Source organism: Zingiber officinale, chromosome 11B (genome assembly GCF_018446385.1).
Source record: "Zingiber officinale cultivar Zhangliang chromosome 11B, Zo_v1.1, whole genome shotgun sequence".
In the NCBI taxonomy this organism is placed as follows: Eukaryota; Viridiplantae; Streptophyta; class Magnoliopsida; order Zingiberales; family Zingiberaceae; genus Zingiber; species Zingiber officinale.
In genome coordinates this window covers 63,119,672-63,191,760 of record NC_056007.1, presented here as the reverse complement: position 1 = coordinate 63,191,760, position 72,089 = coordinate 63,119,672, and the positions used below count along the sequence as shown (strand labels likewise).

Sequence of the window (72,089 nt, the reverse complement as noted above, 5' to 3'; positions counted from 1 at the left end):
GCGTACAGTGGAGCCCAACAGGGTTACGACGTTTTTTCCAAGTGAGTAACGTTGGGGGGTGCTCCGAAGAGCATTTTGGACCTGCTTTTTCTAAGCAATTTGACGTTGCTGTGGGTCAAGTACCTGGCTTTTTAGTTCCCGTGTACCCAAAATGTCTCCCCTGGTACAATCTGACGTGGTTTCTTTTCTTTGCCGTTGGTGTGGTCCCCACTCCTATTTGAGGACCCCACGTCTATGGGTGGGGTAAGAGTATGTCCCTTGATTAAACAAAGATAAGATAGGTTGTCTTAAATAGGATAAATATTTTAAAGATATTTTAAAATTTCCACGTCTAATTTTACCCACAAAAAATATTACATTTAAGATTTTTCAAACAAATAACAAAAGTTTTTTAATGAAGATTATCTTGAAAATTCTTACCTGACTTCATCTATAAATGACATTTTTAAAATGCTATGAGATCCCTCAATCCAACCACATAAATTGAAAATCAAATAAATTTAATTGAAGAAAAAACTTAGAAATCACAATGGTTGGCCCTTCTACCTTCTTAATATCTAGGTGGTCTTTAATTTAAGAGTTTAAAAATAAAAGAATAAATTTATTTTCAAATTTTATATTTGGTTGATAGAAATAGAATTAAAATTTTAGAATGAAATCTAAAAATTTAGATATTGATAAAAATCAACTTCCTCATATTTTCAAGAACTGACAACTTGACGTTAATCCTATTATGTGTCTAACACCTGTGTACATGCATGTACCTCCCTCCATATCTATGGGGTCGACACTAGAGAGTTGTTAATATAGCATATCTGTATTGTTTTATGAGAATAAGAATGAGAATTAAGTTTTGAATAAAAATATTCTTAATATATTTATTCAAATATTCTTTTATATCATTTTCTCTCTCCTTATTGCGCGATCACATAAAATGACTTTTCGTCATTCTTTATTTTTTTTCAAAAAATGCTATCTATTTTTTAGAAAATAGACATAGAAAATATAAACCAAATACCATTTTTCAGAAATATCTATTTTTCAAAAAATAAAAATGAAAAATGTATAAATCAAACTCACTCTTAGTGATTCTTTAATGATATGGAATCCTTTCAAGTTTGGATATTCTCTTACCATAAAAGAATGTAGTAGAACATTTTTTTTTTTTTTTTTTAGGAATGTAATATTATGGAGCAAACGTGGGGTAAGTGAGCAGTTTTGGTAACTATCCACATCTCTCATTACTAACGTCTCTTACTTATTTAAGTCAAGTCATATTAGAATAGTTGATTCATATATGAGAAAAAATAAATAGTAAGATAGTAAATATATTGAGCGATTAATGTTAAAAAAATTATTACACATTATATATCTGCTCTTCAAACTAAATTTGGAGTCATCAATACCTTACATTTATTAAAAATAAATGATTTATATTAATATTAATATCTCTAATCTCTCGTAATGACTATTCTATTAAGAGTATGTTCAATATCTCTAATTAATACAATTATTCACAATCACATTTTATGTATTCAATAAAAAAATATAATTGGTCGACTAATAAATAAATGTCAAAGATGTAAATATATTTTAATTTTCCTTTTTAGCTAGAATACATTCATTTTAATCAGTCATTTTCTTAATTATGTGATATAGACTGAATCATCTATAGTCAATAGGATACATACTAAAGTAGCAGACCCTGATTAAAACTTCAAGTAGACAGCTAAATAATCACTCGGGGTAAAATTAAGATTATCTTATAATCTCAATGATCTCACATAGTAGAAAAGCAGAGATTTATTCTTCTACTATCCTCATTGTTACTATAACACGTGTGGTATAAATCGCATGCTATAATATTTTTCTCTTTACTAATAAAGAGTTCATGTTTTTCTCAATTTTAATATCGTACATATTTTGATCTAGACATTCTCAATGTCTAATGTTGAATTCAACTCATGAATTCTAATCTGATTTCCAATAGATTCAGTAAATGATGAGTATATTTACTCCGATCATTATCAATTCATAAATGATTTCATTTTAATACAACTATCAAGGTGACCTAACTTACAGATATGTCTCCATTTAAAGATTCATAGTTGTCCCATAAGTAATGGTCTTACATTTGTTTATACTTAATAGATAAAGATGATTATCCATATGAGTGGACCAATCTCAACACGCTAACATGCTCACTGATACTTTATCCAAATGTAACACTGACATATAAACTGAATAAATCGTGACATTTCACAGCTCTGATTATTTTTACAATATGTTACATTATATAAAATTCCAAAAACTTCACATGTCCTTAAATGACTCATTAGTCAATGACTTAGTAAAATGATCTGCAAGCATAATGCATATAGGGATATACTCAAGTATTATCTTTTTTCTTATCAACAATATCCTATATAAAATTATACTTAATAACTATGTGCTTGTCCTTTCTGGGATATTTGGGATTCTTAGAAAAAACTATAACAACTTGATTGTCATAATACACTGTAATAGGACTCTCACTATCCTCGACAATTTTTAAATACTTCAAGAACCTTCTCAACCAAACAGCTTCTTACACAACCGTTGAACAAGCCACATACTCAGCTTCTATTGTCGACAATGCTACACAAACTTATTTCCTGTTGTTCTATGAGATGACACCACCATTCAGCAATAAGATATAGTTAAATGTGGATTTTCTATCATCAAGGTCCCCTATCCAATCTACATCTGTGTAGCCCTTCAAGTTCATCTTAAATCCAAGAAAATAAAGACAATAATTCATTGTCCCTTTAAGATATCTGAATATTCTCTTCACCAATTTTTAGTATCTCGATCTTGGGCTTAACTAAGAAACAACATAGCTAATATCAAGATATGTGCATAACATAGTGTATATTAAACTACCAATAACACTGATATATGACTTTTTCTTCATCTCGACTATTTTCTCAGGAATCTTGGGATACATACTTTTACTTAGAACTATACCTTTCGCTATAAGTGTTTGTTCAATATTGCAATCTGACATATTAAAGTGTTGTAACATTTTAGTGATATAAGCCTCTTGAGACAAACCCAAAAATCTTTTTAATCGATCTCTTATGATCTTTATGTAAGTACCTCATGGTAGTTTTGATGTAATTAACCAAGTCAATTTATGTCCTATTGTGGTTTGATACCTTGTGTCTAAGTGTGCAGGAACTTAGAAGCATAAGAATTTGAGCGAAACATGCAGCTAGTGAGAAGGACGGCACGGGAGAGAGTCGACAGGCTCGGTGCATTCGAGGGATGAAGTGCTACGGAAGAGTACATTGGCGAATGAAAAGGGAGCGCATGACATTTCTGAGGGACGAGAAGCCGGAGCAGAAGACTGCTCGAGAAGGCCGAAAAATGGGTTCAGCTGAGCCTTATTCTGGACGGCCGAAATCACCCAAGCGAGCGGAGCCGGAGCGGAAGACCCGGACTAAAAGTCAACTCGAAGTTGATTGCAATCAGAGCGCCCGGATCCCTTAGGGCAACCAGAGGGCGCCTCGACCTACTCGGTAATGCGGATAAGATTTATAAGGGTCCAAGTGCCTAGAGCTGGTCTAGGCGCCCTAACCAGAGAGTTTATACAAACCCATTGTGATGCGGTCCGTTGTGATGTGGATAAAGTTGTTGGAACCCCAAGGTTGTTTTGATGTGATCAAATAAGTTAAGTTATGTCCTGTTGGTTTTGAACCATGTGTTCAAGTGTGCAGAAACTTAGGAGCACAGAAAGTCGAGAAAAAGACGCAACTAGCGAGAATGATGGCACGGGAGAGAGCCGATGATCTCGATGCGTCTGAGGGACGAGGTGTTGCGGAAGAATACACCGGCGGACGAGAAGGGACCGTGCGATATTTTTGAGGGACGAGAAGCTGAGGCGAAAGATTGCTCGGGGAGCAAAAGACGCAGCTAGCGAGAAGGTCGGCACGGGAGAGAGCCGACGGGCTCGGTGCGTCCGAGGGACAAAGCTACGGAAGAGTACGTTGGCAGACGAGAAGGAAGCATGCGATGATTCTGAGGTACAAGAAGCCGAAGCGAAAGCTTGCTCGAGGAGAAGGGCAAAAGTTGGGTTCGAGTGAGCCCTATTCCGGATGGCTGAAATCACCCAAGCAAGCGGAGCCGGAGTGAAAGACCTGGACTGAGGCGAGCAGCACCGGAGTAGAGAGCCCGGACTGGAAAAAGTCAATGTTGTTGACTTTAAGGGCCCGGGCGCCCGAAATGCGATATTGACCAGATCACGTTTGACCATGATCCATTGCGAAGGGGATAAAGTTTTATCTCCTTCCAGGCGCCTGGAACCCTTCCAAGCGCCCCGACTAAGGCTATAAATATAGCCTTGGTCCAAGAAGCTATATAGAACAAGAAAGATCTAATACAACACTTGTGCTTGAGTTTGTAAGAATTTAGCTTCGTCATTTGTAAGCTTTGAATGTTGTAAGAGGATTCTCCACCCAGATGATATTTTTAGTGCGCTTTTCATCTAGCTTGGATTAACAACCTCCCCGGTTGTAACCAAATAAATTTGTGAGCCTAATCTTTTTAGTTCTTTTATTTATTCTTATGCAAGTATTACTTTAATCAAGTTATTTGTTCGAGAAAGATTTTGTTTGCTTTTGTGCAGGGGCTATTCAACTCCCCTTCTAGCCGGCCAACTGATTCCAACAAGTGGTATTAGAGCCAGGACGCTTCAGGAGAACTAACCGTTGATCGAAGCAAAGACAATGTCCAGAGCTAACATCTACCCACCAACGTTCGAGGGGAAGTTCGCGTTTTGGAAGCGTCGAATGGAGGTTTATTTTAAAACCGATTTTAATATTTATCTAACAATTAAGTATGGTTTTGAAATGCCCAAAAGGAAAGAAGGAAAAGAACTTGAGGAGCATCAATGGACTGAGGAACAACGTAATGATGTTATGGCAAATGGTAAGGTTGAGTCCCGCCTTCTGAGCATTCTACTTGCCCAAGACCTCGACAGAGTCGGCGAATACAGGAGTGCAAAAGAACTTTGGGAAAAGTTCTTAAAGCTCTACGAAGAACCAATTGAAGATGAATCCAACTCCTCAATGGACACCAAGTCATCGTCAGAAGAATCCGAGACCGAAGAAATTGTCGAGACGACCCTTATAGTCGAATTCTTTCCTGAGGATATAGAAAGCTCATCCCATATGAGCATCGATGAAGGGAGAGAGTCTTTGGAGGAAAGTAACTCTACAGGGGGAGCATCAGAAGTCGACAAGGTAAGTCAAGTACGGTCTCTACCTCCTAACTAAATGTTTAAACTTATAAAAATTTTATCGAAAGATGCCTGTAAATTAGAAATTGAAAATAAAAATTATTGATAGATCATAATAAGTTAAAAGGAACTCTAGCAACAGCTTGTCAATTAGAGGATTTCGACAAACTAAAAATAGAAAATGAAATGTTAAAGGAACAAATACAAACTTTAAAAGTTTCTGCATGTTCAAAATTCTCTGCTTCAGACTTTAAAAATTATAATAGACTAAATTGGAAATTTAAATATCATAATGGATAGATTAAAAATTTGTCAAGAAAGCTTGTACCTAAAAAATTTCTTATTAATCCGATAGGAAGAAATATATTCTGGATTCCAAAATCATGCTTGTATTAAATTTTCTTTCTTGCGATTGAATATTTTTTTGTTTTAACTTGTGTTCAAAATAAATTGGATTCAATTTTTTTTAAGGAAAAAATCTCTTCTTTTTTTTGATTCTTTTAAGAGTTGTCCTTGCTTATTTTTCCTCTAAGAATTTTTTTCTAAAATGAATGCTAAGTGGACTTATTGATAAAACAGTTAATTGCTTTAAATATTTTTTAAATAATCTATTAGATTTATTTTTGAATAAATATAATTTCCTTATATAATTGCTTTATTACTTTAAATATTTATCTAAAAGCATTCTTTTATATAAATCTTGAAAATGTATTTCTTATGTCAAAATACATATTTTTTAGAAAATATTTTCAAGGTTTCCAAAATTATTTTAAGGCTTCCAATTTCATTTTTTTTAATTATTCACTTAGACATGAATTTAAGATTCACAAATTTATTGTAACGACCTGGCCCCTCGACCCCATTGGACGCCCCAAGGCGGCCCCTCGGTCGTTCCATTACTCACTAGATCTTCCCACCCTTGGCCAGTGGATTTTTACCTTCCCCAGGATTCGAACTTTAAACCTCCAAGATAAGTATTAGAATTTATGAATCCTAGTAGCCAAGTGAGTTCGAATGGGGTGGGAAGATCTAGTATGTAATGGCACGGTCGAGGGGCCGCCTTGGGGCGTCCAATGGGGCCGAGGGGCCAGGTCATTACAATAAAAAGGCGCCTTTTTATAAACATTGAGGCGGAAGATTGCTCGAGGAGCAAAAGACACAGCTGGCGAGAAGGTCGGCACGGGAGAGAGCCGACGGACTCGGTGCGTCCGAAGGATGAAGCTGCGGAAGAGTACACTGGCAGACGAGAAGGAAGCATGCGACGATTCTGAGGTACAAGAAACCGGAGTGGAAACTTGCTCGAGGAGAAGGCCGGAAGTTGGGTTCGGGTGAGCCCTATTCTGGATGGCCGAAATCACCCAAGCAAGCGGAGCCAGATCGGAAGATCCGGACCGAGGCAAGCAGCATTGGTGTAGAGAGCTGGACCATAAAATGTCAACGTTGTTGACTTTAAGGGTCTGAGCGCACGGAATCAGTCCGGGCGCCCGGACCAGTCCTGGCGCCCAAACCAGTCCAAGCGCCCGGAATACGATATTGACCAGATCATGTTTGACCATGATCTGTTGCGAAGGGGATAAAATTTTATCCTATTCCAGGCGCCTGGAACCCTTCCAAGCGCCTGGAACCTTTCCAGGCGCCCCGACCAAAGTTATAAATATAGTCTTAATCCAAGAAGCTATATAGAATAAGAAAGATCCAATACAACACTTGTGCTTGAGTTTGTAAGAATTTAGCTTCGTCATTTGTGAGTTTTGAATATTGTAAGAGGCTTCTCCGTCCAGAGAAGATTTTTAGTGTGCTTTTCATCTGTCTTGGATTAACAACCTCCTCGGTTATAACCAAGTAAATCTGTGAACCTCATCTTTTTAGTTCTTTTATTTATTCTTATGCAAGTGTTACTTTAATCAAGTTAATTGTCCGAGAAAGGTTTTGTTTACTTTTGTGCAGAGGTTATTCAACATCCCTTCTAGCCGGCCAACCAGTCCCAACAAAAGTTTTATCCATGTCTAGGTTCTCGAAACCCTTTTAGAAGCCCAAATCAAGGCTATAAATGCATCCCTAATCTCAATAGCTCAGAAGAACACTTGTAAACGATTCTGTTTCTGTGAATAGCCTCCTTTCAAAAATTCAATCAATTTCCTCACAAGAGTTTGTTAGCACAGCGGAAATAAGTAAAATGAAAACTGATGCAAGGAAAAGAACAAACCACCACTAACAAAACGATGTACGAGGTTCGGGGATAACTTGCCCCTACTCCTCGGCGTGTCCGTAAGGTGGACGATCCCTTGATCTTTCGGTAGATCACACCCCGGTCAAAATCCGGCTAAGTATTTCTCCTTCTCGGTGGAGTAACCTCTCCAAAAAAATCACATAATAGATTTGAAAATAAAGCACAATGACTTACAGAGTTCAGTGGCTAAAGGATTGAACAAATGAACTTACAGCCACGAAGCAAAATGCAAAGACAGGAGGAAGCCAAGAGCTCAACAACACAGCCTCTTGTTTGATCGACAGAGAGTTTTTCCAGAACCTTAGCAAGCCTCTCTTCTTCCTCCTTCTTATTCTGCTTGCTCACTGTCTTCAGCCAGAGCCGAATCGCTGTCACCTGTATCGAATCACTGCGTCGCCAGTCACTCTTCCTCCTCATCTGGTTCTCTAAACTCACACCAATACCATCCATGGTCTTCACTAGTGTCTCTGAGCTCGAACCAATGAGCAAGAGTCAAGCTGTAGCCACTGATCGCCGCCAGTGAACGTTGATGCTCCAAATGCACCATTTGCAGCGGAACACAGCAGAAAGATCACTTGATCTTATTCTTCTGATGGAGCTTAATTTGAAATCAACCATTGGCACGACACCTGCAACCTGTAACTTAAAAATCTCACAGCAGATGATTTGATCAGGTGAATCAGAAGTGAATCAGAAATATCAGAGAAGCAGCAGAAACAAACGACATTGTTGTGGATCGGTCATCAGACCGATCCATATCCTTCTGGACCGATCAGGACACACCCTGATCGGTCTGGAATGATGCTGATCGGTCTGTGGACCGATCAGCCTATGGGTGGAACGGTCCACAGACCGATCCCCCCCTTCGCTTTGAGTCCTAGCGCATATCCCATCTCTTCTTGCTGATCGGTCTGTAGACCGATCAGATAACCCACAGAATGCTTCTGTGTGGTTACTGATCGGTCAGGAGACCGATCAGTTCACTTAAGGTATCACTGGATCGGTCTGTCGACCGATCCAATGTCCCTGTGTTAGTTTTAGAGCCTCCCAGCCCTAAACCCTAACGTATTCCTGGTCCAGAGAACGAGCTACCAAGCCCTCTCTGACCTAGTCCGGAGAACGAGCTACGGAGCCCTCTCCGACTTCGTCGGGTCCAGAGAACGAGCTACCGAGCCCTCTCTGACCTAGTCCGAAGAATGAGCTACCGAGACCTCTCCGACTTCGTCCGGTCCAGAGAACGAGCTACGGAGCCCTCTCTGACCTAGTTCGAAGAACGAGCTACCGAGCCCTCTCCAACTTCGTCCAGTCCAGAGAACGAGCTACCGATCCCTCTCTGACCTAGTCCGAAGAACGAGCTACCGAGCCCTCTCCGACTTCGTCCGGGCCAGAGAACGAGCTACCGAGCCCTCTCCAACTTTGCGTGCCAAGTATCCATACTTGGACTTTTTTTCTCCACATGATCAACCTTGATCATTAATCAGTCTGAGTTTAATTAATATCTGATACAAACTTAAATCAGTGTCAACATCAAAACAACAGCCAGGTCAGACTGTATCAACAATCTTCCCCTTTTTGTTGTTTGACAACACGATTTAATTTTAGATCAGAAATGTTCATATTTCCCTAATTTTAGGAGAATCAAGATCCTCCCCTAAGACAGATACAACACCATGTAAGGATAGGAGAATCAAGGTCCTCCCCCTAAAACCAAACTTTCATTTATCTCTAAACTTAGTTATCTTCTCCCCCTTTGTCAAACACCGAAAATGTGCGAATTAGGTAAGAAAACAATAAAGGACTCCCCCTTAACCCATACTGTCTTTTTCTTAATCCTCCTAGAATGCCCTCTAAGTGTATTATAAGACAGTAATAAAGAAATAAGAGACATACAAGACATGGCATATGAACAGCATGTTAATAACAAATAAGAAGTGAAACATAGAGAAAAATAAGAAAATGAGCAGCATAAATATATGAAGTCGGCAAATATCCAGGTCAGACATAATATCCAACAACCAGTATCCAAAACATAGATACTCCAAATGACATCATAGAATAATGTGTATCAATTAGCTTCCTCATCATGAGGAGCATCAGCATCATCAATGGGAGGAATGGGTCCCTGAGGTGGCATGCCGCTGCTCGAGAATGGATAGCCCGGGAAATACTGCGGAGGTGGGTATCTGGCCATCCAATCCATAATCGCCTGATGTGTCTCCAGCTGCTGACTACGTAAATCATCGTAACGCTGGTCAATCCGAACGCGCAGCCCGTGGAGCTCAGCAATCAGCAGCTCATCGTGCCGATCAAAGCGACTCTCCAGCTCGGTGATCTGCCAGCGCAGATCAGGATCTGCCTCTCCATCGTCAGCAGGAGGAGCAGCAACCGCAGCAACCTGTCGTGGAGGTCCCCGTGGTAACTCACCTAGTGCTCTCCCATCCTTCCACCGAACGTCCCCATCCGGTCCTATGATGCCAGACTTGGAAAATGCCCGTTTCCCAAGTCTGCAGTCCTGCCTGACCATCTTGACTATTCTACCCTTGGAGACATCAACCTGAAGGGTCTCGAGCCAATCTGTAATGATATGCCCATAAGGTATATAAATAGTGAAGCTGTTTGGCTCACTATAGGAAATGATTGAAGAGTAGATGCTGGACATGATGTCAAAGTCGAGACGCCGACGCAATCCATAAAGTATCAGACAATGATATGGTTGGATTTCAGACAAGGGTTTAGATGTGATTGGCAGAAGGCAGTTTGTGACAATCTTAAAGAGGATGTAATCATGGGCAGATAATCTCAAGGCTGCAAAAGTAGGAAAATCAACATCTAATTCATCTAGCCCACTTGGTCTAGGATGTCTGAAGAAATACTCATAAATAGAGTCAGATGTGACATCAAAAGGTGAAGGTAAGGGGTCTAGTAAGTCAGGATATATCGAAAAGATATTTCCGGAACACCTCCGGCAACCTAGATAGTCAAAGAAGGCGGAGAAACTGAAATCAAGAGTCCGCTTAGCAACTTTTGTTTTATAACTTACATCATTAGTTTGATGAAGATTGTTATAAAACTCCGATACTAAGTCATAATTGATATCTCGTTCTAAATAGACAAGTGTATCAAGTTTGTAGTAGGCAATGATTTCTGACACAGTTGGACAAAATTCGTCCATGAATTTTCGATCCACAGACCTACAAGGGAGTAATTTAAAGGTTCTTTGTCTAAAGGCTTCCTCAAACTGGTGGTTTGGAAATCTCCCGGAGGCAGATGGTTGAGGTCGAGAGGGAGCCTTGGACTTAGACTTCTCAGGTGACTTAGAGGTCCCCTCACCCACTAGTTTCTTCCTAAGGTGTAACAATGTGATCCAATAGGGCAAGTAAGTGAGCACCGGAGCCATCAACACCTGAAACAAAAACCACAGATATGGTGAGAAATGAGACCGAAATGCCAAGTTCTAGAGAAGTAGGGAGTTACCTTGGTGCCATTGAAGTGTCTTTTGGCTAGGGCTTCGGCGGGCAAAGAGAAGAGAAGAGTGGAGGTGTAGGAAAGAGTCGGCTAGAGCTTCCGCGTGAAAGAAGAAAAGAAAGGATCGGGAAGCTTTAAGCGAGATGGGTGTACAGATGATGAAATGATCGGACGGTTGTCCGATCAGGAGGTATCAGGAATCTCCTGATCGGTCTGTAGACCGATCAGGAGACGATCAGTAGTCGCTGATCGGTCTCTGGACCGATCAGGGAACCTTCTGATCGGTCTGTAGACCGATCAGAAGGCGATCAGTAGCCCTCTGCGTACCAGATTGACCTGATCGGCCCCCGAACTGATCAGGGAACTACCTGATCGGTCTGTAGACCGATCAGAAAATGATCAGTAGTGGGCTCTGCGTGCCAGGCTGACATGATCGATCCCCGGACCGATCAGATTACACACAGAAGGGTGGAGAGATCGGTCCGTAGACCGATCAGTGTCTGATACTTAAATTTTTCAGTAATTTCAGTAACTGAAATTCGTAGAGATGTTCGATAATTCGTAGAAGTGTCTCCAGGAAAACTTCCAAGTTCAGTACCTAGAACCTGGAGGATCTACAAGCATAACTATTTCCTAAAAATTATGGTCTGAAATTGTTTATAGCCCGAAAATTTCAGACATTTAGAAAACAGGCAACTCAAGGCCTGAAAACTGAAATTTTTGACTTTTTATGTTCAGTTTCAAGTTTGTCAAAATATAACCAACTTGCTATCATTATTTCAAAGACTTATCCTAGTTTCAATCAAAATCATGAAAAGTATCGTTCAAATGTATCAAACAGTCCATCAACCAAAATTACATTATTTCTAGATAAAGATCCAACCAAGTTTCCTTGGTTGGAATATATGAGTAGATCTAGGAACCAAATACACATGAATTATGTAATGGTCTTTCCCATACTCAATTTATGTCTCTTCAACCTAATTATTCAAGGGATGCATGATACATTTTGAATTATTCGGCTGATCCTAGCATCTCACCCCATTTCTAGTAAACAAAAATCATTTGTTAATCCTATAGTTTGTTAGGACCAAAAGTAGCTAGAGGGGGGGGTGAATAGCTCGTCGCGTTCGCTTGTTGCTCGGCGTTGCTTGTTTCTTCAAAGATGTGCAGCGGAAATACAAAGAAACAATCACACAACGCTAACACGGTTGGTTTACTTGGTATCCACCTCACAAGAGGTGACTAATCCAAGGATCCACACCAACACACACACCCTCCACTAATAAAACTCTCCTTTATGGTAGCTACCAAGGGCGGAGAAGCCCTACAAGACTCAATACAAGAAGAGAGGGAAAGGATACAAGAAATACAAGCTTACAAGCTTACAATGAGTATAAACCCTAACCCTAGCTTCCCTTCTTGGCTTTGATCCGCCTCTTGACTTGGAGAACTTCCAAGATCCTTCAAGAACTGACGATCTGAGCTTTGTGAGTGCTGTGGAGGAGCTGGCAAGAGATCTGGAGTAAATCGGAGAAGGGCTGCCGAAGGAATCGTGCGCCTGCGGCCTTTATCGATGCCAACGGTCGGATCCCGATCGATTCGAATGTTCCCAATCGATCGGGGAGGCTTTGGATCGATCCACGGATCGATCCAGAGCGCCTCTGTGCTCTGGAAAAATGCCTGGATCGATCCATGGATCGATCCAGCGCTTATCGCGCGAAGCAGCCGTGTCCCAATCGATCCACTGATCGATTGGGACATCTGGATCGATCCACGGATCGATCCAGAGGCTCTCTGTTCGCTTAGGAAAGGCCTGGATCGATCCACTGATCGATCCATCTCCTGGATCGATCCACTGATCGATCCAGCACTTGGTTTTTGCCCAAAACCAAGTCCCAAGCCTCTCAAACCAACATCCGGTCAATCTTGACCTGTTGGTACATCATGCCTAGCATCTGGTCACTCCTTTGACTTACTAGGACTTCCCACCAAGTGTCTGGTCAATCCCTTTGACCTATCTGTATTTCCTCGTGCCAAGTATCCAGTCAATCTTTTGACCTACTTGGACTTCCCAACACCAGATGTCCGATCATCCTTGATCCATCTGGATTTTCCCTTGCCTGGCTTCACTCACCAGGACTTTCACCTAGCTTCACTCACTAGGGTTTTCCATCTGCCTAGCTTCACTCACTAGGGCTTTCCCCTGGCTTCACTCACCAGGACTTCCATTCTACCTAACATCCCAGTTAGTACTTCCCAGTCAAGTATCCGGTCAACCTTGACCTACTTGACTCATCTTCAATCAATTTCTTATTGTCAAACATCTAAACTCAAACCAAGACTTAGCTTGATCAACCAGGTCAACCTTGACCTGAGGGATGTTGCACCAACAATCTCCCCTTTTTGATGTTTGACAATACCACAATAACACTTACAATACCATATGTAAGTTAGGCTAATCCTATAGCCTCAATCTTCATGCCACTAGGTAATGAACACATAAATTAAGCTCTTCATTCTCCCCCTAAGAGGGCACACCCCCTCTAGGTAATGAAAGCCTAACTTACACCCATTCACAGGTCCTTTCATTCTCCCCCTATTGGCACACATCAACCCATCTTTGGGCATACATCAACCCATGCCCCAATTTTGGATACACATCAACAAATCCATTTGTTGACGACTCTCCCCCTGAAGAGTTGCTCATCGTTGTTCACAACATCACTCGTTGTGATCAACACGATAATGAAGGTCACATACCCTTCATTTATCCTTAACTTCTCCCTCATTGTAGACAAATACTCAACCTTGAGCATTTTCTAACCACGTGAGTTCCCACTTGAAATAATGAGGATATCCACTCCCCATTTCAAGTTCAAAAGCTCATACATGAGCATTTTCTTTAAAGAAGGTTAACCACCTTCCAAGGTTTATGAAAAATAATTTTTCATGTCTTTAAAGAGTCCCTCCCCCTAAAGACATGGTGGTAACTTCTGTCATTGCACCAACAATGACTTGGAATCCCTAAACCTCTAGGAAACCCAAATTTAGAAGTTTTGAGGTTCAAATATTCAAAATTTGAAACAAACCTCAACCTAAACTTCAACTTAGCCTTCCTTAACCAATCCATCCTTGTTTTCCACACGAAAACACCCGTTTTATGTATACAAATGTATTTTTAGGGGTTTGGAATGGTTACCTAGACTCAATTAGGTTTAGAGTGCTGAAATCAGACCTTCCCAGCCAAAATCAGCATCCTGGATCAATTGGAGTTGGGTTCCAATCGATTCAACCTATTTGAATCGATCCACTGATCGATTCAGGATGTGTGGATCGATCGGCTGATCGATCCAGCGAGCTTCTGCTCGCAAGAGTTGCCTTCTGAATCGATCCACGGATCGATTCAGGAACTCCAATCGATCCACGGATTGATCGGAGCCTCTGATAGTTGCTGAATTTCAAATTCAGCCAACTTCAAAAACCCCTAGAAAATTCTACAAAAATCCAAAAATCATGAAATTTTGTGTAGACATTATTTAGGGCATACTTAATCATGGAAAAATAGTTTTCTATGAAAATACATCATATTTTCAAAGATTGACATAAACTTGAAAACTTGCAAAAACTTTAGTGTTTTCTTCAAGTTTGTGTCTAACTATTCAATGGTGATTACTATCAAAAGACAGCCTTCACCAAGGTTTTCCAAAAATATTTAAAAACATTTTCAAAACCAATATCCCATCATGTTCTTTGGGCATAATGCACATGACTTGTACATTAGCTTTCCCAATGATGGGAAAACACATAACTATGTGTTTTGATGAACCTAAAACTCAAAAGAATGCACTAAATCAACATCTTGAGTTTTGTTCATCTTCCTAACATCTCACTTGTATCTAATGTACACTAAAACACGTACAAGTCACCTTATAGTCCTTGTGAGATGTGAGATTTTGGTTTTGCCCTAATCTAGGGATCATGCATATCTATCTAGGCATTCTAGAGATATTAGACATCCACCTAGGATGTCACTTGTCAATAATTGTTGTTAAATGTCATTTGTCCTTAATTACAAGGAAATAAACTAATGCATGATAATGTTATGGCACACATCAAAATAAAATAACTTTCAAAAGAAAGATTCCTATAACTACATGATGTATGAATGTCATGACATGGTATTTTTGGATTTTTCATAATAAAACATGAATGCAAAAATAGACATGATGTCATGGCATATGATGGGCAAACAATCATGGCAAGATTTAGCATAAATAAAATATACCTAGATTAACTATCTAAGTATCCTTAAAACCTTAGCTAAACTTACAACTTAAACCTAGATTGCCCTAAAGTGCTTCAAGAAAATGCCAAAGCCTAAATTGCCATTTCTAATTCCCTTGATTAATTTATGCCAGTCGAAATTAAGCATATCCTCAAATGTTGGCATATTTCATTTTTCACAAGAGTAGCACTTTTAGATTAAGGCCCGGATTGCCTTAAATTTACTAAGAACATACCAAAATCCCAACTTGATAGTTCTTATGAATTTCCCAATATGTGCCATTTAAGATTAAAATTAATTTTTCCACCATTAGGCACATTTTACTCTTTCAAGGAGTAAATAATAATTCCATTTCATTTTCAAAGGTTAACAAAACCTTGAAAATGCTCCTTGAGTGTCAATTTCCTCAAAGTTGGGTTAACTACCCTTCTAATTGGAGTTGACACTCTCTAACCCATTTATGGGGTAGAGAAAATGCTCCTAGGAACCCAACACCTATTGGTGCTCCTTGGATGCTCTAGGTACTCACTAGGGATAACTTCCCTAGATACCTTCCTAGTGACCTTGTTGGGCTTCTTAGAAGCCTTGGTCACACTTTCTAGGTCAACTCTAGGGATAGCCTCCCTTGTGACCTTGTTTGTGACTTTCTTAGACTTCTTAGAAGCCTTAGTCACATTTATTGCAAAAATACTCTTAGGGATGACTTCCCTAGTATTTTCGGCTTGACCACTAGACCTAGGGTTTGTTCCATAACTATATGGAACTCTATGGTAAGAGGGCACATCTTTCTTAGCCTTTGGTTTGTATCCCAAACCTCTATGGCCATTGGATGGCTTTTGTACCCCTAAACCTAGGTTATGCTCTTTTTGCCCTAATAGGATATTTTCCATCCTTTTTAGGGTCTTTTCCATTTTATCAAGTCTTGACCTCAAGACTTGATTTTCCATCACTAAGTCCTTAGTTTTTGTTTTTCCATTAAGTTCATGAGCATTTTTGTTTCTAGGCTTGTAGCTACAATCCTTAGAGTTCTTGCCTAGACTTTTACCTACATTCCTAGCCTTAGGTGTAGTAGTTTTGGCATGTAGGGCCACATGCTTTTCCTTAAAGCCCTCATGCTTCCTATTCTTATGGTAAATCTTATTAGAATGATAAAAGTTAGAACTATCATGCTTTTTACCATAATGTAAAGGGGTAGACTCAATAAATGTTACCTTCTTCTTTACCTTGGAGGCTCCCCCTTGACTAATGCCTCCTTGAGCCTTGACCATCTTCTTCCCCTTGGGGCATTGACTTTGGTAATGCCCTTTTTGGTTGCAAGAAAAGCACACAATGTGCTCCTTGCTCCTTTTTGTTCCGAGGATGGTCTCCTTGGGCTTCTCCTTGCCCTTTTGTGCCACTTGGTCCTTCTTCTTGGCCAAGTTGGGACACTTGCTCTTGTAGTGCCCACTTTCCCTACACTCAAAACATATTATATGATTTTTATTTTTAATTGAAACATTTATACCTTCTTGTGTAGGGATGGCACTTGCTCCTCCATTTGCTATTTCTTGAATTTCGGAGGTAGCACCATCTTCTTCTTCTTCACTTGACCCGGATGTAGAAGCTTCTCCTTCTTCTTGATCCGGCGTCACCAAGGATTGCTCCCCCTCAATCCTAGAGGTGGAGGCTTCATCATCTTGAACATGAAACAAGGAGTATGCTCCCTCCTTGTTCCCTTCGTTGCATTCCCTTGAGGATGAAGCTTCTTGGATTTCCTCTTCTTCGGAGGTTGAGCATCTCTCAACCTCGGAGTCCTCCTCTTGGTCTTGCTCCAAAGAGTCACCCTCTCTGGATTCTTCATGATCTTGTACAGTGGAGGGGATCTCTTCATGAAGCTTGTCCAATTTGCTCCATAATTCCTTTGCATCTTCAAATTCTCCAATTTTGCAAAGGATGGTGCTTGGCAATAAATTGACCAAAAGCTTGGTCACTTTGTCATTGGCCTCGCACCTTTGGACTTGCTCTTGGCTCCACTTGCTCCTCTTGAGAACTTTGCCCTTTGAATTTCTTGGAGCCTTGAAGCCTTCCATTAGAGCAAACCATTGCTCTATCTCCATCATAAGAAAATTTTCGATTCTTGATTTCCAAGAATCGAAGCTTGTGGATGTGTACAGTGGAGCCACCCTTGTGTCAAATCCAAGTCCATCTTGGAATTGCATCTTGAAGTTGAGCTTGATAAAGTCTTGAACTTAAAGAATTTGCTCCAACTTCTTCACCCTCTAGCTTTTCTTGTTATGCTTGACCCTTCCGGCGATGATTCCGGTGAAGAGCGGCCTCGCTCTGATACCACTTGTTAGGACCAAAAGTAGCTAGAGGGGGGGGGTGAATAGCTCGTCGCGTTCGCTTGTTGCTCGGCGTTGCTTGTTTCTTCAAAGATGTGCAGCGGAAATACAAAGAAACAATCACACAACGCTAACACGGTTGGTTTACTTGGTATCCACCTCACAAGAGGTGACTAATCCAAGGATCCACACCAACACACACACCCTCCACTAATAAAACTCTCCTTTATGGTAGCTACCAAGGGCGGAGAAGCCCTACAAGACTCAATACAAGAAGAGAGGGAAAGGATACAAGAAATACAAGCTTACAAGCTTACAATGAGTATAAACCCTAACCCTAGCTTCCCTTCTTGGCTTTGATCCGCCTCTTGACTTGGAGAACTTCTAAGATCCTTCAAGAACTGGCGATCTGAGCTTTGTGAGTGCTGTGGAGGAGCTGGCAAGAGATCTGGAGTAAATCGGAGAAGGGCTGCCGAAGGAATCGTGCGCCTGCAGCCTTTATCGACGCCAACGGTCGGATCCCGATCGATTCGAATGTTCCCAATCGATCGGGGAGGCTTTGGATCGATCCACGGATCGATCCAGAGTGCCTCTGTGCTCTGGAAAAACGCCTGGATCGATCCATGGATCGATCCAGCGCTTATCGCGCGAAGCAGCCGCGTCCCAATCGATCCACTGATCGATTGGGACATCTGGATTGATCCACGGATCGATCCAGAGGCTCTCTGTTCGCTTAGGAAAGGCCTGGATCGATCCACTGATCGATCCAACACTTGGTTTTTGCCCAAAACCAAGTCCCAAGCCTCTCAAACCAACATCCGGTCAATCTTGACCTGTTGGTACATCATGCCTAGCATCTGGTCACTCCTTTGACTTACTAGGACTTCCCACCAAGTGTCTGGTCAATCCCTTTGACCTATCTGTATTTCCTCGTGCCAAGTATCCAGTCAATCCTTTGACCTACTTGGACTTCCCAACACCAGATGTCCGATCATCCTTGATCCATCTGGATTTTCCCTTGCCTGGCTTCACTCACCAGGACTTTCACCTAGCTTCACTCACTAGGGTTTTCCATCTGCCTAGCTTCACTCACTAGGGCTTTCCCCTGGCTTCACTCACCAGGACTTCCATTCTACCTAACATCCCAGTTAGTACTTCCCAGTCAAGTATCCTGTCAACCTTGACCTACTTGACTCATCTTCAATCAATTTCTTATTGTCAAACATCTAAACTCAAACCAAGACTCAGCTTGGTCAACCAGGTCAACCTTGACCTGAGGGATGTTGCACCAACATAGTTTGTGTGAGATGTCCCCAAGTTGCCCAAATTAATTTCCCAATTTCTCTTGTTGTTTTAATTGTCCTTATTGATCATGATGGGGTCATAATGGCTTATTGGGCAAAACACATTCCCAATTCTCTTCTCAAATGACTAAATTCATTTTCCGGAAGAGGTTTGGTGAAAATATCGGCTAGGTTTGATTTTGACTCAACATATGTGAGTGCAATGTCTCCCCTAGCTACGTGATCTCTAATGAAGTGATGACGCACCTTAATATGTTTGGTCCTTGAATGATGGACTCGATTTTTTGTTAGGTTTATTGTGCTGATGTTGTCACACAACACTTGCACTCCCTTATACGAAAGTCCATAATCTTCTAGAGTGTGGATCATCCACAACAATTGTGACACACTCTCTCCCATGGCAATGTATTCAGCCTCGGTTGTGGAGAGAGCAACGCAATGTTGCTTCCGACTTGACCAACTAACCAATGATGAACCTAGAAATTGGCAACCCCCACTAGTGCTTTTCCGATCCAATTTGCACCCAGCATAATCGGAGTCGGTATAGCCTATCAAGTCAAAAGACTCCGTACGAGGGTACCATAGACCTACTCGAATTGTGCCCTTAAGATATCTCAGAATCCTTTTAACTGCAATTAAATGAGATTCCTTGGCACATACTTGATATCTAGCGCACATGCCCACAGCAAAAAGTATGTCCGGTCGACTAGCTGTGAGATATAGAAGACTACCAATCATGCTTCTATATTGCGTTAGATCAACTGGTTTTCCATTCTCATCATTGTCAAGGCGAGTGTTAGTCGCCATTGGAGTGGATACTTCCTTAGAGTCACTCATTTTGAATTTCTTGAGCATCTCTTGAGTGTATTTTGTTTGATGGACATAAATGTCATCTCGAGTTTGATTGATTTCAAGTCCAAGGAAGAATGTCAATTCTCCCACTAGACTCATCTCAAACTCACTTTCCATGTGAGTGATAAATTTATTCAAATAGCCCTTGTTATTTGAGCCACAAATTATATCATCGACATACACCTGGGTTACAAATATGTTTTCACCATTTCTACGCAGAAATAGTATTGGGTCTATTTGACCTCTTACAAAACCCTTTTCTAGTAAGTAAGTTGACAACCTTTCGTACCATGCTCGAGGTGCTTGTTTAAGCCCATAAAGAGCTTTCTTGAGCTTGTACACGTGGTTTGGAGCTTCGGTATTCACAAACCCCGGTGGTTGTTTAACATAGACCTCTTCTTTAATGAAACCATTTAAGAAGGTTGATTTAACGTCCATTTGATAGAGCTTGAAACCTCTATGTGCAGCAAAAGCTAGCATTAAGCGAATGGACTCTAATCGAGCCACGGGAGCATAAGTCTCATCAAAATCGAGGCCTTTGACTTGACTATAGCCCTTGGCTACAAGTCTTGCCTTGTTTCTTACGACTTCTCCCTTTTGGTTTAACTTATTTTTGAAGACCCATTTGGTTCCAATAATGGTGGTCTTCTTAGGTCTAGGAACTAAGTCCCACACTTGGCTCCTTTCAAATTGACCTAACTCATCTTGCATAGCTATGATCCAATCAGGATTGTGCAATGCCTCATCAACTAATTTTGGTTCGATTTCTGAGATCAAAGCGACCTCATTAGACTCATTTCTAAAGAATGATCTAGTCCTAACCCCTTGTTGAATGTCTCCCACAATCTGGTCTTGGGGATGACTAGAGGCTATCCTGGATTGCCTTGATGTTGGCTGTGCCTCATGAGTGGTCTCACTAGACACAGGCAAGGGCCCAGTATCAGGTAGAGGATCAGACTGAGCCCTCTCTTGCCTTTGCTCATCGTCATCGGAGTCAACTTCGACTCTTTCTATGTTTTGATCATTTAAACTTAGATTTCTAAGTTCAAATTGAATTTCTCCTACATCCCTTGATTGATCATTTAATTTAGGGATTTCTTCAAATGCTACATCCGAGGACTCTTCAATCAATTTAGTCCTATTGTTGTAGACTCGATAGGCTTTGCTGGTGAGAGAGTACCCGACTAGTATCCCTTCATCAGCCTTAGCCGTGAACTTTCCAAGATGATCCTTGATGTTCAAGATAAACACCTTACAACCAAACACCCTAAGATGTTTAATTGTAGGGGGTTTCCCAAACCAGAGTTCATGGGGAGTCTTTCCTAAAAACCTATGTATCAAGACTCGGTTTTGCACATAGCAAGCGGTATTTACCGCTTCAGCCCATAAGTAGCTCGGTAGTGAGTACTCATTGAGCATGCTTCGTGCAGCCTCTTGCAAGACTCGATTCTTTCTCTCCACAACCCCATTTTGTTGTGGGGTCCTTGGAGTAGAGAACTCATGTCTATATTCTTTTTCTTGACAAAATTCTAAAAATCTATGATTTTAAAATTCTCCACCATGATCACTTCTAATTGTTTTAATTGTTGTTGATTTTTCATTTTCAGTTCTTCTAGAAAAAGAAACAAAAACATCTATAATTTGATCCTTATTTTTCAAAAAGAAAGTCCATGTATATCTAGTAAAATCATCAATGATCACTAAACAGTATCTACTCCCATTCAATGAAATAATATTACTGCAATCAAACAAATCCATATGCAATAAATCTAAAGCAGTAGATGTACTTACAGTGCTTTTACCTTTATGAGCCGCTTTTGTTTGCTTACCCTTTTGACATGCATCACATAATTTTGTCTTTTGGTACTTGATGTTTGGTAAGTCTCGCACTAATCCTTTGTTGGCCAGCTTTCGAATGTTCTTCATGTTTACGTGGGCCAACCTTCTATGCCACAGCCATGATTCTTCTTCTTTTGACATGAGACACTTAGCAGAGGCATTAGTAGCACTTTTAAAAGATACTTGATAAATGTTGTCTACCCTTGTGCCTACTAGTACCGTGTCGAGTGTGTCAATGTGCTTGACCAGACATTGACTTGAATGAAACTCAATTGTGTAACCCGTATCACACAATAGGCTGACACTTAGGAGATTAAAAGTCATCCCCTTGACTAGAAGGACATTTTTGATTTGGAGACATTCGGATATTTGAATATCTCCAACTCCTATAACCTTAAGGCTACCATTATTACCAAAGGACACATTACCTCTATTTTTGTTTTGAAGGGTAGTAAAGAGTGACTTATCCCCGGTCATGTGCTTGGAGCATCCACTTTCAACAAACCAAGTTGATAGATGCTCCCCCTTGACAAATACCTACAAGACACGAAAGATAGATGTTTTAGGTACCCAAATCTTGGGACCTAATGCATCTACAATGAAAGACCTAGGAACCCATGCCTTGGTCACACCCTTCCTAGTCTCATGAACCCTAGAAGCATGTGATCTATGAAATTGGGTTCTAGACACTAAGGAAATGAAACTAGACTCCTTAGGTTGATATCCTAATCCAGCCTTGTTGTAGACCGTCCTTTGGGCATTTAGAATCATATCTAAGGTCTTAGAGCTAGTTGAGAATTTCTCAAGCATTTTCTTGAGTTTCTCAACTTCACTCTTTAAGGCTTTGTTTTCATCCTCAAGAAGCTCTTGATGTAGGTCATCAACCTCATCTTCCCTAAGAGTCTTCAAGTGTTCTACTTCATCTTTTAATGATTTAATTTCAGTTTTTGATTTCTTAAGTAAAGTAGATAAATGAGCAATAGTCCTGTAGCATTTTTCTAAATGCGGAGAAGTTACCTCTTCATCATCCGAAGATGATGAAGCCGCGGCTGATGTATCACTTCCGGAGTCCGATTCCTCCCTTGCCATGAGTGCTAATTGACGAGTGCTTTTCTCCTTCTCTTCCTCCGATGAGCTTGAGGAGGATTCATCCCAAGAAGCTTTGAGAGCTTTCTTCTTCTTGGCCCTTTCCTCCTTCTTCTTGAGTTTTGGGCACTCACTCCGATAGTGTCCTTTCTTGCTACACTCATAACATGTAACGTTAGTCTTATCAATATTTTGATCAATAGACTTACCTTTCCCTTTGTATCTCCGGCTCTTTCTCATGATTCTTCTCACGAAGTTGGCCATTTCGCTTGATGATGATCCACCTTCATCATCGGACTCGGAGGAGGATGAGGATGTAGGAATTTCTTTCTCCTTCTTCTTTTCTTTCTTCCTTCTTCCATCCTTGCTCTTTTCTCCTGCAACTAAAGCAATACCTTTCTCCTTTTGACCCTTGTTAGCAAGTTCATGAAGTTCCATTTCACAAAAGAATTCATCTAACTTAACAATTGAAAGGTCCTTGGAGACCTTGTAGGCATCTACCATAGATGACCACAAGGCATTCCTCGGAAAGGCTTTGAGAGCGTACCTTACAAGATCGCGATTTTCTACGCGTTCATCTACGGAATGAAGACCATTGATGATCTCTTTGAACCTTCCATGTAGTTCACTTACCGTTTCGTTCTCCTTCATGGTGAGATTTTGTAGTTGGTTTAGGAACAAGTCTCTCTTGGCGATCCGAGAGTCTCGAGTTCCTTCTTGGAGCTCGATGAGCTTGTTCCACAAATCCTTTGCACTCACAAATGGGCCTACCTTGACAAGTTGATCTTTGGCTATTCCACATTGTAGTGTGACCACCGCCTTGGCATCGGCTTGTCCTTTGCGAGTTTGCTCGGCGGACCACCTTGACGACTCTAGTTCCTTACCTTCTTCATCCTTCGGAGGTGTGAAACCTTCCTTGACCGAGAACCACATGGAGATGTCGGTCTTGAGATAATACTCCATACGGCTCTTCCAATATTGGAAGTCCGCTCCATCGAAGTAGGGTGGGCGATTGGTACTAAAACCTTCCTTCATAGCCATCTTCTTGCTCTTTAGGGTGTTAGTCCGGATGAAGAGCGCCTTGCTCTGATACCACTTGTTAGGACCTTCGGATGGCTAGAGAGGGGAGTGTGAATAGCCTCCTTTCAAAAATTCAATCAATTTCCTCACAAGAGTTTGTTAGCACAGCGGAAATAAGTAAAATGAAAACTGATGCAAGGAAAAGAACAAACCACCACTAACAAAACGATGTACGAGGTTCGGGGATAACTTGCCCCTACTCCTCGGCGTGTCCGTAAGGTGGACGATCCCTTGATCTTTCGGTAGATCACACCCCGGACAAAATCCGGCTAAGTATTTCTCCTTCTCGGTGGAGTAACCTCTCCACAAAAATCACAGAATAGATTTGAAAATAAAGCACAATGACTTACAGAGTTCAGTGGCTAAAGGATTTAACAAATGAACTTACAGCCACGAAGCAAAATGCAAAGACAGGAGGAAGCCAAGAGCTCAACAACACAACCTCTTGTTTGATCGACAGAGAGTTTTTCCAGAACCTTAGCAAGCCTCTCTTCTTCCTCCTTCTTATTCTGCTTGCTCACTGTCTTCAGCCAGAGCCGAACCGCTGTCACCTGTATCGAATCACTACGTCGCCAGTCACTCTTCCTCCTCATCTGGTTCTCTGAACTCACACCAATACCATCCATGGTCTTCACTAGTGTCTCTGAGCTCGAACCAATGAGCAAGAGTCAAGCTGTAGCCACTGATCGCCGTCAGTGAACGTTGATGCTCCAAATGCACCATTTGCAGCGGAACACAGCAGAAAGATCACTTGATCTTATTCTTCTGATGGAGCTTAATTTGAAATCAACCATTGGCACGACACCTGCAACCTGTAACTTAAAAATCTCACAGTAGATGATTTGATCAGGTGAATCAGAAGTGAATCAGAAATATCAGAGAAGCAGCAGAAACAAATGACATTGTTGTGGATCGGTCATCAGATCGATCCATATCCTTCTGGACACCGATCAGGACACACCCTGATCGGTCTGGAATGATGCTGATCGGTCTGTGGACCGATCAGCCTATGGGTGGATCGGTCCACAGACCGATCCCCCCCTTCACTTTGAGTCCCAGCGCATATCCCATCTCTTCTTGCTGATCGGTCTGTAGACCGATCAGATAACCCACAGAATGCTTCTGTGTGGTTACTGATCGGTCACGAGACCGATCAGTTCACTTAAGGTATCACTGGATCGGTCTGTCGACCAATCCAGTCAACCAAAGTATCACTGGATCGGTCAACAGACCGATCCAATGTCCCTGTGTTAGTTTTAGAGCCTCCCAGCCCTAAACCATAACGTCTTCCTGGTCCAGAGAACGAGCTACCAAGCTCTCTCTGACCTAGTCCGGAGAACGAGCTACGGAGCCCTCTCCGACTTCGTCCGGTCCAGAGAACGAGCTACCGAGCCCTCTCTGACCTAGTTTGAAGAACGAGCTACCGAGCCCTCTCCGACTTCGTTCGGTCCAGAGAATGAGCTACGGAGCCCTCTCTGACCTAGTCCGAAGAACGAGCTACCGAGCCCTCTTCGACTTCGTCCGGTCCAGAGAACGAGCTACCGAGCCCTCTCTGACCTAGTCCGAAGAACGAGCTACCGAGCCCTCTTCGACTTCGTTTGGGCCAGAGAACGAGCTACCGAGCCCTCTCCGACCTAGTCCGGAGAACGAGCTACCGAGCCCTCTCCGACTTTACGTGCCAAGTATCCGTACTTGGACTTTTCTTCTCCACATGATCAACCTTGATCATTAATCAGTCTGAGTTTAATTAATATCTGATACAAACTTAAATCAGTGTCAACATCAAAACAACAGCCAGGTCAGACTGTATCAACACTAACCATATATAAAAAAGTTTGATTCCTTTTAGCAACCTTATTTTGATGTAGAGTTCTTAGGATTGTTATTTGTCTAATAATCTCTTTATCATTACATATTGTATTGAACTAATCAAATCAATATTCACCTCCACGGATAATGCACAAGGTTCTAACCTTATAATCCAATTGATTATCAATTTTGTTTAAATAGTATTTGAAGTAATCTAATGCTTCATATTTATGGAAAATCAAATGCACGTGACCAAAACGTGTAAAGTTATCAATAACTATAATAAAATAGGAACCTCCTTATCTAACTTTCACATTCATTGAACCATAAATATTCAAATGAATTAATTGCAATAGAGATTCAACTCTAATAGTCTTACTAAATGATTTCTTAATTACTTTTTCAACAAGACAATATTCACACATAGATAAGTTTATCATTGCATGAGTGTCTAGTAGGCCCCCTTTAGTTAATCTATTTATATATTCTTATCTGATATGTCCTAATCTAGCATGTCAAACTTTATCATTAACATCAGTATCATTAGTAAGAGCAATATTTGAAACAACCATTAATTCCATAATCATTATTAGATTCTACATTAAGAACTATGAAAGAATTTATTAAAAAAAACATATTCAATTAATATAGAGTTAATATGAAGTTCTAACAATGACTATAAAAGTTTATACAATATCTCAAATCAAAAAAGATAATTAACAAAAATCAAATTTCATCGAATCTCAAGAGCATAAAGGGCATCATGTAGAAATAAAGTACATCCATCATATGTTGGTTGCTACTCGGAAAACCTAATGGTTCCACTGTACAAAAATTTTGTACAAAGGTCTGAACCTTTTCCTAGCTACCATGTGTTTTTTTAAAATTAAACTTGGATCGCCTGCGGAACTTAACACGTTTGATCCAAAGTTTAATCTATTTGTTCTTTTAGGTTTAGACTCGGATCTCCTGCGGAACTTAACACGTTCGATCCAAATCACCTAGGTTATTAATTTCATTAAATATTAGTTTCCAAAATTGGCTCCCAGTACTGACGTGGCGAGGCACATAGCCTTCTTGGATATGGGAACAACCACCACCGACTAGACAAAGCCTTTTAAGGAAAGTTAATATTTAATTTCCTTAAATAACTTTAGGTCAACCAAAAAGAACAATCAAATCACAAGGAAAAGAAAAAATAAAAAAACACAACATCGAAAACAAATTCGAAATACTAGAATCGTATGCCTCTTGTATTTGGTATTATTTCCAAAAATAACTAGTATGATGCGGAAAGAAAAAATACTAGTTATACCTTTTAGAAAGACCTCTTGATCTTCTACCGTATTCCTCTTCTAACCTCGGACGTTGTGTGGGCAACGATCTTCCGAGATGAGAAACCACCAAAGCACCTTCTTCTCCTTTCTTCAAGTTTCGGCCAAGCACAATGCTTCCAAAAGATGAAAATCTTTTTCCACCAACCAAGCTCCAAGGGATGTAAGACTTTCTCTCCTTTTCTCCAAGCTATATCCGGCCACTTCTATGCCTCCAAGAGATGATGAAGTCTCGGCCACAAGAAGGAGAAGAGAGAAGGAGAAGGGGAACCTTTAGGGGCCGGCCACACCAAGGAAGAAAAGAGAGGAAGAAAAAGAATAGAGTCGTTTTAATGAAGCCTCCTCTACCCCCTCTTTTATAATCCTTGGTCTTGGCAAATAAGGAAATTTAAATAAAAACTTCCTTAATTCTTTTGCCATGAAAAGGAAAATTTATTTAATTAAAAATAATTTTCTCTTCTCCAATTTATTTGGTCGGCCACCTCTTTCCCCAAAACAAGGAGAGTTTTAATTAAAACAAAAATTAAAACTTCCTAATTTGTTTCTAGAAATTTAAAAATTTCTCCAATAATTTTAATCCCTTCATGATTGGTTAATAAAAAGAAATTTTATAAATTAAAATCTTTCTTTTAAACATGTGGATAATTTCCAAAAAGGAAAGTTATCTCTAAAAATTAAAATCTCCTTTCAATCTACAAATAAGGAAAGATATTAAATCTTTTCTTAATCTTTTGTAGAAACTAATAAAAGAGAATTTTTAATTTTTAAACTTTCTTTTAAATCATGAACATAATTAAAAGGAAAGTTTTTATCAAAATTAAAATCAATCTTTTAATCTACAAATAAGGAAAGAGATTTAGCTCTTCTATCTTTTGTAGAATCTTATAAAAGGAAAGATTTAAATTTTTAAACTCTCTTTTAAATTATGTTATCCACATAAGAAAAATTTTAAAAAAATAAAAATCCTTTTATTTTAATTTGGGCCGGCCACACCAAGCTTGAACCCAAGCTAGGGCCGGCCACCTTGAAGCACCCATGAACCAAACTTTAGCCGGCCCTAGCTTGGTCTCCAAGCTAGCTTGGTCGGCCCCTATGGGATGGGTAAGAAGGTGGGTATAGGTGGGTATAGTACTCTATAATTAAGAGGCTACGATAGGGACCGAGAGGAGGAATTGGATTTGGTCTCCCGATAAAATTAAGCATTCCGTGTTCGCCCCGAACACACAACTTAATTTTATCAATAATAATTCATTCCACTAGAGAATTATTATTGAACTACCGCACCAATCCCAAATTACATTTTGGGCTCCTTCTTATTATGAGTGTGTTAGTCTCCCTGTGTTTAAGATAACAAATATCCACTAATTAAGTAAGTTACTGACAACTCACTTAATTAATATCTAGCTCCAAGAGTAGTACCACTCAACTTCATCGTCATGTCGGACTAAGTCCACCTGCAGGGTTTAACATGACAATCCTTATGAGTTCCTCTTGGGAACATTCTCAACCTAGATCACTAGGACACAGTTTCCTTCTATAATCAACAACACACACTATAAGTGATATCATTTCCCAACTTATCGGGCTTATTGATTTATCGAACTAAATCTCACCCATTGATAAATTAAAGAAATAAATATCAAATATATGTGCTTGTTATTATATTGGGATGAAGAGCACACACTTCCATAATAACTGAGGTCTTTGTTCCTTTATAAAGTCAGTATAAAAGAAACGATCTCTAATGGTCCTACTCAATACACTCTCAGTGCACTAGTGTAATTATATAGTTAAGATAAACTAATACCTAATTACACTACGACCTTCCAATGGTTTGTTCCTTTCCATCTTGGTCGTGAGCTACTGTTTATAATTTATAAGGTACTGATAACATGATCTTCTGTGTGTGACACCACACACCATGTTATCTACAATATAAATTAATTGAACAACTACATTTATCATAAATATAGACATTTGACCAATGTGATTCTTATTTCTATATAAATGTTTATACCAAAAGCTAGGCTTTTAGTATACATCCTAACATCATATATATTTAGTTTGTAAGTGTCAATTATTTTGACTTCAATCCTTGCATTATTTCCCATATATATTCATTTGTTGTCAACTAGTACCCGACAGTACTCCATGAATATAACTCGCTCACGAGTTACACGGTTTGTTACACCCGATCTATAATCCATAAATGATAAGAATAGTTAACAGCACTAAACTTGCAACACAATGCTCATGAATGGAAATTAAACGTGGGTCTACCATTTTGGCTCACCACATTTCCAAGCGATGTGGTCTTTTTTGCCATAGTCAAAGCAAATCAATTTATTTTTAGGTTTCTTTCCATACTTCTTTCCTTTGAACTTCTTCTTGTTTGGGCATATCCCAGTAGCAACAACAGTACTAGCTTTCTTTCTCTTTCCCTTCTTGAATCATTTACTGTAAGATCTCACAAACCTAATTAAGAGAATTAATTGTAAAATTTTCAACGATCATATAAACACTAATTAAAGGATTAACTTACAAAGATTTTCTATGAATGTTAGACAATTTTTAAAATTTTAAATGAACTTGTATAACATACTCAAGGGGATAGAACAATTAAGCATGAGGGAGGCCAATTTTAATATCCAATTAAGTTAAGAGTGATCACCTTAATTACCCTAAGTTTATACTAACAATCTAGGTATAAAACCTAGTGTTCCCGATTCTTCACACAGCCTCCCGAAATCACCACCGTGTTGCTATCATCCTCTCCACCTCCGCTACTCTGACGAAGCTTCCACCGAGGATCGGGACTCCGGCCAAGCAGCTCCTCACGCCGACGAGCAACGGGGGACACGACGATCAGACACAGGAACATTCGCATACTTCCTGTCGGCGTTACCTCATGAGCTAGGGATTTCGGCAGCGACGCGAGAAGGAAGAGGCAAGTTCATCTATCTGTGATAATATGAAATCTGTGAGGTATAGGGATGGGAAACTTAGAAGATGTTGATGCGTTTGTTTCGATTGTTGAAATGTGTCACGATTTAGGTTTATGCTTTGAATTCGTGATTGTCGTGATGTTCTTACCGGATGGCAGATTTAATCGGAGTTTCGCATGGTTTCTAGATTTTGGTTGTGTCTTCTGTTATTGATGGAATTCGATTACCGGTGGATTGTTCAGTTTGTGATTCTTGTGGTGTTCGCTTGGCTATGAAAGGGTTCAGATTCAATTTCCTTCATGTGTTGATGCTGTGAGCTTCCTGTATGATACATGTTTGTTCAAATGCCTGAACGAGAAATTAATTGGTGGAATGAACTGTGTTTGGGGTTTTCTGTGGAGTTTTGGATTTGGTTTTGGTTCTGTGAGGTCTCTGAGTCGATTTAGAGGTTGATTTGTTCCTTCTTGGGTTACCATTTGATAGATTCCTGCTTGGTTTTGGAGTTTTGATTGGTTTCTGGGAGATTTGCTCTGTGCTAATGCTCAATTTTGCTTCATCAGAAAGGATTGGTTTATTATTGTCCGATCGGTTTTGGTTAGAAGAGTTTGGCTAGGGGTAGGGATAAGGTATTCTTGCATGGATTTGGGGCTTTTGAATGAATTCGATGTTGTTTGGCTTCTTCGGATAATTGTGGATCTCGTATGAAATCCATATGGCGTTGTTCTATTCTCCGATGGCTGTGTTGCTCTATCCTAGGGCTGATGGTTCTTCTATGTGTTTAGAGTGGTAGATCAGATTTTGAATAAACGAATTGGTTTTTGTTCTGGGATTTCGATGCAATTTGATGTTATTTCATTTCTGTGATTGGCCATGAGATTTCGATGCAAATTGATGTTATTACATTCAGTGATTGGCCATGGTTTCGTTGTGTTGTTTCTTTGATCAGTTGTGTTTATTGAGAAGTAAATTGGAAGATGTTAACATGATATGTGGTTTTGTGGGTAGATGTAGTGAGATATGAATTGATTTCAATGTAGTTCATGTTCCTTGTGAAGGCTTTGGGTTGTCCTGTAGGGCTGGTTTCGGATTTCATTGCAAGTATAAATTTTGATGCTTGATTCGGTGAATTGTTTCTGAGGTGGGATGTTCTTTCAGTAGTTTGGTAATGGTTGTGATTAGATTTAATGAGTGAAATGGGAAATCAAGTGGAGTTCCTTATCTAATTCCTTATGCTGTAAGTGTTAGGTTTTATTTGAGTTCCTTAAAATGTATGCATGCAGCTAGTATTAATGTAGTGATCTGATCTTTGTTTTGATTGCATGCTTTTATTATGGTCTGCTCTCTCTATACTGATATGCATGATTATATTGTGATCGGTTCTCAGTTCTGATACGCATGATTTATATTGTGTATTTTTTTTTTTATGTTATGTATGATTTGGATATGGAAAGGGTCCCTGTGAATGGGTATGTTTACTGAACAAATGAAATGGTTATGCATGATAAATTATTTACAATATGATGTAGATAGATTATGATTTCTTATGAAGCTAATTGGATGGGTATGAGCATATGTGGTGACAGTACGGGTTGGGTGTCCCGGGATGAGCTCCGGGGAGGGCCCTTCCAAACATGACTGATACTGTAATTTATTGTTAGCTTCGGTTATATGACTGCATGTTCTCTAGGAGGGACACCTCTAGGGTTATGGGACTGTTGACTGGCTCTAATTGTGGTTACCGGATATGTGACATATTCACCCTTATTAGCTATGTAGGAACTTTTACATACCTTTCTCCGGTTTACTGTATTTCAGATAATTTATATGTCTACTAGTTACTATACTTGTTACTTTATGGATATCACATTATTCATAGTGGATTGTACTTGCTGGGTTCGTAGACTCATGATGTCTACATTACAGGTGAGGGCATCACTCAGTATATGACGAAAGGCATACAGACGCAGTAGGCGAGGAGGCGAGATGGATGCATGACACTGTCCGGATGTTTAGGAGTGTAGAGTTTACTTGTTTCTTTGTGGGAGGCTCTTTGTATGTATAGGGAGATATTCGAGAATACATTGTTCTTATTTGTTGAACTCTTGTTGGGATGTTGTTATTTACATTGGATAGGATAGATCATTTGATGGAATGACACTATGGTTATATACATAGCAAATGTTGAGAGGGTTGCCAAAAAAAAAAAAACTTGAGGGATAATCTCGGGATGTTTTATTTACTCTTATTCTTGGATCCAGACACACTAATAGAACTTTCAGCTAGAAAAGTTTATCCAGAAATCCTTATGAATTCAATTTTCTCTGTCTCTAGTTCAATATAACGTGAGACATCAGTGAAAGTCTTGATACATTCACTGTGAGTTAGATTCTGTTTCATCATTTCCAAAGAATCAAAAAGAGAATGAATTACTACTTGAACTTATTATTCATCAATCAACTCATGACCAACTGTCTTTATCTCCTGAATCATGTTTGTCATTTCCCTTAGATGTTAGGTCATGGTAACATTCAGGAGCTTCTTGTGGCTATCAAACTTAATAGTCAGCTGTTGAAGCTTGTTTATACTCACTTCACTATATTTCTCTCTAAGGGCAACCCAGATAGCATGAGTTATTGGAAACTTCTCATATTCATACATCAGGTCATCAACCATAGAACTAATCAGTATATTCTTAGCAATAGAATCTTTCTTCTTTCATGTCTTATAAACATCAAGATCACGAATGTGTTGTGTCGTCGGATCATCAATAGGTTTATCCATAACCTGATTGATAGCTTCTAGAACTTCTTGTTCCTCGAAAACATATTATATCTTAACGTGACATATTTTATAGTTATCTCCATTTAATTTTTCTTTTTTATTGAGTTCAGTTATAATATTCTTAGTAGTTATAATCTAACATAAATAAACACATCATTTAATAATTCAGTGTAATCTATATGTATGCAATTCACGATTAATTCAATGTTAATCTGATTTAGTTTATAAAATTAAGTGATAAGTATGTTTCTACTCATCATTTGTATGATTCAATCTAACTAACATTAATTAATCATATTATATACAACCAATCAAATTTATAACAAATGAACATATCATTAATAGTAAACATGTTGTTAATAAATAACATTTTTTTAATCTGTTAACACATAACATTTTCAATTCTATTAACACATAAAAAAATATTTTCAAATTTCTTAACACATAACATAAAACTAAAAACAACTCTAAGAAACTAGATAGGTCATTACTATTCTCATTAGGGCTGACACTAGGACAGTAATAGATAGGTCATTATTATTCCCACTAAGACAAACATTAGCGCAGCAGTAATCAACACAAGTTCTATCTTTCTATTCTCAGCTGAACAGTGATATCAAGAAGGATGACATCAAAATTCATTTTAAAATTCTCATTTAAATCCTCTTATGGATCCTCCTCAATCTCACTAAAATTCTCTTGAGGAGGGGATGCAAATTTGCTTGGTCTACATAATGAATTATCTCATTCACCAACTCCACATACATGATACGCCTATCATAGTGTCCCCATACGTGATGTATTACTTCATTGAAGTGTATTAATAGTGATCATACCAATGCCTAGATCCGGTAATTATCTAGGATGAGAAAATCCTGCTGCTCAAGCCTCCAAAATAACCTATCTAGCCTTCTAATATGTCCTCTTACTCCATCAACATGATAATAAACTATCTCTTGGATAGCCTCCCTCGACTGTTTTTGTAATAAATCAGGTTGAATCATATTGTGTATAATATGTGCCATCTTGAATTGAAATAAATAAAGTTACTATAAAGCTGATAAACAAGTAATAAAACTAGTTTAATTCAATTCATGGCATGCATATAATCAACACATTAGAAAAAAAATGATTAATCAGGTTGGATAACGTCAAGCCTAGGGTGACCGGCTTGGCCCCACGAAAGTTTTCCACCAACCACCAAGGTAAATTAGGAAGTGCTCGTAGCAGGCAGCCCAGGAGCCCAGCATTCTTTAGTTGCGTACTCCATTTGGAGGAAAAATTCCTACAAATTCGTCATAGCTGGGGCTCAAACCGCGGGTACATGGGTGACAACTTGAATGCCCTACCGTTGCACCATAGTCCCGGGGGTGAAACTAAGGTAGGGTAAACTTTTTATAGTGACTGGATCCACCACTTCACGACCCCATACCCCAGAACCCCCGAAGGGATTTTTTGGAGAGTCTCAGTACTACTGGTTGATAAGATCCTGTGCAAGGGGAACTCAAATCCAGTACCTCAATCGACAGGTAACAACGTCCTATCCAAAGCACCCCTAAACACATTAGAGAACACACAAGCAAGCAATATACATAAAAATAATTTTCAAACTCCAATAATAATTTTCCCTTATTTATATTTGAATTTTCACAAAAAAATTAATAATTTTGAAGTATTCTGAAAATACTAAACAATTAGAAAACTTAATCTGAATTGACTCATGACCTTTACAAGCTCACATGCACCATCACACCCTCACATATGCGATGCATGTCGGTTGAACCTTGTATATGTCCATGTCTTCCATGGCACATTACATCTATGTCATGCACACTTGGAGTGATTGAGGGATATCATGAGCCTCTTTTATACCAATCTGATAACAGTCTGCTAATAAAGGGGTTCAACAATCATTGCCTTGAAAAACTAATTTGGTCCAATATCCTCATAAAAACTAATCTAATTGGACCTTTGCCCAAATCCAATTTTTCCAGGCCAAGCCCAATTAATTGAAACCCTCAATGAAGCATGAAAAAAAAAAGGATTTCATCATGCATTAATAAATAAAACAACTCCATCTTCTCTGTCAAAAAAATCTCCGTGGCAGTGGTCGTTGCGTTCGGGGCCCGGCGACAATAGCAAATCACGACACGATTGTGATTTCGCCCGACGACGACTGTAGATCGCGACATGCTCACAATTTCCCTCGGCAATGGCAGACGCAATGGAGCAAACTCTGTCGACGATACCTCTGTTGAAATTATAAACTAGATTAATTAAGTATTTAATATTGTGTGCATGAATATTAGAGGTCTTTTGGAGGATTCATGAATGACTCTTTGGATGATGCATGTATATCATTTAATATTGGTTCATGTATTTATGTAGATACATCTTGGGTATACCCTATAAATACCCTATAGATTTAACAATTTAGACATGAAGAAAATATGAAGAAATAGTTTCCTCCCATTTTGAGTGTTATAGTTTTTTAGTTTTTGCTCTTCATCTTCTAACAAAGTGGTATCAGAGCCACCATTTGTGTTTGGAGACAAAGCTTGAAGAAGATATCGAATGGAACCCCATTTGTTGTTCCATCTCTCACCAAGGAAAATTATGATAATTGGTGCATAAGAATGAAGGCTTTGCTTGGATCATATGAAGCTTGGGATCCTGTGGAGAATGGCGTTGATGAAAATGTGGCATCCGCTAAGAAGAAGGACCAAAAGGCGCTCACCCTCATCCATCAAAGTTTGGATGAAAAGATGTTCGAGAAAGTTGCTGCGGCAACTACTTCCAAGCAAGCATGGGAAACTCTTCAAGCTTCATTTAAAGGTGTTGATAAAGTGAAGAAGGTACGTCTCCAAACATTGAGAGGAGAGTTTGAATCTCTACGCATGAAGGATTTCGAATCCATTTCAGATTATTTTTCAAGAGTATTGGTTGTCACTAATCAATTGAAAAGATATGGAGATGATATGAAAGATGATCGAATTGTTGGAAAAATTTTGAGATCTTTGGATCCAAAATTTAATTATATCGTGGTTGCCATCGAAGAGTCTAAAGATCTAGACACCATGACCGTTGATGAACTTGCCGGATCTTTACAAGCACATGAAGAAAGATTGATAAAACCGGTTCAAGAATCGGTTGAACAAGCTTTGAAAGCAAAGCTATCATTGAAGGACACATCCCAAAGAGGTCGCGGACGTGGAAGATCTCGAGGGCAAGGCCAAGGTCGAGGTCGTGGTCATGGAAGAGGTGGACGAGGTGACAAAAACACCTCATATAATAATGAGAGGAGTCAAAACTTCAATCAAAGAAGAAGTCGTGGAAGAGGTAGAAGTCGTGGAGGCCATCAAATGAGGTATGACAAATCTGAAGTTGAGTGTTTTACTTGTCATTGTCTTGGCCACTATTATTGGGAATGTAGAAATAATATGGAGGAGATAAATAATTTTGCAGAGTGCAATGATGCAAAAGAAGATTTGGGTCCTACTTTGCTTCTAGCTTGCAAAAATGATCAAGATGAGAATGAAAGCACATGGTATCTTGATTCCGGTGCAAGTAACCACATTTGCGGAAGGAGAAATTTGTTCGTGGAACTTGATGAATCAACCAATGGAGATATAACTTTTGACGACTCTTCGAAAGTTCAAGTGAAAGGAAAAGGTACGATTTTGATTCGTTTAAAAGATGGAAGTCATCAATTAATTTCCAATGTGTTTTATGTGCCGTCTATGAAAAGTAACATTTTGAGTTTGGGCCAATTATTGGAAAAGAATTATGATATTCACCTAAAAGATAAATACTTGACATTGAAAGATGAAAGAGGAAGATTGCTTGCTAAGGTGCCCATGACAAAGAACCGAATGTTTTTGCTAAATATTCAAAGTGATGTTCCTATGTGTTTGAAATCTTGTTTCAAAGATTCATCTTGGCTATGGCACATGAGATTTGGGCATTTGAACTTCGATGGGCTGAAAATGATGAGCAAAGGAAGAATGGTGAAAGGATTGCCTTCCATAAACCATCCTAATCAACTTTGTGAAGGATGTCTTCTTGGCAAGCAAGCGAGAAAAGGTTTTCCCAAGGAGTCTTTAACAAGGGCTCAACATCCATTGGAGTTGATACACTCGGATGTGTGCGGACCAATCAAACCATCATCACTTGGTGAGAATAATTACTTTGTGCTTTTCATTGATGACTATTCTCGGAAAACTTGGGTGTATTTTTTGAAGGCAAAATCGAAAGTGTTTGGAACCTTCAAAAGGTTCAAATTAATGGTGGAGAAACATAGTGGCTATCAAATCAAAGCTCTTCGGTCTGATAGAGGTGGAGAATTCACATCTAATGAATTCAAGGTTTTCTGTGAAAAAAATGGCATTCATCGAACCATGACGACTCCATACTCACCACAACAAAATGGAGTAGTAGAGAGGAAGAACCGAACTATTCTGAACATGGTAAGGAGTATGTTAAAGAGTAAGAATATGCCAAATAAATATTGGGCCGAAGCTGTCTCTTGTGCAGTATACTTGATGAATCGGTGTCACACCAAAAGTGTTCATGGTATGACACCTCAAGAAGCTTGGAGTGGATACAAGCCAAGTGTTTCACACTTGGGGGTTTTTGGAAGCATTGCCTACACACATGTTCATGATGAGAAAAGAACAAAGCTTGATGATAAAAGTGCAAAGTATCTCTTCATCGGCTATGATCAAAGCTCTAAAGGGTACAAGTTGTATAATCCAAGCAATGGGAAGATTGTCATAAGCAGAGATGTGGAGTTCGATGAAACAGGTGTTTGGGAGTGGAGTACTACAAAGAAAGAGAGGGGATATAGTTCTTTCCTTGACGATGATGAGGGGGAAGAAGGCATGGCACCACCTAATACTCCACCACCAACACCACCGCCACAAGATTCACAAACAAATGAAGCAAGCTCAAGTGAAGGGCCTCAAAGATTCAGAAGTTTGAGTGACATTTATGATGCCACTGAAGAGGTAAATGTTGGTGATTTTACTCAATTTTGCTTACTAGAAGAAACTGAGCCTATAAGTTATGATGATGCCGCTCATGATAAAAATTGGAGAAATGCCATGAATGAAGAAATCAAGGCAATTACAAAGAATGATACATGGGAGCTAGTATCATTACCGAATGGAAAGAACACAATTGGTGTGAAGTGGGTGTACAAAATAAAGAGAAATGCGCAAGGCGAGGTTGAAAAATACAAAGCAAGATTGGTTGCCAAGGGGTACAAGCAAAAGGTCGAAATTGACTATGATGAGGTATTTGCACCTGTTGCTCGTCTTGAAACAATTCGGTTGATCATTTCTATTGCAGCTCAAAACTGTTGGAGAATCCATCAAATGGATGTCAAATCCGTATTTTTGAATGGAGACTTGGAGAAAGAAGTCTATATTGATCAACCTTTGGGTTATGTAGTGCCTAACGAAGAAAATAAAGTGCTAAAATTGAAGAAGGCTCTCTATGGCTTGAAGCAAGCCCCTCGTGCTTGGAATAGCAGAATTGATAAATATTTTCAAGCAAATGGTTTTATCAAGTGTCCACATGAACATGCCCCTCGTGTGGATGACTTAATTTTTACAGGAAACAATCCAAAGATGTTTGAAGATTTCAAGAGAGCTATGACAAAGGAGTTTGTGATGACGGATATTGGCATAATGTCCTACTATCTTGGGATTGAAGTGAAGCAATGAGATGATGGCATATTTATTTCTCAAGAAAGATATGCTAAAGAAATTCTCAAGAAATTTGATATGAATAATTGTAAGCTGGTCGGGACACCCGTGGAGTGTGGAATCAAGCCACACAAGAATCAAGATGGTGAAAAAGTTGATCCAACTTTATTCAAGAGTCTTGTTGGAAGCTTGAGGTATTTAACCTGTACTAGACCGGATATTCTTTTTGGCGTTGGACTTGTGAGTCGTTACATGGAAGCTCCTACTACTTCACATTTGAAAATTGCCAAAAGAATTCTTCGCTACATCAAAGGTACAATTAATTATGGTATCTTGTATGCTTTCTCGGACAACTTTATGCTTGTTGGCTATTGTGATAGTGATTGGGCCGGTGATATTGATAGTCGAAAAAGTACTACTGGGTTTGTTTTCTTTATGGGAAATTCAGCTTTTACTTGGAATTCTAAGAAGCAACCTATTGTGACTCTTTCTACTTGTGAGGCGGAGTATGTAGCTGCTACTTCTTGTGTTTGCCATGCTATTTGGCTAAGGAGTTTGTTGAAAGAATTGAATCTGTCACAAGAAGATCCAACGGAGATTTATGTTGATAATAAATCTGCAATTGCATTGGCCAAGAATCCGGTGCTTCATGAAAGAAGCAAGCATATTGATACAAGGTATCATTTTATTCGAGATTGTATATCGAAGGAAGAAGTGAAGCTTGAATACGTGAAGTCACAAGATCAAGTTGCCGATATCTTCACGAAACCGTTGAAATTTGATGATTTCAAGAAGCTACATTTTTTAATTGGAGTAATAAATCTAGTTTAAGAGAGGATGTTGAAATTATAAACTAGATTAATTAAGTATTTAATATTGTGTGCATGAATATTAGAGGTCTTTTGGAGGATTCATGAATGACTCTTTGGATGATGCATGTATATCATTTAATATTGGTTCATGTATTTATGTAGATACATCTTGGGTATACCCTATAAATACCCTATAGATTTAACAATTTAGACATGAAGAAAATATGAAGAAATAGTTTCCTCTCATTTTGAGTGTTATAGTTTTTTAGTTTTTGCTCTTCATCTTCTAACAACCTCCACCATTGAACAGGTGCCTTGAGGCATCTGATTCTTTGATCGAATTTCGACCGTAAAATTGTGCGTAGAAGAATTTCAACACGGAGGGATTTTCATGAATTTAAAACATCATATATGATACCATTGTTGAATCAAATGTATAAAAAATATAAAACTGTAAACACTTACAATGATTCTTTGTTGATGTTATTCTTCGTGATTGTCGTCTGGAGGACGATTACAAAAATCGAACAACCCTTCCAATGGACGAACCAAATCCTCCTCTCAAGTTTAGATGTTCTCTTGCAGGAAAAGAAAGCAACTTTTTTTTTTTTGGACGGACGTGATATATTATGACGGCAAAAGGCGAATACGCTCGTCCCCAACGTCCCCGCCAACCCGTCCCAGGGCCAACACGGAGGAGGTAAATCACGAGCGGCTACTAACCTTTGGAATAGTGACTAACACATAAGGGAGGCATTTACCTTGACTTTATCGAGATTCGAACCTCAGACCTTATGGTGGCAGTACCTCATGTGCTAGTCACTAGACCCATCTGAGAGGACGGACGTGATATATTATGGAGTATACGTAGGGTAAGTAGATAGTTTTGATAATGGGACATATCTCTCACAATCAACATGGAAGTGGCAGGAAAATTTCTTTGTTTTTTATCACTTTTCCTTGCTTATGTGATCGCCAACGAAATAGCAACAAATATTCAATGAGTTTTAGAATGCGGATGTCGAGAGAGACGAGACGATTATAGGAGATACTAATTGAACATGCGACTGTGAGGCGTAATAAAATATAATTCTGGTAGAGATTTTAAGATGGACTAGACTGCTTAGAGGTGTGGAGACAACGACCATAGAGATTTAGAGTTTAAATAAAAATTTAACCATGTTGGAGAATTTTTGTTTTTTTTTTCCTAACTTTTATTTTATATTGAGGATGCACTTATCCTTTCTAATAAAATTATCTAAAAACTAAATTAACTATTTAAACATTAATAAAAACAATATGCAGAATTATAAATTAAAATTTTCTCACTGCTGCAAACGTCTGCTAACAAATTGAAGTTAAATAAGCTATCATGATTTATTCCCTTTCAAAGGGCGTGGAATCGACTCCTAAGGTGAATATTTCACAAATGTCTATTTCATCGTGAACAAATTAAAGCTTTGAACTCTATGAATGCCCGTGGATCTATGGTGTGACGCAAAAATATTAAATTATCATTTAGATATTTATGATTTAAATCTCAGTTATATTGTATTTATAGGGATGTTGGTTACTCGATATTGTTTCGGTCACACAACAAGCGTACATAAAGAAGATCATTCGACGAGGATCATTCAACAATACATAAGGTCCTAAGATTAATAATTTTGTACAATAAAGAGAAACACACATTTCAACTATCACTAGAGAAAAATGGCTGATTTAATGTAGTTCCGATTCAAGCTACGAAAGATTTGAGGCTTTAAGGTTTCCGAATTTTATAATCTTTCAAATTATTTTGAAATTATGGATTTAGGAACCTTAAACAACTATCCTTTTGAGCTTTATTCGGTCCGAACAAGTTTCTGTTCTTGGATTTGTCGCATGAAATCAGTCGTCTTCTTCCAGCTATGCATTTAGGGTTTAAACGCGTACGAGACGAGTAATTTAAAGATATTTCAGATATTCTATTTTATTGAAGTTTTATATATTAAAAAAAATTAAGATTAAAATTTGAAAAAGTTCCGCCGTTGCCGGGGATCGAACCCGGGTCTCCCGCGTGACAGGCGGGGATACTCACCACTATACTACAACGACTTTGTTGCTATGCCGTTAGTTATTTAATCCTTATTATAATATTTTATAAGGGATCATAAACCAAAGGCAAAAGTGAATGGGTTCCAACTTTAAGTAAGGTAACTACGGTCAAACGAATGACAACGCTTCATGTTCAATTTTAAGAGGAAAATCTAACTCTATAAGAAATCTTCTATCTTTAATTTTGTAATCACTATATTAAATAAGAATATTTCTTGTTCGGGGAAACAATGAGGCTAAATCCCTTCAAATCATATCCTGATAGAATTTAATTATATGATATCCGGATTTTTTATCCATATTTTTTTTAATCGGGAGATAATTATAATTTAATTGAGATCATAATTAATTGTAATTCTTCTTTAGATTCATTTTCTTATCTAGGTTATAGTTTAGATCAAGGTGGGAGGTTATCCAAAGGCCACCGGAGATGGGCGGGCGGGCAGACTGTTGAGCGGAGGAGGCCTCCGGTCGACTTCAAACCGTCTATCCCGACTCAAACTATAATTTGGATGGAAAGATGAACTCAAAAAGAAATCGCAATCAATTGTGACCAAATCAAAACTACAATTACATCATGGATCATCTCCTACAAGAGATGAATGATGGGATCCGGTCTTTAATTCTCTTCGCATTGATAAGAATCTAATTGTATCGCATTTACAATTAAACCAAATAAACATTTTAGTATAATTAAGACTATTGCTTATTTATCACTTGCAAAAAATTCATACGCTGACATAAAAAAAAAAAATATGAAACATTGATTATATATTTATATTAGTCATCAAATTGTGCTGTTTTAACTTAGTTTGATGGTAGATCGAATAAAAATCTTGCTCCATCATTAACTTATATACAAAACTTCGGTAGTATATATAATTTAATTTTTTTATTATATTTATAAATATTTTCTTTAATCTCTTTCTATAATTCACACATTTGACTCTAATTAATACAGCTCTTACGGTGTATTAATTAGAGATTATTTTTAATAATTTTAGTTATCCATATCAACTAAAATCCTATTTAATTTAGATAATTAATGATTTTCGAGTAATAATTCATGTGTAATTTTGAATCAGAAAATTTAAAAAAAATGATGTTTTTTTATACCTGAATTTATAAAATTTTGTAGCAAAAAATATTCTATGATATTTACACTTTGGGATAAAAAAAACTTTTAAATTTTTATAATAAAAATTTTATTTTAAATTATAAAAATTATATATATATATATATATATATATATATATATATATATATATATATATATATATATATATATATATATAAAACAGTTGAAAAAAATACTAAAAAATATATTATTGATTTTATAACCGAGGATAATATAATAAAATATTAAATTATGTTATATATTAAAATTTATAAACAAATAAATTATTATTGTATTATATAAGTTGAGTTAAATAATATTATGTTATATTTTATTTTTTATAATTTTAATTATATAATTATCAAATAATTACATATTTAAAATTATACATGATACTTAAATACATGACAAATGTGCCACTAAGTCTTGCCTAGACATTACATAGATCCATATGGGATTGACGTGGAGGTGAATAAAGGCTTAAATGGTATGTCCTTTAACTCGGTCAATAAAAATTCCGTCTGGCATGATCTTGACTTAGTCAACAACGACTCTGCATGACAAATTTTTTTTTTTTTTTTGACTCGGTCAAAATAGATTCACTTAAAGTTTCAAGTGTATTTGATTTAGTTCGGATCCCCTTTTCTTATTCAGGGCCGGCATATCATCGAGAGCTCTGACTCAAAGCTTTCGATTTTTGAGGCCCCAAATTCGATATATATATATATATATTATAGTTTAATAAAAATTAAAAAATTATATTTTATTAGCTTGTGTTAATAAATGTTAAAAAGATTAAATTATATATATAGTTAGAATCTTTTTAATAAACGTTGAATATATGTTATTAAAATTTAAGAAAATATTTTTAAAAAAAATGAAAGAAAAAAAGGAATGGTCAAATGGGTAGCATGTTTCTTTTCCAAGACAAATTTTCCTTTCCAAGGCAGTACAGTAAGATTGAACGTTTTTTACTTTAAACCATTGAAGCAGTATCTTTTCATCCATGCTTTGAACCTTTGAAGCAGCACACCTAACACCTTCGATCCTTGCTTTGAACGTTTGAAGCAGCAACTTTGATCCTTGCTTGAACCTTTAAGCAGCAATAAAGGTGCTGACTCTTGTAGATATCAGAAATCGATCATTGCTTTATTGCTTGAACCTTTGAAGCAGCACACCTAACACCTTCGTTTTTTTTTACTTTGAAAAAAAACGAAGGAAGCTCTGGTTCCGGTACTGTCTCTCGTTTTGTCTTCTTTTTTTTTCTTTTATCCTTTTTACACTATTGTTTTGCAAAAATTTTCTTTCTGTTTTCTTGATCGATCATAGTCATGTGATTTTATCCTCGCAACTGCAGGTCCACACGCTGCAGTTTGTAGCCTGTAGGAGTCGGAGATCTTCTTGATCAAGAAAACTGTCGATTTTGAAGGAGGAGAGTTACCGAGCACAATTTCATCTGAGAAAAATCAGCTTGAATTATGAATTTGCGCTTGAAAAGTAAAGGCCGTCAGCTTTTGAATCTGATCAGTGATCGTGCCAACAAGATTTGCAATCAAATTCCAATCTCACCTGACTCATCGTAGTAGGTAAAAATTGCTTTGCAATCTGGTCAAAGTAGTTTATGATTGCATATGATTTTAGTTCTAGTATCTTGATTCTGAACGTCATATCTTATCCTCAGATTCATACAAGAAAAGGAACGCCTAGAGTGTGATTTTTCTTAGAATTTGCATACTTGTCACAGTTAGAACCTATCTCAAGAATACACTCTTTTTTCCTTTTGCAAGTTCTTGCATCATGATTTTTGATATCTAACTTTTTCCGACAAACATTAATCCGAGTAAAATTAGTTTGGGGCACAAAAATTCTTTGTTCAACTGTCAGTCGAAAAGTGGAAGTGATGGCTCATTAAATCCATCCTCCTTATTAGCTAATGGTCTTATTTTGGGAGAAATGGGTATTTTAGGCATGAGTCTATTTCCGAGTTTGTCTTGGTTGAGAGTTGAGACCTTTTTAAAAACGACACTAATCCCTTGTAATCCCTTTGTCTTGGTGTTATATCATGCAGTGTACCTGATCTTATAATAAAATGACTGAGTGTTTTTTTGGTTACTGCGACTTCTAACATCTGTTTCACTCTTGTAATTTCAATTATTTTAAGCACTATCATACTCAGTAAAAGGTGCTTGCAGTGAACCTGATCTGATCAGTGATCGTGTCAACAGGATTTAGAGGCCATTTTTGGGAATTTTCAGCCACAGTGGAGGTGATTTACTGATTTTCTTTCTCCCTTTTATAGCTTTTGACTTTGGTTTCTAGATGGTCGAGTCAGTGACTCATGTTTGAGTTCCTCTAGGGAAGAAGTGTTTGGATTTATGCTCGAAGAGTAAAATTGTTGTCGTGTTACGAGTTCCATCTCGCAGTGATCTTTGCCTTAGATCTGTTGTTCAGCTGGAAATTATTGCAAAACTGACATCTATCGATTGATTCAAGCATAAACCAGGTTTTATTGCTCTTTTACTATTATTTTCACTACTTGTCTTTATTTCGTTGCTACTTGCTAGCTTTGTTTCTAGTTTTGTATGTTTTATTTTTACACTTAAAATTTGTATTACAAGCATGTTTTCAAAGAAATATCTATCTGGGAGTCAGAAAAGAAACAAAAGAAAAAGAGTAGAAGAGATTATTAAAACTCAGAAAGGTGCTCTTCATAAATTTTTTAAAAATAGCTCTTCAATTGAAGATTCAGTTGATGAATTACAAGAAGAAAATCAAGAACTAAATGATTATGCAATAGATGAGCAACAACTAAGTAATCAAGAAAAACTAAATGATTATGTAACAAATGAGCAACAACTGAGTAATCAAGAAGAACTTAATAATCATACAATCAATGAGCAGAAAGAATTGATAGAAAATGATGACAATAATCATGCAATGAATGAGCAAGAAGAATTGAAAGAAAATGATGATAATGATTTGAATGTAGAAGTTGGTAATATAATTGAGAATGAAAATGAGTTAGAGAAAACTGATCATGTTTTGGATATATATGATCCAAGATCTTGGGATAACATTGATAATAAAACAAGAGATCTTTTGGTAGAGAAAGGTCCTATAAGAGAAAGTAATCTTAAGTTTACTATAGATGAGTTTTCAAGACATTTTTCATATTCTTATTACACAAGAAAATTACCAAATGGAGAGAATCAAGATAGAAAATGGCTTGTATACTCAAAAGATGCAAACAAAGTATATTGTTTTTGTTGCAAATTGTTTAAATCAGTGAAAAATAAAAGTTTGTTGGCAATTGAAGGTTTGAATGATTGGAAACGTTTAAGTGATAGACTTAGATAACATGAGAATGGTATTGAGCATATTACTAACATGAGAACTTGGATTGATTTGGAAATTAGATTGAAAAAGAATGAAACAATTGACAAAGAGATCCAAGTGCAAATTAAGAAAGAGAAAGAACATTGGAAACTTGTTTTAGCTAGGATTATTTCTGTTGTGAAATATCTTGCTAAACGTAATTTGGCTTTTCGTGGGGATAATGAAAAAATTTACCAAAGTAGTAATGGTAACTTTTTGGGGCTACTTGAATTAATTGCAGAATTTGATTTGGTAATACAAGAGCATTTTAGACGCATTCAAAATAATGAGATTCATTATCATTACCATAGTCATAAGATTCAAAATGAGTTGATTTTTATATTAGGTTCTAAAGTCAGAAGTACTATAATTGAAAAAATAAAAGAGGCAAAATATTTTTTAGTGATACTTGATTGTACTTCAGATGCAAGCCACCATGAGCAAATGACTTTGATAATTCGATGTATGGATGTCTTAGCTTGTCCTATAAAGGTAAATGAGTATTTTATAGAGTTTTTAAAAGTGGATGATACATCTGGATTATCACTTTTTAATGAAGTACAATTTGTTTTAGAAACCCTTGGACTTGATATTGATAATGTGAGGGGGCAAGGTTATGATAAAGGTTCTAATATGAAAGGTAAAAATAAAGGTGTACAAAAGAAATTTCTTGAAATAAATCCAAAAGCATTTTATATGCCATGTGCTTGTCATTCTCTTAATTTAACAATTTGTGATATGGCAAATTCTTGTGTTAAGGCTGTGTCATTTTTTGGAGTTGTGCAACGCATGTATACTTTATTTGCTAGTTCTACAAAAAGGTGGAAGATTTTACAAGATCATGTTAATCAATTAACTCTAAAGTCATTGTCAACAACAAGATGGGAAAGTCATGTTAATAGTATCACAGCCATAATAACTCAGCCAAATGAGATAAGAGAAGCTTTATATGAATTATCAAAAGTTAGTGAAGGTGCTAAGACTAGGAGTGAGGCTGAATCTTTAGTAACACATGAACTTGAAAGTTTTGAATTTTTGTTGGGCATGATTATATGGCATAACATTTTGAAAAAAAATTGAATTGATTAGTAAAAAGTTGCAATCTAAAGATATGCAAATTGATATTGCAATAAAGATTTTGTGAGGATTGATTTCTTATTTTGAAAGATATAGGGAGGAAGGTTTCCAATCTGCAATGACATTAGCGAAAGAGATTGCATCTAAAATGGAAATTGATCCTATTTTTCCTCAAAAACGTACAATTCATAGAAAGAAACAATTCGCTGAAAATTATCATGAAGAGATTTCACAATCTGCTGAAGAATCTTTTAGGATTAATTATTTTATTGTTGTCGTTGATATTGCTATTTCCTCTTTAAAAACTAGATTTGAACAAATAGAAATCTTTGAAAACATTTTTGGTTTTCTATTCAATCCTAAAAAATTTCTTTTAATGAATGATAATAGATTGTATGAGTGTTGTAATAATCTTCAAGTTGCTCTAAAATATAATGACAAGTCTGATATTGATGCTGATGATTTATTTTCTGAATTGCAAGTGTTACAAATGTATTTACCAACAGAAATAAAGTCAGCTTTTGAAGTTCTTGAGTTTGTAAAAGTCTTGTATTGTTTTCCTAATATTTCCATTGCTTATAGAGTTTTGTTAACTATACCCATTACTGTAGCATCAGCAAAAAGAAGTTTTTCTAAACTAAAATTGATAAAATCTCACTTGCGTTCAACTATGTCTCAAGATAGATTAAATGGCTTGGCAATTTTATGCATTGAAAATGAGGTGTTAGAAAAACTTGATTTGGAAGACCTTATTGATGATTTTGCTTCTCAAAATGCTAAAAGATCTAGATTTTTTCAATGATTATTTGATACTTGTTTTCTTTTTGTATTTGTAGGGACTGCACTTTTGGAGAAACTTGAGAAATATATTTTGTATGGTGTTGTATTTTTTGGAGAATCTTGAGAAATATATTTTGTATGGAGTTCGTCATATTTTAAATAAAATATATTGTTTTTTAAGTTTTATTATTAAACTCTATTCAAATTGTGTGTAAGTAAAAAAAAGAATTATAGGGCCTCTTTTTCTCTTTTCGCCAAGGGCCCATAAATATAAAATACCGAAAATGGGCAAGTCACCATAAGGGAATTTTTTGAAATTTTTAGAATTTTTTCTGGAATTTTTAGGAGCTCGTATGGCTCAGGTTTACGGGGATAAAATTGGGTCATGGGAAAACCTGTTTAGGCTACCCTATTTAAGAGAGGAAAAGTTTAATTTTTATTTTTTTTTCTTTTCCCTCTTATGGTGTCGTGCCCTAGCCCGACGTCGCCTTCTTCCCTAAGCACCCGACGGTTTCCTTCTTCCCAAACCATCGATGTCAATTCTTCTTCTCCTCCTTCCCTATTTCTTTCCCCCTGTCGTGCCCTAGCCATCTTCTCGCCGTGTGCTCAAGGTCTTCTTTCCCTCTCCCTGCTCAAGTCAAGATTGCAGCAACGAGACGAGGTCAAGCTTGCCCGCGTCGCCCACCTTCGATTCCCTCACTTGGAGAGGAAACTGCGTCGATTTCCCCGTGCCCTAATCACTGCCGCCGCCACCACAGTGCCAGCGACCTATGCTCCGCGTGGAGCACCGGCGCAAGGACTTCTCCTCACCTGCACCGACTGCCCATATCTGATTCGGTCGTCGTCAGTTTGTTCTTGGGTGCGATCACTCGCCGGAAGCCAGGCACACGAGCTTCCTAGTTCGGCTGTGCCCTAGCTTCCAGCCGATTTCCCTACTCACTGGAGCAGGCCACGGTTCCCAATCAGGTGCTACACTGATCCTACTTTTCTCCTGATTTCCTTTGAGTTGGTACCCTAGTGTCGTTGTTGATCTTCTTTGCCATGGCACACCACCACAGCGACCTAGGTTGGTTTCGGCTACCACCGTATCAGTAGCACGTTGTTGACTGTGCCCGATCCATGGCACTTGATATCTGCTGAAGAGGAAGAGGTGAGTGATATTCCAGGTGTTGAGTTTCAACAATTTGATGCTTAATGGTAAGACTTGGACTGATCCGAGTATACTTTATGGATGTATAGGTGATTCTCGGTAGCTGTCGGTGGAGGTTTAAAAGGCTGTAAGCTTTCTATTTTGGCTATATTCTAAGGTAAGAAGTATGATATCAGATTTGTAGTGATGCGAGTTTAATTTATAGTTGGAGGTTATGGTTGTTTGTCTACCAGCCTTTGTAGCTTGGCCAGCATTGTTCACTGGCGATCCACAGCACCGGTCATTCTGTTTTGGGCAGGGAAACCCTTTGATCGTGAGCCATCAGCGACCATCTTGGATTTAGGTGAGTTCTTATGAATTAGTTTAGATTAAGTTGTTGTGATGGATTATGCTTATTGCAAGTTCTAATTCGTATGAATTAGTTAAAATCGATTGAGGAGTTAAATGATCCAATTAGGGTTTATAATTGGATCTGGATTTATGTTAGCTTTTCGAGGATTAGATTTAGCTAATTTATTTATATGTAATTAGCTAAATCTGGATACCATATACTACAGGACTTTGATACGAGACGAGCATCTCGACATTGGATTTGACTGGATTGGACATGCTATTTGAGGCGAGTACCTTGACTTATCTTTGATAATCTCTCGTTGATATGTTTAGTAGGTTATAACCCTTAGTAATGATTATGTTCATCTTTGCTTCGGTTGCTCACTACCCGATACCTGTTACATGCTTGTTTTGTTTACTTATTATGCACTGCATGTTAGCACCTACCTGATTATACATGCTTATAGAGGTAGTGATACAACCATGTGTTTATTATGTTCAGGATCTAGGTTTTTGATACCTTATCTGATCTGTGTACCTTTGATTTGGTTTATTGTCCTATGGTACACATTTTATATTTATATATGGATATTGCTATGCTGTTCAGGATATTGCGATGTTCAGTGTCATGCATCATCTCGCATGATTGCATGCTGTGCGATAGTCTGCTCCATTATTATCGAGCACATCGCCAGTTACATGTATCTGCACACATCACCACTCATGGGTTAGTGGTATATCAGGCAGGTGTGTGGCAGTTCTGCTGTTTGGCTCCGTTGATCTGGTGACTCAGTGTGGTAGCCAGCAGACAGTTCTGCTCTGTTTGACTCCGCTGGTTTAGTGTAGCAGCGTGGTAGCCGGCAGGCGGTTGGACTTTGTTTGGCTCCGTTGGTCCGCTCATGGGTAGTGTGACGCAGCGTGGTAGCCGGTAGAGATTCCTCCCCGTCATCATATACCGAGAGATGAGAGCATTGAACTCCCCCATTTATGATTTGGGGTAGGAGGATAGGTGTACTCCGACAACATCCCGTCCACTCGGTCACTCATAAGGAGCAGTGACGTCAGAGTGCATGGTTGTCACAGCCCTACCCACTCGGGCTCACCATTGTGTATGAGATGGCTGACTGACGTCAGGGATGACCATGTCATTGACATCATATGCATTTATGCATTTACTGATTGTATTTGTTGCATTTATATGCTGCATTTGAATGGATGCATATGTTTGACATGCATACAGGATTTATGACACTCTCGGTCTGACGACCTGACTATTCTGATAGGAGGCCCTGGTGAGTACAGTTCTCTTCAGCCTTTTCTGTTGTGCATTTCCAGCTTTTGTCCAAGAGATTGTACTCCATAGTTATTACTGTCTATTATAGCTTACTATACATGTCAACTGGTATCTGCTGAGTTGTTGAACTCACCCCCGTGGACACTATCTTTTTCAGGTACCAGGTTGTTTATGGAGTCGCTTAGAGTATCCTGTCTGTCGGTTCCCACGTCACATCAGAAGACTTACAGTTTCCCTTTATATATTTTATTTGTTTTATGTGTCAGTGTATTTATCTTTGTGCTCCGGTTTTGTTTCTAGAGTGTTGTTGTTACGTGGTATTTTGTATTATTTGTTGGTTGTGTAAGCCTAGTCGGCTAGCAGTCTTGTATTTTGGTTTGTATTTGATTTTCTACTGTATTCCGCTGTGTTTGGTTTGGTACAGTCGAGTGGGTTGTTAGATCTACATATAAACTGCGTGATTGTGTGTATGTTCCAGCCGCCTATGGCTGATGTATACTGTATCTGTAGAAATGTTTCGGATTGTCAGCCGTACAGGGGAGGTGTTGTCGAAATTTCTTCGAACAGGGACTTTCCCGGGGCGTGACAATATAGTGGTATTAGAGCAGGTATACGATACTTGCTATGTGTTATAGATTTTCGAGATTTATCTGATACCAAGTTATTGGTATCAGAGCACGGTTTACAAGTCTTATATCTCGTGTTTCGGATTTCGTGTTTTGGTTTTCTCGATGTGACTTTTTGGGTTTTGGGACCTGGCAGCGGCAGGACTTCTCCAAGCTAAAGGAGGTATGTGTTGGTGCAACCTTAGGTCAAGGTTGACCTGGGTGATCCGACTCAAGTTGACCTGACTCGAGGTATATTTTGATGTTTGACAAGAATGGAGAAGTTATATTTTGATGTTTGACAAGAATAGGAACTTAGGGGATTGTGGGTGCAACCTTTGGTCAAGGTTGACCTGGTTGACTCGACTTGAGTTGACCTGATTCGGGAAAAGTCCAAGTATGGAGACTTGGCACGGAAAAGTCCAAGCGAGCTGATTAGGAAAAGTCCAAGCGAGGAGCTGGGCACGGGAAAAGTCCAAGTATGGAAGCTTGGCATGGGAGGCCTGAGAGGCTCGTAGCTCGCTCCGGGTCGGATGGAGTCGGAGAGGGCTCGGTGAGCTCGTTCTCTGACTAGGTCGAGAGGGCTGGTGTAGCTCGTTCTGGGTGGATGGAGTCGAAGAGGGCTCAGCTAGTTCTCGGACTAGACTCAGAGGGCCTCGGTGGCTCGTTCTGCGACCGGACGAAGTTGGAGAGGGCCTCGGTAGCTCGTTCTCGGACTAGGTCGGAGAGGGCTCGGTAGCTCGTTCTCGGACCGGACGTGGAAGTCGGAGAGGGCTCGGTAGCTCGTTCTCCGGACTAGGTCGAAGAGGACTTGGTAGCTCGTTCACTGGACCGGACGTGGAAGTTGGAGATGGCCGGAGCTCGTTCTCCGGACTAGGTCGGAGAGGGCTCGCTAGCTAATTCTCGGACTAGGTCGAGAGGGCTCGGTGCTCGTTCGGCCACAAGTTGGAGAGGGCCTCGGTAGCTCGCTCGGACTAGGTCGAGAGGCTCGTAGCTCGTTCTGGACCGGACATGGAAGTCGGAGGGGGCTCGGTAGCTCGTTCTCGGACCAGTCGAGAGGGCTCGGTAGCTCGTTCGACCGGACGTGGGTCGAGAGGGCTCGATAGCTCGTTCCCTAGGTCGAGAGGGCTCGATAGCTCGTTCTCTAGATCGGGAAGGCTTTAGGTTTAAATAGGAATTGGATCGGTCTGTTGACCGATCCAGTATTATGGGTATCTGGATCGGTCTGGGATCGATCCAGTGGATGATATCGATTCTCACCGTGGGTCATCCGATCGGTCCGGTGACCGATCGGTAACAACAGATTGGGAGAAGGAATAGGAGGAATCGATCCGTGGACCGATCCACCTATGGCCTGATCCCACAGACCGATCAGGGCTCGCAACCAACTCTCTGGAGAGTTGGGATCGATCTGGGGACCGATCAGCCTAGGGCCTGATCGGTCCCCTGACCGATCAGATCGGTCCAGGTTTAGCCGTTGAGTCACAACGGCTAGATTTCTGTGTCTGTGTCTTCTTCTTCGCAGGTTCATATAAATCAAGAGGTGGAGGGCCTCTATAGAGGTGGACTTCTTCTTGCTCCTGCGATCTGAGCTTTGTTGAGTTCTCCACTGCTGAAGCTTCGTGTGAACTTCCCTCGGCTGGACTCCAACTGATCAGTTGCTGCTGTTGTTGGCATCCGTGAAGTTAAGGGTGTCAATTCGGGTGGGTCGGGTCGGGTTGGGTCGGGTTAAATTTTTTTTTTTTTTTTATAACCCAACCCGAACCCGACCCGAACCCGAATTCAACCCGAAACTCCTAAACCCGAACCCGAACCCGCCCAACCCGAACCCAACCCGTGTAACCCGAAAATTCGATTCAAAATGACTTTTTGGAGTTATTTTCCCTATAATTCTTCACTTTTATCTCAATATTTCATCATTATCATACTAACTTGATATTAATATACATAAAACATCTTAATTTTCAAAATAAAATTTGATTTAACCCTAAAAAAACCCCACTAAACCCTATATTTGGGTCAACCCGGGTCAACCCGGGTCAACCCGAACCCAACCCGAAAATCTTCAACCCGAATACCCTCCAACCCGAACCCGACCCGAACCCGAAAATGTCCAACCCGAACCTGATTTTTTTCGGGTCGATTCGGGTTGGGTCGTCGGGTCGGGTTCATTTTTGACACCCCTACGTGAAGTGGTTGCTTCATCACCAGTCGACGAGAAGGCAAGCAAACTAGTGTTTTTACATTCATATTGTTCTTGACTTCTTGCTTTATCTTTGTACTCCTATCTTGCTGTTGCAAGAGAGATTGTGGCGAGGTTTCTCCACCCAGAAGGAGTTTTTATTAGTCGATTTTTCAAGGTCTCATCCACCGACGGATTGATAGGATTCGTCCACCTTACGGACACGCCGAGGAGTAGGAGTATCATCTCCGAACCTCGTTATATCGTCGCGTTTGAGGTTTGATATTCTCCTGTTTCGTTTCTATCTTTTATTTCTGCTGCGTTAACTAAAATTGTAGGAAGAAACGTGAATTTGGGGTCGGCTATTCACACCCCCCCCTCTCTAGCCGCGTCCGAAGGTCCTAACAGTATGTTGGTATATTGTTATCATATACTTCTGTTACTGTATGCATTGTTGACTATGATAGTTATGACATATATTAACACTTTGTATTTAGTACATGTCTGGTTGTTGTAACACCGATTGCATGTGATGGGTTAGCCACTGATGATGATCGACCTTAATAGAGATCAAGGATAACAGTCTCTGGTGATTTGTCATATCATACCACCAGTAGTTTTTTTTGCTTTTGTTACTACTAGTTGGTTAGGAGATGGAGGCACATATCAGCCTCTGCTATTATGAGCTGGATAGTGGATAGTGTCTACATATTCATGTTGACTTAGCTAGTAGAATACCATGTTATCGTAGGTAATTTCATTAGTAGATAATTGATTTACTCTTATTACATCGGCCAGAAGAAGTCTGATTTACACTTGTTGATTTAGGTAGTTGTGGATTAATATACCTTAGTTGCTTGTGGAGGATTAAGGTATTCTTGATTAGTTAGTGGATGACCAAGTTAGTTTTGTTGGTTTGATCAGTAGAGGATTGTCATACTCTATTTTTAGAGGTACGAATCTTTGGCTTATTTGTGCTTAGTTAGGCATCTAGATTACATTTGAGTACATGGCTTGTACTGACGTGGAAAAGACTGAATTAGCCGTATACTATTGTCGGCTTGGTCAGTCTATAGAGGATTGATGTATCTTATTCTATGGGTACTTTAATTTTAGACTGTATGTACCTAGTTGGATAACTTAGAAGGTAGCATAGGGAATGCCAGGTGGATTTGGGTAAATATGCTGATTATTCATATCTATGCTGTGTACACATATGATTGTTATGTGTTGTAGGAGTCTTGTGGTAGACTGTCCATTTGCAAGTAGTATTTGTATATATGTTCCGATATAGTTATTGTAGGTTTCTAGTGGATTATACCAAAGTGGTTAGTTGTGCGTGTCTGATTTGATTATTGGAAGTATCTTGTCGATTTAAATCTGTATTGTGGTATGTGTACATGTGTTTGAGTGTCTTATTGGAAGTATCTTGCCGATTAAATCAGTGTTGTGATAAGTACACATGTGTTTGGTGTAGTATTCGAGGTATCTTGTTGATTATATTTGATTGGTGAGTGCACTCGGGTTTAGTATGCTTTATTGGAAGTATATGTTGACTATACTCATAAGATATGTGTACACATGTTAGGCGAGTATTATTGGAGGTGTATTGTCAATTATACTTACGATGATATATGCACACGGGTTCGGTAAGTGTTGTTTGAGATTTCATTCTGATTATACATGTGTTGTTTGTGTGTTGGGTGTGTACTAATTGGAGGATTATGTCGATCATATTTATGTTGTGTATGCACGTGTGCCAAGTGTATTGTTGGTAGCATCATGATGATTCTACTTATGTGAAGTGTCTACATTATGTCATTTTTTGTATTGCCTTGCCAACTAATTCTCCTATTAATGGGTGACCCACTACGATGTTGATAGAGTTGACGATGGATTTGATTTGCTTACTGGATTGTGATACCCTTAGCTGCCCACAGTGACATGTGGTAGAGTGACCTCATGCAGTCTCTAGCTAGATAGTTAGGTGTCTTGGGCACTTATGTTTGTTTGTGGTAGAGCGTAGCTCCCACATATTTTGGATTGTTGTGGTGGAGCGATGCTCCCACAGGTTATGGATCGTTTGTGGTGGAGCGTAGCTCCCATATATTATTATTTGTTGTGGTAGAGCGTTGCTCCCACATATTTAGGGATTGTTTTGTGGTGGAGCGTTGCTCCCACATATTGCGGATTGCTCGTAGCGGAGCATTGTTCCCATATTTATTGCAGATACATATTTCGGATTATTTGTAGTGGAGCGTTGCTCCCACATATGGAGGATTTCTTGTGGCAGAGCGTTGCTCCCACATATGTGGTATTTCATGTGATGGAGCATTGCTCTCACACTGGAGGATCTATTCTTTGGTGATTTATATCGTTGGTGATCAGATTCCTCACTTGTTATCGGGGATCTTATGGTTAGAAATGTATGTGATACAGACATTATGTGTCTTGGTTTTACCATTAGGGCTTGCGGAGCCTTAGATGTTTTTAGGGACACGATGAATTTGGTATTCCTAGGATGTTTGGATCGGTTTCCATTATCTTTGTTGACGATGTTGTGATCTATTTCGGATCCGAGGTGAGTCACGTACACCATCTTCGCATAGTTCTAGAGATGTTTCGATGGAAACGTCTATATGTGAAGATCAGTAGTGCGTATTTTGGTTGTCTTCTGTGAGATGTTTGAGACACACGGTCACCAGGAGGAGTATACCGTGGTGCCACAGGAGATAGAGGTTGTTACCGTTGGGAGTAGACGGAATCTATAGAGGAGGCTCGCAACTTCCTTTGTTTGGCTCGATATTTCCGGAGATACGTTGAGGGTTTCTCTCGGATTGTTATGCCACTTATACGTCTGACCAAGAAAGGCATGAAGTTCACTTGGACTGAGGATTACGAGACCAGCTTCCAGGAGCTGAAGCGGAGACTAGTGTCCACTCCGATTTTGGTTTTACCTTCTGGAGAGGACGGATTCGTGCTCTATACCGACGTATCTCTACAGGGTTTGAGCGTTGTTTGGATGTAGCACGGTAGGGTAGTCTCCTACTTCTCGGCAGTTGAAGGAGCATGATGAGAACTACCCAGTACATGACTTGTGGCTGACCGCCATTATTTTTGCCTTGAAGATTTGGCAGCATCATCTGTACGGTATTACATTTGAGATTCTCACTGACCATAAGAGTCTCAAATATCTGTTCACTTAGAAAGAAACTTAATCTCCGACTGAGGAGATTGATGGAATTCCTGAAGGATTACGATTGTACCATTAGCTATTACCCGGGGAAAGCTAATGTGGTTGCCGATGCACTCAGCAGGAAGTCCAGAGGGACTTTAGCTTGCCACCGAGTTGTGGTTACGGACTTGATTCAGGGATTCTTCGAATTGGGCCTTAAGGAGCAGGGACGGACAAGGCAGGATATTCTGGTTACCATGGTTGCTCGGTCGTCGATCAGAACGAGGATCCGAGAGGCCGAGGCCGGTGATCAGCATTTGCAGTTCATTGGCAGCTAGATAGCTTCCGGGAAACAGATCGAGTTCACACGAGATGAGGAGGGTATTGTATGCTTCCGAGGCAGATTATGCGTACCTCAGTCTCACCCGGTCTTGCATGAGCTATTTCAGGAGGCTCATCGCTCTCGATTTGCGATTCATTCCGGCGGTACCCGCATGTACCAAGATTTGAGGCGTTCTTATTGGTAGAACGACATGAAGAAAGACATCGCGGAATTCGTAGCTAGATGTTTTGTCTGTCAGCAGGTGAAGGCTGAGCATCAGAGACCTGCCGGATTACTTCAGCAGATTCCTATTCCTGAGTGGGAATGAGAACATATAACCATGGACTTTGTGATGGGTTTGCCTAGGATGCGACGAGGTCATGACGCGATTTGGATAATTGTTGATCGATTAACCAAATCCGCACACTTCTTAGCGATCCAGAAGACTGATTCCCTAGATCGATTGGTAGATCTATATTGCCGGGAGATCATCAGATTACATGGTGTCCCAATGAGTATTATTTCGGATAGAGACCCCCGGTTCATGTCTCGTTTCGGGCAGAGTCTACAGCAGGTCGTATGCACTCAGCTCTGTTTCAGTATAGCTTCCATCAGCAGACAGATGGACAGTCAGAGCTGACTATCCAGACTCTAGAGGACTTGTTGAGATCTTGTGTACTGGATTTTGGAGGCAGTTGGGAGGACCACTTGCCATTGGTAGAGTTCGCCTACAACAACAGCTTTCATTCGGCTATCCTGATGGCACCGTTTGAAGCGTTGTATGGTATGCCTTGTCGTACACCCACCCTCTAGGATGAGGTTGGGGAGGTCCAGCTGTTGGGACCTCATAGAGCTCAGCAGGAGGCAGAGTTGGTCCGTACTATCAGACGGAGGATGTCAGAGGCGCAGGACCACCAGAAGAGTTATGCTGATCGGAGACTCAGACCCTTGGAGTTCTCTATTGGCGACCATGTATTTCTACGAGTCTTATCCACGAAAGGGATGAAGAAATTTGGCCTTAGAGATAAGCTAGCTCCGCGATATATTGGCCCTTTCCAGATCCTGGAGAAGATTGGAGCAGTAGCTTATCGGCTGACACTACGACTGTTCCTGGCAGGCGTCCATGACGTACTCCACGTATCTATGTTGAGGAGATACATACCTAACCCGCCACATGTGCTGACAGATATCTCAGTTCCTATTCAGCCTGACGTCACTTATGAGGAGGTTCCGATATGGATTCTGAACCGAAAAGAGCGTCAGTTGCGGAATAAGACAATCTGACTGGTTAAAGTCGGATGGCAGCATCATTCCGACGAGGAGGCTACCTGGGAGCTCAAGGATACGATCCGAGTTCGATACTCCCACCTTTTCACTTGAGGTATAGTTCCGTTCAGCATTTATACTGTTTTAGCTTTTGCTATTACTTGCTGATGGTATATAATGAAATTTGGGGACCAAATTTTTATTAGTGGGGGAGAATGTAAAATACCAAAAATGGGCAAGTCGCCATAAGGGAATTTTTCGAAATTTTTAGAAATTTTTCTGGAATTTTTAGGAGCTCGTATGGCTCAGGTTTACGGGGATAAAATTGGGTCATGGGAAAACCTGTTTAGGCTACCCTATTTAAGAGAGGAAAAGTTTAATTTTTATTTTTTTTTTCTTTTCCCTCTTATGGTGTCGTGCCCTAGCCCGACGTCGCCTTCTTCCCTAAGCAACCGACGGTTTCCTTCTTCCCAAACCATCGATGCCAGTTCTTCTTCTCCTCCTTCCCTATTTCTTTCCCCCTATCGTGCCCTAGCCATCTTCTCTGCCGTGTGCTCAAGGTCTTCTTTCCCTCTCCCAGCTCAAGTCAAGATTGTGACAACGAGACGAGGTCAAGCTTGTCGGCGTCGCCCACCTTCGGTTCCCTCACCTGGAGAGGAAACTGCGCCGATTTCCCCATGCCCTAATCACTGCCGCCGCCGCCGCCGTGCCTATGACCTATGCTCCGCAGCCTCGTGGAGCACCGGCACAAGAACTTCTCCTCACCGGCACCGACTGCCCATATCTGATTCGGCCATCGTCAGTTTGTTCTTGGCTGCGATCACTCGCCGGAAGCCAAGCACATGAGCTTCCTAGTTTTGGCTGTGCCCTAGCTTCCAGCCGATTTCCCTACTCACTGAAGCAAGCCACGGTTCCCAATCAGGTGCTACACTGATCCTACTTTTCTCCTGATTTCCTTTGAGTTGGTACCCTAGTGTCGTTGTTGATCTTCTTTGCCATGGCACACCACCACAGTGACCTAGGTTGGTTTCGGCTACCACCGTATCAGTAGCACGTTGTTGACTGTGCCCGATCCATGGCACTTGATATCTGCTGAAGAGGAAGAGGTGAGTGATATTCCAGGTGTTGAGTTTCAACAATTTGATGCTTAATGGTAAGACTTGGACTGATCCGAGTATACTTTATGGATGTATAGGTGATTCTCGATAGTTGTCGGTGGAGGTTTATAAGGCTGTAAGTTTTCTATTTCGGCTATATTCTAAGGTAAGAAGTATGATATCAGATTTGTAGTGATGCGAGTTTAATTTATAGTTGGAAGTTATGATTGTTTGTTTACCAGCCTTTGTAGCTTGGCTAACATTGTTCACTGGCGATCCACAGCACTGGTCATTCTGTTTTGGGCAGGGAAACCCTTTGATCGTGAGCCATCAGCGACCATCTTGGATTTAGGTGAGTTCTTATGAATTGGTTTAGATTAAGTTGTTGTGATGGATTATGCTTATTGCAAGTTCTAATTCGTATGGATTAGTTAAAGTCGATTGATGAATTAAATGATCCAATTAGGGTTTATAATTGGATCTGGATTTATGTTAGCTTTTCGAGGATTAGATTTAGCTAATTTATTTATATGTAATTACCTAAATCTGGATACCATATACTACATGACTTTGATACGAGACGAGCATCTCGACGTTGGATTTGACTGGATTGGACATGCTATTTGAGGCGGGTACCTTGACTTATCTTTGATAATGTCTTGTTGATATGTTTAGTAGGTTATAACCCTTAATAATGATTATGTTCGTCTTTGCTTCGGTTGGTCACTACCCGATACCTGTTACATGCTTATTTTGTTTACTTATTATGCACTGCATGTTAGCACCTACCTAATTATACATGCTTATAGGGGTAGTGACACAACCATGTGTTTATTATGTTCAGAATCTAGGTTTTTGATACCTTATCTGATCTGTGTACCTTTGATTTGGTTCATTGTCCTATGGTACACATTTTATATTTATATATGGATATTGCTATGCTGTTCAGGATATTGCCATGTTTAGTGTCATGCATCATCTCGCATGATTGCATGTTGTGCGATAGTCTTCTCCATTATTGTCGAGCACATCGTCAGTTACATGTATTTGCACACATCACCACTCATGGGATGTGTGGCAGTTCTGCTGTTTGGCTCCGTTGATCTGGTGACTCAGCGTGGTAGCCGGCAGACAGTTCTGCTCTATTTGGCTCCGCTGGTTTAGTGTAGCAGCGTGGTAGCCGGCAGGCGGTTGGACTTTGTTTGGCTCCGTTGGTCCGCTCGTGGGTAGTGTGACGCAGCGTGGTGGCCAGCAGAGATTCCTCCCCATTATCATGTACCGGGAGATGAGAGCATTGAACTCCCCATTTATGATTTGGGGTAGGAGGATAGGTGTACTCCGACAGCATCCCGTCCACTCGGTCACTCATCAGGAGCAGTGACGTCAGAGTGCACGGTTGTCACAGCCCTACCCACTCGGGCTCACCATTGTGTATGAGATGGCTGACTGGCGTCAGGGATGACCATGTCATTGACATCATATGCATTTATGCATTTACTGATTGTGTTTGTTACATTTATATGCTGCATTTGAATGGATGCATATGTTTGACATGCATACAGGATTTATGATATTCTCGGTCTGACGACCTGACTATTCTGATAAGAGGCCATGGTGAGTACAGTTCTCTTCAGCCTTTTCTGTTGTGAATTTCCAGCTTTTGTCCAAGAGATTGTACTTCATAGTTATTACTGTCTGTTATAGCTTACTATACATGTCAACTGGTATCTGCTGAGTTGTTGAACTCACCCCCGTGGACACTATCTTTTTCAGGTACCAGGTTGTTTATGGAGTCGCTTAGAGTATCCTGTCTGTCGGTTCCCACGTCACATCAGAAGACTTACAGTTTCCCTTTATATATTTTATTTGTTTTATGTGTCAGTGTATTTATCTTTGTGCTCCGGTTTTGTTTCTGGAGTGTTGTTGTTGTTACGTGGTATTTTGTATTGTTTGTTGGTTGTGTAAGCCTAGCCGGCTAGCAGTCTTGTATTTTGGTTTGTATTTGGTTTTCTACTGTATTCCGTTGTGTTTGGTTTGGTACAGCCGAGTGGGTTGTTAGATCTACATATAAACTGCGTGGTTGTGTGTATGTTCCAGCCGCCTGTGACTGATGTATACTGTGTCTGTAGAAATGTTTTAGATTGTCACCCGTACAGGGGAGGTGTTGTCGAAATTTCTTCGGACAGAGACTTTCCCGGGTCGTGACACTAAATGTCAGGGCCGGCCCTGCTTTGCTTTTGTCAGTGGAGGGCTTTATCCAATGGATTAACAAGGTTAGATGAAAGTGCAATAAAGCAAGAGATGCATAAGTTACAAAAAGGGATAGGTCAAGAGGCTTAATGGTTATTTTGTCAGTAGTAATGAGTAGGGGTGTAAATAACCCAAACCGCTCGCGAGCTATTCGAAGATCGATTCGATAAAAGCTCGTTTGAGCTCATTTAATGAGACTTGTTAAGATAAACAACTCAAGCTCAAGTTTCACAATATTCGGCTCGTTAGCTCGTGAACATGCTCGTTAAGCTCATTAAGCAACTTTTAAATAAAAATAATAATAGTTTTGATATTGAATTTATAGATTTTACACTCTACTTATGAAAAATATAGACAAATATATTAAATTTATTTATTAGAATTAAATTATAAATTTTAATAATATATTATAATTTTCTCTAAATATATAATTTAGTTTTTAATGAATATTTAAATTTATGATTTATATTGATTAAGCTCGTTTAGACTCGATAAAAACTCGAATAAGCTCGTGAGCCATGAATATATTCGTTAAATAAAGTTCGAGCTCAGCTCGATTATAAACGAGCCAAGCTCAAACATTCAAGAGTTCGGCTCGGCTCGGCTCGATTACACCCCTAGTAATGAGCGGCGGCTAGAGGGACGCAACAATTACAAATACATAAGGTTATACTGCCACTCAGGGGCGTAGCTAGGTGAAGCTTTGGGGGTGCGGTTGCACCCCCTGAAATTTGAGGAAAAAAATATATACATTGGGAAGAAAAATAAAAAAAACACTTAATTATAAATTTTTAAATTTTATGGATTTTTATAAAAAAAATCCAATGAAAACCAACCATATTTTTTTCTCTCCCATGATTCCCCCTCCCTCTCTCCCATTTTTTCTTCAATATTATATTTTATTTTTTTCCTCTCTCACCGTATTTTCTTTTTCTCTCCTCTAATCCTCTTCTTATTTTTTTTCCTAACCCTAATTTTATCCTCAAAATTATTCATCTAATATCGTTGCCACTACCATACACATTATTGTCACCGCACGATATTGTTACTAGCATCACCATTGTTTGCTACCAGTGTCATTGTTGTCGCTACACCAATACTCCATAACAAATACCTTTTGATTGAAGTAAAGTTTTCGTATTTGTTCTTTTTCGTTATGGATATAAGTGTCAAAAAAAAAAATATAGTGTCAATTTTCCATATTCATGTTTATTTGTTTACTATCAATTTTATTATTATTTTTAAATGGTTAATGATCCTATCCGAATCGCTGAATCAACGGACGCTGGGCACGTGGCGCCCTCCTTGTTGCTGACGTAAATCTCCGGCCGGTTGTACGGCGCTCCGGCGAACCTGCAAAGAAGTCGGGCCGGGAAGGGGTTCCCGGCGACGACCCTCCGACGCTCAAGTCAGGCAAGTGGACAACAAAGAAGTGGCTCCGAATATCAGAGAATGCATACCTCCAATGAAGTGTGATGCCCTTTATATAGAGCTACGAAGAGTCTCATGCACACATACCGAGGTGAGTACGTGTCCTCAGCCCATACCTTAGCATGGGCTTGTCAGACAAGCTTACCTGACACCATACTGCTACAGTCCGAGCACATTTCTGATGGGACAACGGAACCCTCTGTCATAAGATCTTGCGTACGGCCTACTCATCGAACATACCCGCTGTCAGTAGATGTTCCCTTGTCCTTTTCTCTTTCTATTCCCTGCCAAGTGCCCGGCCGGTCGGCAGTCCCCACACGTCTGACCGGCCGGGCGTGCTGGTACACTCGGGAGATTCCCGGTAGTGTGCTCTGTGGACTTCGCAGTATTGATACTTTATACCTTCGGCTGAGCGGGCCACCCGCTCGGCCATACGACCCTGTTAAACGAGCGTCGGAACCCCAACCCCTCGCCGGTGCCTTTGACTTCGATGAGACCCCGTTCGTCCTCCCAGTCTCACCTTCTCCGGTCGGCCGTTCGACCCTTTGATTTCCACGTGGCGTTGACTTCCCTCAGAGGGGGGGCCCCTGTTCTTACCGCCGGATCACTTGCCTCCCCTTCAAGTCTAGTCGAAGGAGGCGATTAGTCCGACTGACTGGACCATCAGTTGGGCCGAGCGGCGTGCTCGAAACTACCATCCGCCCAGAAGTTTCCGCCAATCTCCATCATTAAGGTCGAGCACGCGCTCCTTAAATGCGTTCCAGCGGCTGAATGCCACGTGGCGGTGCTGGCGTCACTGTACGGCGGCGGCGTGGTGTTTTGATGGGATCGAGGCGGTTCGAAATGAACGGCGCGATGCGTGCTCCGATTCTCGCAACCTGGATCCAACGGTGGAGGTCGCTCAGGCTCTACCCTATAAAGCCCTCTCTTCTTTCCTTCACCTCACCTCACTTCTATTGTCGCGTGCCTCTCGCCTCTTCCTTCTCAGCGCTCCGGCGATCCTGTTCTTCTGCTTTCCGACGATCTCCGGCGTTCTTCCTTCGGTCCTCCTTCTCGTTGTAAGGTTCTACTTCTTTCCCTCTTTGGTTCCCGACGCTTTCTTTGCATTTCTTTCCCAAGTTTTCGTCCTCGGGGTACTGTTTTGTTGCCATCTACTTTTTACCTTTTGCCATTTTTGATTCCGTCCGTTCGGACAATGGCCCATTCATCTCCGTCCCAAGACCAAACCCTGGGCCCGTGGTACACTACCATGGAGTCGTGCTTCTATCGGCGCGACGCCGATGTGCTGATTAATAGTTTTGACATCCCCTCCAACTTTGAAATCATCCTACCCACAGATTCCGCTCGACCACACAAACCGCCGCGCGGAGCGTTTTGTGTCTTTCGCGACCAGTTTACCGCCGGTCTGCGATTTCCGATCATCCCTTCTTTGTAGAAGTTTGCAACTTTTTCGGCATTCCGCTCGGAAGTCTAGTCCCCAATACTTTCCGCCTCTTATGCGGCGTTGTCGTCCTATTCAAGATCCATAATATTCCCCTCCGACCGGAGGTCTTCTATTACTTCTATTACCCTAAATAGTCCGAGCCGGGCACTTACATGTTTCAGGCTCGTCCCGGCTTAGTTTTCTTCAATAAACTTCCTTCTTCCAATAAGCATTGGAAAGAATTCTACTTTTATATTCGCCTTCCCGGGCGGGCTACCTTCCGAACCCAATGGCAGGTCAGCCATCCTCTCTCCCCAGAACTCAAAAGATTCAAGACCCGGCCGGATTATCTTCACACCGCCAACATGCTTGCCAGTCTACGGTTTGACATCCACAAATTCCTTCCAGAAGGGGTTATGTACATGTTCGGCCTGAGTCCGATCAGAACCCCTCTCTCGCGCAGCTTCGGTAAGACTTTTACTCGTACCTTTGCTTTGATTGCTAACTGATTTTCTCCTTTTTCCTTTGCAGCTGATATTGTCATGGAGTTAGTGATGGCTGGTATTCTGAAGAGGAAGGCGGCGGCGCTCGAGGCCGCGGCGGCCAAAGAAATGGAGACGCTCGGCATCCAGTCGGTCGGCTCTAATGAAGAAGAGAGCGGGACAAATGCTGGGGAGTCGGTCGCTCAGGCTTCTCTTCCAGAGCCAGCGGCTGGCGCAACTGTTAGCCAAGAACCTTCCGCTCGGGAGGAAGGCTCCGTTCCGGAAGAAGAGCGGCCTCCCCAACAAAAGAGGCGCCGAGTGGAGACTCCCCTCCGGTCAGCCACGCCCGCGGTTTAGCCGTCCACCCGGGTCACTGCAAGCGCTCGCGGCAAGGCACCTGAGGTCGAAGCTATTTCGTCCGACCAGACCCCATCTCAATTGGGCACGCCGGCGGACCCTCTTGAGGTCGTGCCCCTCAGCGTCCTTCCGTCCGCTTCCCGCCGAGTCCAGCGTTCAACAATTTTATCTCAATTTTCGGCGCCAGCCTCCGATCCCCTTCCATTCTCCGCTCGGACGACCCCCTGTCATGGCCGCACTGTTAGGGTCACCCTGCATCTCCCCACCGAGGAGTTTTACCCGAGTCCGAGCGGCCAACTGCGCCTGAGCACACAATTACCCTGAAGGGGCCCCTAGCCGAGATGTGGGCCGACGCTCGGGCGCGCGTCGCGATGATCCCTCTCGGTAACCTAGCCAACAGTCATATGCAAGAGGCCACTGGGGTAAGTGTATTTTCTTTTAGATCTTTTATGCGATATCTCCGATCGGCTTATTAATGATTTTGTTATCTGCAGAGATGGGTAGAGGAGATAGCTGTCTCCAACCGCCTGGCGATGGTGGACGAAGAATTAAGAATACTGAAGGCTGCAGGCGGTTCGCTCGGCTCCCAAGGTCCCTCTTACTCTGAGCTGCAGAAAGAGCTTAAGAAGGCCCAAGACTTGTTGACGACCGAGCAGAAGAAGACGGCCGATCAGGCCCACACATTAGCCGAGCTTGAGCGCGTGAATAAATCTCTGGATCGCAAGATTAGCCTGGCAACTGAGTGGAAGAACACGGCTATCTCCGATCTGGAGAAAAAGAATGTCGAGGCTCGGGGCTTGGAGCAGAAAGTTAAAGAGCTGACGAACCAACTAGCTGGCGAGAAGGTGGCCCGCTCGGCAGAGGCGAATAAGCAAAAGGACGAGCTTAAAACGCTGCAAGAGTCCCTCGCTGCCTCCCAAGCGGCTTTTAAAGAATATCAAGAGGTCGAGCCAAGCCGGGTCGCCGCCCTGAGACAAAGTTACATCCGCTCGCCCAAATTTTCGGAGAAAGTTTGCGAGCGGATGTACACTGCCTTTGACCTTGCTATGACCACCACCACAACATATTTGAAGTCGAAGGGTCTTCTTCCCGACTCTGCTCTCATCCCGGCCGCTGATTAAGTGGCCCTCCTCAACAACATCCCGAAAGATCTTTACGATTACCTAGAATAGAAGTTTTATATGTAATTCGGCCGCTCGGCCAAAGACTATCCTTTTTTTTTGTAATTTGGTCACTCGGCTTTAGTTTCTTCAATATAATATCCCTTTGCTTGCTTTGTCCTTTTGCTAGTCAATATGTGTGCTGTTCGCTCGCCTCTTATCACACCTCTCGTGTTCGAAAGGGCTTTTTACGAAGTATTTTGCGTAGCTTTGCCGTCCGGCGTAATATGTCCTGGTTCGACAGAAGAGGTTGTTCGCTGGATGTTGATGTACCTTTGGGTACTAGGCCGAGTGGAACGTACAGGCGGTCGAACGATATTGACGGCGAGTACCTTTGGGTACTTGTTCACAAGTCCTCTTTATTGCCTTCGTCCGGCCGGAGGGTTTATAGTCGTCGGCTCGACTCTCGAGTTTTAACGTCGGAGCTCGACGGTCTTCCACTCGGAGGATTTATAGTCGCCGGCTCGACTCTTGATTTTTAACGTCGGAGCTCGACGGTCTTCCGCTCGGAGGATTTATAGTCGCCAGCTCGACTCTCGATTTTTAACGTCAGAGCTCGACGGTCTTCCGCTCGGAGGATTTATAGTCGTCGGCTCGACTCTCGATTTTTAACGTCGGAGCTCGACGGTCTTCCGCTCGGAGGATTTATAGTCGCCGGCTCGACTCTCAATTTTTAACGTCGGAGCTCGAGATTTTTAACGTGGAGCTCGACAGTCTTCCGCTCAGAGGGTTTATAGTCGCCGGCTCGACTCTCGATTTTTAACGTCGGAGCTCGACGGTCTTCCGCTCGGAGGATTTATAGTCGCCGGCTCGACTCTCGATTTTTAACGTCGGAGCTCGACAGTCTTCCGCTCGGAGGATTTATAGTCGCTGTCTCGACTCTCGATTTTTAACGTCGGAACTCGACGGTCTTCCGCTCGGAGGATTTATAGTCGCCGGCTCGACTCTCGATTTTTAATGTCGGAGCTCGACAGTCTTCCGCTCGGAGGATTTATAGTCGCCGGCTCGACTCTCGATTTACAGTCTTCCGCTCGGAGGATTTATAGTCGCCGGCTCGACTCTCGATTTTTAATGTCGGAGCTCGACAGTCTTCCGCTCGGAGGATTTATAGTCGCCGGCTCGACTCTCGATTTTTAACGTCGGAGCTCGACGGCCATTAAGGCTAATTTTGACACTGCCGTTCGGCGAAGCTCTTTGCCATCCTTTTATCATTTTGCTTCCTGCATTACAAGGACATGGATGACCCACAACATATATAAAATTACATTTAACGCACCTCTCATCCAGCTCGGTACGGCTGGAGATGATTCGCGCTCCATGGTCGGTCCAGCTGCCGTCCGTCTTCATAGGGGCCCGCCCAAGGAGCCTCCAGCTTGCCGACGTCGCCGACCGGCTTTACTTTCTTCCAGACTAGGTCGCCAACTTGGAATGCTCTAGGGATCACACGCCGGTTGTAGTTTTGCTTCATTCTTTGCCGGTATGCCATCAGCCGAACGGACGCCTTGGCTCGCTCATAGTCGACCAAATCCAGCTCCATGTTTCTCCGCTCGGCGTTATCATCATCATAATTCTGGATCCGGACGGACTCGACGTCGACTTCGACCGGAATAACCGCTTCGCCGCCATACACCAAATGGAAAGGCGTGACGCCCGTTCCTTCCTTTAGGATCGTGCGGATGGCCCATAAGACGCCTGGCACTTTATCCACCCAGCTTCCTCCCAAATGGTCGAGCCGAGCGCGCAGAATGCGAAGAATTTCCCGGTTGGCTACTTCAGCTTGACCATTGCTTTCGGGATACGCCACGGACGTGAAGTGTTGCTCGATGCCATAGCTTTTGCACCAATCTTCGAGCAACTTTCCCGCGAACTGCCGCCCGTTATCGGAAACAAGTCGACGGGGGATGCCGAACCGGCAGATGATGTGTTGCCATATAAACTTTTTGACCATCTGCTCGGTGATCCTGGCCAGTGGCTCAGCCTCCACCCATTTGGAAAAATAGTCGACAGCCACCAGTAGAAACTTCCGCTGACCGGTCGCCATAGGAAATGGACCCACAATATCCATCCTCCACTGGTCGAACGGACATGAGACGGTAGCTGCTTTCATTTCCTCCGCGCGACGGTGGGAGAAGTTGTGATACTTCTGGCAAGAAAGGCACGTCGCGAAGGTCCGAGCGGCATCTGCTTGCAAGGTTGGCCAGAAGTATCCGGCCAACAGAATCTTCTTAGCCAACGATCGTCTGCCCGGATGCCCTCCGCACGATCCTTGATGCACTTCTTGGAGGATGTATGCCGCGTCTTCTGAGCTCACACATTTCAACAGCGGACGGGAGAAAGCCTTCTTGTAGAGTTGGTCTCCAATGAGCATGAACCGACCGGCTCTCCTCCTTAACTGCTAGGCTACTTTCCGATCGGATGGTGCTGCCCCCGACCGAAGAAATTCTATGATGGCTGTCCTCCAATCGCTCGGGAACTCAAGGTCCTCCATCCGGTCGACGTGCGCCACCAAAGATACTTGTTCAATTGGCTGCTGGATGACGACCGACGTTATTGAACTCGCGAGTTTGGCTAACTCGTCTGCCGCCTGATTTTCCGCTCGGGGTATCTTCTGGATAATGACTTCTCTGAAATTGGCCTTGAGTTTTTCGAAGGCTTCCGCGTAGAGTTTGAGCCGAGCGTTGTTAATCTCAAAAGTTCCAGAGAGCTGCTGAGCGGCCAACTGAGAATCTGAAGTGGCTCTGTAATCCAGCCGAACGGACAGATGCATTTGTTCTTCTTGTGGAGAGAGCAATAATACCCCAATTCCGCTTCCGAGCCGAGTAGATGATCCATCCACAAATATTTTCCACATGGCTTCGGGCTCTGTCTTTTGTACTTCGGTGACAAAATCTGCTAAGGACTGCGCCTTTATCGCCGAGCGGGGTTGGTACTGAATATCAAATTCGCTCAACTCCGTGGTCCATTTAATGAACCGTCCGGACGCTTCTGGATTCAACAGCACTCTTCCCAATGGGCTATTCGTCCGGACGATGATAGTATGGGCCAAGAAATAGGGACGGAGGCGCCTAGCAGCGAGGACCAAAGCAAAAGCCAGCTTCTCGAGCCCGGTGTAGCGAGATTCTGCGTCCTTTAAAATATGACTTAAGAAATACACGGGTTCTTCTCCGCTCACCCTCACTAATGCCGAGCCTACTGCTTGCTCAGGTGAAGATAAGTAAATACAAAGCGGCTCCCCCACAGCTGGCTTGGCTAGTACAGGCAGAGAGTTCAGATATGCCTTCAGTTCTTCGAACGCCCGATCGTACTCTTCATCCCAATGAAATTTGGTAGCCTTGCGTAAGATTTTGAAAAACGGGAGACTCCGGTCGGCGGTCTTCGAGATGAATCTAGACAATGCTGTTATCCGACCGGTCAAACGTTGTACTTCCCTTAAATTTCTTGAGGGCGGCATGTCTTGTAATACCTTCACCTTGCTGGGATTTGCCTCGATGCCCCCTCGGTCACTATGTAACCCAAGAAACGCCCGCCTTTTGCTCCGAACAGACACTTCTGAGGGTTCAGCTTAACTCCATACTTCCTCAGCGTTCGGAAAGTCTCCTCCATGTCTTTAAAGAGATCGACCGCTCAGACGGACTTGATGAGAATATCATCCACGTATACTTTCAAATTTCGTCTGATCTGCTCTCTGAACACTTTGTTCATCAAGCGTTGGTAAGTTGCTCCCGCGTTCTTCAGTCCGAACGGTATCACATTGTAGCAGTACGTACCGTCGGCTGTAACGAAGCTAACTTTCTCTTGATCTTCTCGGGCGAGCGGCACTTGATGGTATCCTTGATAGGCGTCGAGCATGCATATCAACTCGCAGCCGGCTGTGGAGTCCACCAGTTGATCGATCCGGGGTAAAGGATAAAAATCTTTTGGGTATGCTTTGTTGAGATCCCGGAAATCGATGCAAACTCTCCACTTATTGCCCAGCTTGGAGATTAGTACTACGTTCGCCAGCCAGCTCGGGAACTGAACCTCGCGTATATGGCCGGCCTCCAGGAGATTCTCGACCTCCGCTCGGATTATGGCATTTTGTTCGGCGCTGAAGTCCCTCTTCCTTTGCTTCCGTGCGTCGGACATGGAGCTCGTCGCACTATACTTGGCGAAATCCGGCGGCTCATGTGTCGACCAAACGAAGACATCAGTTTTCTAGAGACATTTGATTACTTCCTTTTTCTCGGATCGGCCGTAATGAATGTGGTGGCCTCCGATCGGGTCGGTGAATCTGCACTTCCTCTTTTCTTCATAAACCAAAAGGAGGTTTTTTTGCGTTTACCTCGATCCGTGGCGTCTTCCGGGCGACATTAGCTTCTCGGACCATCTCGACGTAGCATCGCCGAGTGGTCTCCCCGTACTTCTCCTACTTTATCTTCCACCGGGAACTTGATTTTCGGTGGAAGGTGTCGGTCGCCCCAAGATGACATTGTATGAGTCGACCACGGCGAAGTTTGCCCGTGTCCTTCCGGCTTCTCTACCAATAGCGGTCGGACTGTCAAATGTAACTTTCATTGCCGTAAACCCAGGTTGTCAGGGGGCTCGATCTATTTGCGGTTGGTGAAGGCCTTCTTGAATATAATATTGACCGAGCTTCTGTATATGAAGACGCGGTGAATAGTGTAGTTGGCTATTACCGCTTTGATGAGGAGAGTCGTCATGTGGCACTTGACTCCTCCAAGTCCACAGGCCCGAAGCGGCCGCCGTTCTTGGCCGACCGCATGGATCCAAGCGTCGCGCCCGCCTTCCTTGCTCTGTTAGAGTCGCCTCCGGTCGGCCCCCCAGCGATAATATTGATTTCGCCTCGGGAAGTGTTACTTCTATTTTCTTCTTCACGAGCGAACGGCCTAGGCTGCTCCCTAGACCTCCAGAGATTGTCCTCACGCCTCGGAGTATGGTGCCGCTCGGGAGTCTGTCTTTGTCGCCTGTCGGATATCATCCGATCGGCTTCACGAGGGCGCTGTCGCCCGTCGGATGATGGCGATCGGCAGTGGCCACCCCGGGGCATGGGGTGGCCAATCAGAGGAAGGCTCCGGCAATCTCTGGTATTATGAGTGTCTGTCCGGTGAAATGAGCAAAACATTGGGGTCCATTTCTTCTTAGGTTTGGGTCGCTCGGCAGATACTTCTTGAATGGCGTGGGCTCTTGCATGTTGCTGGGGGCGGGTTGTTTCAGCTCGCGGTCCTCTGGGCGGCTGATGAGCAGTGTGCGGCTTCCGCTCGGCAGGTGGTGGACGCTCGGTTGGATCTTCCTTCCTCCGGGTCGCCTGGGCTTCCTCCATATTGATATATTCATTAGCCCGGTGTAGCATATGATCGTAGTCTCGGGGCGACTTCCGAATGACTGAGCGGAAGAAGTCCCCGTCCACGAGGCCCTATGTAAACGCATTCATCATCGTTTCTGAGGTGGCTGTTGGAATATCCATGGTCACCCGGTTGAACCGTTGGATGTAAGCTCTGAGCGGCTCCCTGGGCTCTTGCTTGATGGCAAACAGGCTGACGCTAGTTTTCTGATAACGCCGACTGCTTGCAAAATGGTGGAGGAAGGCCGTGCGGAAGTCCTTGAAACTTGTGATGGATCCGTCCGGCAGCCTTCGAAACCACCGTTGCGCCGATCCCGAGAGAGTGGTAAGGAATACCCGGCACTTTACTCCATCTGTGTATTGATGAAGGGTGGCCGTGTTGTCGAACTTACCCAGATGATCATCCGGGTCGGTGGTTCCGTTGTACTCACCGATCGACGGGGGCACGTAGTGCTTTGGCAGAGGGTCCCGCAGGATGGTCTCCGAAAATTGACGGTTGACCCGCTCGGGGGAGGCGTCCGTTCGGGGGGCCTTTCCCTTTCTACTGTCTCGTACCGGCACTTCATCTGATGAAGATCCTCGATCCCGATTAACTGCTGCGGCTTCAGCAGGCGTGCGGAATAGGACCCGAGGAAACGGAACC

General features: G+C 41.1%; 1 protein-coding gene and 1 non-coding gene across 2 annotated transcripts; one reads left to right on the top strand and one right to left on the bottom strand.

Moving 5' to 3' along the window:
- Positions 1–41,157: 41,157 nt before the first annotated feature.
- TRNAD-GUC lies at positions 41,158–41,229 on the bottom strand. The gene has a single exon. It is a non-coding gene; the product is annotated as a tRNA-Asp (tRNA).
- A 2,136-nt stretch (positions 41,230–43,365) lies between these two features.
- LOC122033535 (zinc finger MYM-type protein 1-like) lies at positions 43,366–47,853 on the top strand. Its single transcript, XM_042592580.1, has 4 exons — positions 43,366–43,579; positions 43,704–43,932; positions 44,539–44,612; positions 44,703–47,853. Exon 4 carries the CDS (start codon positions 45,734–45,736, stop codon positions 46,799–46,801), a length of 1,068 nt encoding a protein of 355 aa, XP_042448514.1. The 5' UTR covers positions 43,366–43,579; positions 43,704–43,932; positions 44,539–44,612; positions 44,703–45,733; the 3' UTR covers positions 46,802–47,853.
- Positions 47,854–72,089: the final 24,236 nt, after the last annotated feature.

Bases quoted from the DNA above. Each gene is read 5' to 3' on its own strand.
- LOC122033535 (XM_042592580.1), top strand. From the start codon at position 45,734: ATGAGAACTTGGATTGATTTGGAAATTAGATTGAAAAAGAATGAAACA.